Source organism: Carex rostrata, chromosome 27 (genome assembly GCF_964058835.1).
Source record: "Carex rostrata chromosome 27, lpCarRost1.2, whole genome shotgun sequence".
Classification (NCBI taxonomy): Eukaryota; Viridiplantae; Streptophyta; class Magnoliopsida; order Poales; family Cyperaceae; genus Carex; species Carex rostrata.
Genome location: NC_135944.1, coordinates 6,576,440 through 6,645,465, shown reverse-complemented (window position 1 = coordinate 6,645,465; position 69,026 = coordinate 6,576,440). Strand labels below are relative to the sequence as shown.

Sequence of the window (69,026 nt, the reverse complement as noted above, 5' to 3'; positions counted from 1 at the left end):
AAACCAATAGGGTGAAATTCAAATCACAATGTAGTACCACGCACAAATTCTGAAATTGCTGAAACAGCAGGGGTATTGGTACAAAACCAGATAGAATCAAGTAAAATAAAAACAAAAAAAAATACGGGATAAATCTCGGAGATACCTAACTTGATTTAGAATGTCTCTGTGAATTTAGATCATCACCTCACATTTAAAAATTAATGAAATATGGAAAATCACAAAAGGATGTTGAAATTGATAGCACTGTACTATGAGTTAGAACAAATAGCTAGTCATGGTATCTAAGCATGAAATTTGACATGGATACTCATGAAACCATGCACTAAACTGATCTGAATTTAGAACATCAGCTTGTGTGAAGAAATCTTGAAGATAAAGTAAAGATGTTAGTTCTCAGTCTACGTTAGAGGAACTAAGCAACTATCCCTGGTTCACTGTCATAAGCTCCAAAGCCCAATTCATTTGCAAATCTCACCCCAGAACCTGATGTGAAGCTTCTTAGAATTAAGCATGACTTGCGCCTTCCTTAACTCAGTTATAAAAGAAATCAATCAAATTAGTGATAATCTCATTCATCGGAACCAAACTAGATATGACAAATCTAAATTTGTTCGAAACCAAGTTTGGTTTCAAAATTGACGCCTCAAGTAGCCTCTTTTCCAAGTTCAGGTGTTTATGCGGAGAAAGCATGTAAACTAATGAAGAAAACAACCTAAAACGCATCGGTACCGTATACGACCGGTACCAAGAACTACCCATTCCGATGGTCGCTGGAAGTCGAGAGGCGGCGCGGTAGTATCCTAGCATCAAGGCGATCCTAGCCATATCCTCCTTTGGCTCAATCATGGCCGGAATCTCATCGGAGAGGATGGACCCACCTGTGGGAAGGCAAACCTAGCCCGCATCGAGCTAGCATGAACCTCAAACCATGAGGATGGTTCAGATCCGTGCGCAAATGAAATTTTAAACGAAAATCCGAATATTAGCGCAACTTTTAAGCAGAAGCGTTGAATCAAAACCCAACAGCTCATTTCAACTGGGGCCCGCTTGTCAACAGACACAATAATCTCAAGAGTGAGTCTATGGTACTATGCATATCACGGGTTGTTACCGTGTTACGGCTCTATATTTGAGTTTTCAAATCCTAACGATCGATCCGAACCGTTCATCTTGTTCTCCATATTAATATGTGTTTGGAGACCAAATTTTACATTTTTTGAAATTTTTTTAGATATTTAGAAAATCACTTGATCTGAAAATTCTGGACCATCCAAAAACAGTGATTTTTAATAAATCTAAAAAAATAGTAAAAAAATTTCCAAAAATGTAAAATTTGGTATCCAAATACATATTAATATGGAGAACAAGATGAACGGTTCGGATCGACCATTAGGATTTGAAAACTCAAATATAGAGCCGTAGCACGGTGCCAAATCGTAATATGCATAGTACCATAGACTCACTCTAATCTCAAAGTCTAATGTCCAAATTTCGAAACCCAAAATCTCAATCTCAAAGCTCTGTGATAAATATCAAAGTCCAGTGCGAATCCTGATGGCCCAATAACAATCTCAAAGCCCAATGTAAATAAATAGAACCCCGTTTTACAATCAAGCCCCTCTGACAAACCCCTTTTGAAGGGCAATTCCTGAAAACTTGCAGATACACCCCTGGCGACTTAAAATCTTTTCGAATGAGCATTTAAAGCCCAAATTCTCACTTTAAACTCTGACAAACCCAAATTCTAGACTCTTTAAAAATTACAAATAAGCTTCTAAAAGTATAAAAACTTCATAGGAAAGCCCTTTCAAGTCTTTTCGGTCAAAACTTTTTCATTTCAAATCCAAATTGACTCAAACCTGTTTCAAATAAACCCAAATTAAATTCTCTATACTTATAAATCAAAACTAAATGTGTCAAAGCATCAGCCAAGTCATGAAATGACCAAAATATCATTCTCTTGATTTCTGTTGAAGAATACAATAGATTAGAAGGATAGTTTTGTAAAATAAGAAAATAGGGGTAGAATTGTAATTGAGAATAAATAGAATGTTACCGTTTGAACCAACAGTAAAATAATCTCAAAGCAATACAAAATACTGCCTCTAGGTAGCAACTTGTAATACAACAAGAAAAATAGAAAATTTCAAATCTCATATCTCTTTGTCTCTACAAAACTAACAATTTCTTTATATAAATGAAGAATAGAAATGACATTTAAACATATTTTGAAGATGTAAATCATAAATCAACACATTTAATGTACATGCACACATGCACACACTTCAAAAGTCAATTGCATCTTACCAAAGTGAACCAAATTTGACCAAAGTATACATAAGCCCAAATTTAGTTCAGATCAAATTTGAAATTTTCATATTCAAATTTAAAATTCATTCAGATCAAATGCATATGAATCTTGATGCATATCTAATGGTTTTTATCGAGCATTGAACCAAATTTAGTTCGAAGCCTATCAAACCACCACCACTCCAAGAACTAATTGATTAATTATGATAACAAGTTGTGGTTCCAACACTATTGGTATCGAAAATAGGCCCATTGTTGGCCTAATTGGAACAAAAATAATTTTTCAATTTGTTTTAAAACTGTTGAATTTAGAGTTTGATATTCAAAATTGGTACCCACTTTGTAGTTTTTATTGGGCTAATGGACTGTGGACATAATAAACAGCTTAGACATAATTAATGCCACTTAATCGTGAACATAATTATTGAGACATGTCTCAGTTTTTACGAACACTTTATATTAACGAGGGGATCGAGTCTTCCTTTTAATTTGTTTTAGCTTTTTCTCTCAGGTGAGGTTTATTCTGTCAAAAGGATATTTTTCTCTCTTTTATTTTTGATATTATTTTTAAAATGCGCCTTGATACTGCATTCATCGGTCTGTCAAATTGTGTACGTGAAAGCTGAGATAAAAGAGTCCCAAAAGAGATAAATATATATAACTACGAATATAAATTCCAATTTTTTTTCTTGCATCAAATTAACCAACTAGGTGGTCTGAACATTTGCTCTCTTGTTGAAACTAATATGTAGACAGATATATACTCAAGAGTGAAATTAGAAAAATTTAAATGAGATCAAATATCATGTAGAATATTGATATTAATATAACGATGGTATCAAAAACATGAATTGATCAACAATGAAATTAGAATATTGGGATCGAAGTAAGACTGCAGGAATTCATCAAAAATGATTTTTTTTTTTTCATGGAGAACAATTATAATTTTTTTTAAAATGATAAATATATTATAAAAAGATACTTCACGTAAGTATTATTAAATAAAAATAAAAATATTTGACTAACTCCATGCTACTACCCATATATAGCTAATGACCGCCATAACACCAAGGATCAATACAATGCAGATTACATTTTTTAACAACTGACAACAATATGATCGACTAATGTTTCTTATATTACTAAATTGTTCCCACTTCAAGTAGCATCCTCTTTTTAGCGAAGCAAAATGCAGTAGAACCGGCTCCCATAACCAGCTTTTCTTCAGCACAAAAATAAGAATCAAAACTAGCACCCAGCAGATAGCGAGCCTCGACAGAAACTCCCATCCAGTAAATAAGGCTGGAGCCCAGTTCTTAGGATTATTATTATTAATTGTTTTACCAAGTCTTTTATAAATATTATCAACATGGTAGATTGCAGCTATGCCCATAGTGAATGCCGCACCCATGTATAAGGCAGCCAACCAGATCACCCACACCAAGAACTTCATCACAATGTTTCTCTTCCGAGGGACGACACATAACAAAAGCATCATAACACTAACAGATAAATACAGTGCAACCATGTTATATATTTGGAAGTAATTTAAAGAATCACCGAGGACAGGTTGACCTTTAGTCGTCTCATGATCCTTATCATCAGGTTGAAACCCTCCTGGAGGATTTAATGCTGCTTGGAAGGTGACTGTTGCTACCAACGTCGTCACCAACAATAGAATTTGCGGATCGTACCTCTTTTCCTTTTTCTTCTTTCTCAACTCTAAAGTTCCATTTTCTATGTCATTTTTCGAGTCGATAAAACCGGGTCGCTGCAGCAACGTTCTTGGAGTTGTTATTGGGATTAAACTGCCACATGAAAAAGAATCCCTGATGACAGGTTCTGCTTCAGGCAACAGTTCAGATGCAGTCTTTCCCCCAGCCGCTCTTATCATCTCACCAAGGATAAGATCTCCATTTTGTGGCCATGATCCCAACAGAACATCGAGTGGAGTTAAGGATGCCAAGTTCATGATGTTCACATCAATGGCTGATTCATTCAACAACAATTTGATTACCTGAGATACAGAGGTGTAATTTGTTTAGTACATGGTTAGAAAAGCATCAAGGATGAACATATTTATCAGAAAGAAAGCTATGGCATACTGATAATTGTTTGCTTGCCACGGCATGATGCAAAATAGTATTTCCTCTGTCATCCTTTGCATTAAGGTCATTTACCCGGTCGATCAAGAACTCAACTGTGTCAAAAGAATTATACTTGAGAGCCAAATGAAGTATAGTTTCTCCACAATTTGAAAGCTTATTTACTGCCTCCTCACAGGCTTCCACTAACACTTTAACGACTACTGCCCTTCTTTTTTTAACAGCAATATGAAGTGGAAATAGCCCTTCCTGTGTCTCACTTAATAAACAAAGGTCCAAGCCAGCCTGATTAGACAAAATGAACATTGAATTACAAGCTTATTTTGGAAACCATAAGATCTTGAAGGTTTGCAGACAACAAAATCTTTACAGTTAATGGTGTTCTCATTTGGATCGTTGTAAATTACGTTTTTTCTTACATTTATTTTCGTACAGAAAAGTGTATGGCCATCGGAAATAATTTTGATTCTAATGCACTTTAAGATTCGTACGAACCCCGCTCTGAGATTTGTGCACATGACTTTCAAAGCACATTGGACAGCTCGGATGCCCATCAGATCCAAATTTACTTCTGATGGCCATCGGACCTGTACTGCACTCTTTTTGTAAGCAAAGTACTTAATCAGCAACATCAAAATAAACTGATCATATTAATTACCTTCAACAACTCCTCCACTAAAGTGACATGACCATGGGTAGCAGCCAAATGCAGAGGTGACAACCCCTGGCTGTTGAGCTCCTTCGCAAACTCCGGTTTGTAATAGATAACCTCGCGAACAAAATCAGCATGTCCAAGCATTGCTGCAACATGTAAGGGGTTATCTCTCACTGATGTTCTCGCAATCAATTTCTCGAGCAAGAGCTTATCTTTCTCAAGAAGCTCTTTTAATGAATTCACATCGCCAGCATAAGAGGCCTCTTCTAGTCTTGTAAAGAGCATATCCATTGTCAGTCTATTTTCCATGGTAAAGTTTTTACATTCACGACACTAGTCTCTTTATTGAGAATATTCCGTGTGTTGACCTAACACCAACTATTGTGGAGTCAATGAATGTAATATTCATTCCTTTTACAATGGCGAAAAGAGAAAATTGAACTTCGTGTGTTCATTGGTCCCTTACACTTACTTAACTGTCAGTTGAAATTTTATTTTTTTGAGTTAAATTCATTCAATTATTTATTGAAAATAATTATATATATGTATGTTATGTATAACTACATAATTATTTATTCAAACAACTTCCAATGGCCTCAACAGTTTTCCTTAATTACTTGAATATATCTCGGTCAAGACCGAGAAGAAGTTGTTTCGTGGAAGTCACAACTCTATCTCTCTCTATCTGTTTCATTTGAAATACTCTAGAGTGGCAGATCTCTCTCTCTATATATCTCTATCAACAGGAGACATGCGTTCAGGTCTAGGGGATTTTTTAAAGAATCATAAAAAAGATACTGTTCTTTCTTCTTCACTCTTGAAGCATTAAAAAAATCATACAATTATATCTGCTATCTGATGATGAGTTCTTCAATTTTACTAAAATATTAAAAAAAGATTATGTGCTTGGAATTCCTTTCTCATGTAAATTTTTTTTTTTTATAAAAGTGGATAAACCACCGATTTCTTATAAAAGAAAACTACAATGTCGTAAGTAGTCGGTACCAAACCTCTGGTACCAGATCCTTTAAGAACAAACTACAAATGTAAAACATACATCGAAAGCAATACAAACTGCAACATAGCATCTAACCAAAAGAAGCAAAGATCACTAACTAATAGAACAGTAATTAATTTTTTATTAAAGAAAAATCGTGTAATTATGATTGAATTCTAAAGCAATGCTACCATTATATGTGGTACTGAAAAATAAGTTCTTCAATTTTACTAAAATTCCGTTGATACCGACAATGACTGAGAAGAAAAGTATACAGCCGTATTATTTACTTCAGAAAAGTACTCATGGGACATAGCTTTCTAAAGCATTGATTTAGTTAAACTGACAATAATAGCAGACAGTGATTAATGTAAGATTTTCTTGCAGATAGTGACATGCTTTTGTAGTGTGGTACAAAATTTGAAGAATTAATGTTTGAAATCATACTTTCATAGATGCTTCATTGAAATTGCAACATTATGCGGCTGAGAACCATTATTTGAAGTGGCCAGAATTGAGCAGTCCTGATCAGAAGACTCGGTCTTATATACTTGAAAAATTGTTTGAAATTCTTTCAAGACACATGACATACGCTAGGTGTGTTTTCCATTTTGTGAAAGATATTTTTTTGGGCCGATCTTTAATTGAAGTTTTTGGGTTGTGATGCTACCACTGCCACAAAGGTCAATACATGCAGCTCGCTTTCATTAATAGGCTGTGGACATTTCAAATGAGGATCTTTGTCCATGGAATTCCTTATGTCTATTTTAATTTGGTTATATAATATAATAATAATAGATTTTTGGTTCGAGATGGTGTGGTAGCACAGTTGGCTAGGAGGAAAAGGTCCTATAAATGTGGTTATCCAAAGCTCGAGTGTTCGATCCCCGCTCACAAGTATGCAGCTTCTACGAACATTTAAAAAAATATATTTTTGGTTCAAGAAAGTTATTGTAAATTATGTTTGTATTCTAAAGTAATGCAGTCATTATATATTTTATTTAAAAAACGATTTCTTCAATTTTACTAAATATTAAATAAAAAAACTTATGTACGCAGGGCAGTGATAGTGTGATGTCTGAGTAGACTCCCCAACTATGAGATTAAAGTACATTTCATTGGTACAGACAACGATTGAGAAGAAAAATATACTGCCGTACTATTTAATTTAGAAAAGTAGTCATGGGACGTATCTTTCTAAAGCATTGATTTAGATAAACTGACAATAACAGCAAACAGTGATTGATGTAAGGTACTGTTTGTTGGTGCTTAATGCGAAATTTCTAGCTCGATGTTTTGTATGGCTTATATTTTTTTTCTTTTGTTTTCTTATATTCCACTCAAATGTATCATCCTGCAGGTTATATGTTGAACATCCTGGTTATTATAACATATTTTATTTTCTTTTATATCAATTCATTAAACCGTACATATAATTAGTTTACCTTCATATATGTTTATAACACAATATTTTAATCACAACTTTCAGGTCCAATGAAAGTAATTATAGTTGAAACAACTTCATTTCAGTATATGGCATGTGGGGCTCTATATAATGGCAATTTCAGCCAAATTTGCCCTACCCAACTTGGCCAATTTCAGGTCACACGATGACGTACATTCGAACTAACCAAATTGAGCATGTCGAGTTGGGAACTATCCAGGGTCCACGTCATTGGAGAAGCTGTATTAATTGCTATTTCCGATGGAATCGCTATTACTTACCGGACTATTCACGACGATACCAACAGTGTAAAGCACTTTTACCCCCACGGATTGGGACAGATTCTTGTTCAAGATCTTTGTTGAAATAATATATACTTTAATGGATGTTTCTTTGGACAGGAGGCATTCACTAATTGCGATGCATGGTGTATACAATTTTTTTCTAGTGGCCAGAGTTTGAGGAGTTCACACAAGACTCGGTCTTATATAATTTGTGGCTTATATTTTGTTCATATTAAAAATAATTTGAATGTTTTCAATATAAATTATATTCACTAAATGATTTATTTGTTTCGGTGTTATAAAGTCCAAGTTTTTCTTCTTTTATCAAATTGAGCAACTAGATAGTCTGAAAATTTGCTCTTTATGAAAATGATACATAGACAGATATATACTCAAAAGTAAAATTAGAAAATTTTAAATGAGATCAAATTTCATATATAGAAGTCAGACAATATGAATTAAAAAACAATGGAATATATTTTTTTTTCATTTTTATGGAGATCAAATATATATTTTTTAAAAGATAAATAAATTATAAAAAGATACTTCATATAATCATTATTAAATTAAAAATAAAAATATTTGACCTATTCCATCTTACGAAAACGACAATATCCATATATAACTAAGGCCCACCAGAACACCAAGGATCAATACAATGCAAATCACATTTTTGAACAACTGACAACAATTTGACACATTAAGGTTTCTTATATTACTAAATTGTTGCCACTTCAAGAAGCATCCTCTTTTTAGCGAAGCAAAATGCAGTTGAACCGTCTCCCATAACCCGCTTTTCTTCAGCACAAAAATAAGAATCGTAACTAGCACCCAGGACATAGCGAACCTCGACAGAAAGTCCCAACCATTCAGGAGAAGGCAAGCCCAGTTCTTAGGATTATAACTAATTTTTTTATTAATTCTTTTATAATTATATTCAACATCGTAGATTGCAGATATGCCCATAGTAAATGCCACACCCATGAATAAGGCAGCATACCAGATCACCCACACCAAGAACTTCATTGCAATGTTTCTCTTCCGAGGGACCACACATAACAAAAGCATCATAACACTAACAGATAAAAAAAGCGCAATCATGTCATATACTTGGAAGTAATTTAAAGAATCACCGAGGACAGGTTGACCATCAGGTTTAAATCCTCCTGGAGGATTCAATGCTGCTTGGAAGGTGACAGTCGCCACCAACGTCGCCACCAACAATAGAATTTGAGGATCGTACCTCTTTTCCTTTTTCTTCTTTTGCAACTCTAAAGTTCCATCTTCTATGTCATTTTTCGACCCGATAAAAACAGGTCGCCGCAGCGACATTCTTGGAATTGGTATTGGGTTTGAAAAAGTATCCCTCATGACAGGTTCTGCTTCAGACAACAGTTCCGCTGCAGTCTTTCCCCCAGCAGCTCGTATCATCTCTCCAAGGACAAGATCTTCATTCTGCGGCCATGATCCCAACAGAACATCGAGCGGAGTTAAGGATGCACAGTTCATGACGTTCACATTCATAGTTGTTTTATTCAACAAAATTTTGATTACCTAAGATACAAAGGTGCAAGTTTTTAAGTAATGCTTTGAAAGGCATCGAGATTATGAATATATTCACCCATTTATTTTTATCAGAGAGAAGGATTTGGCTTACTGATAATTGTTTTCTTGCCACGGCATGATGCAAAATAGTATTTCCTCTGTCGTCCTTTGCATTAAGGTCATTCACCCGGTCGATCAAGAACTCAACTGTGTCAAAAGAATTATTCTTGAGAGCCAAATGAAGTATAGTTTCTCCACAATTTGTAAGCTTATTTACTGCCTCCTCACAGGCTTCCACTAACATTTTGACGACTACTGCCCTTCTTTTTTTAACAGCAATATGAAGTGGAAATAGCCCTTCATGTGTCTCACTTAATAAACAAAGATCCCTGCTAGCCTGCAGAGAAAAATAAACTTTGATTACAAGAATATTTTGTAAACCGTAACAACGTGAAGGATTGCTGACAACCAGATATATGTTTACAAGTTAACGGTACATTCTATATAGTAGTGGTGTAAGTTCTCATTTGGATCTTGTTTACTATTTTTTTTTTTATAAATATATTTGTAAACATAGTAATTAGCATCATAGCAATATATTTTAATCTTCCTGTCTTTCCTAAAACATTAATTTTCTATTAGAAGGTGCGGTTCGGTAAGTTCAGCATGTATTACAGTAAGATTACATCAAAATTTAAACAAAAAAAAATAAAGAGGCGGTTAAATTTGTAAATATGTAAATTTCTAAATAAAATTTTGTGGTTAAAAGGACTCGATTAAGTCAGAAAAACAACAAAAATCAACTGATCATATTAATTACCTTCAACAACTCCTTCACTACAGTGACATGACCACAGCCGGCAGCCAAATGCAGAGGTGACAAGCCCTGGCTGTTGAGCTCCTTTGCAATCTCGGGTTTGTGATAGATAATCTCGCGGACAAAATCAGCATGCCCAAGCATTGATGCAATATGTAGGGGGTTATCTATCACTGATGTTCTCACAATCACCTTATCTAGCAAGAGCTTATCTTGATTGAGAAGCTCTTTTAATACATTCACATCTCCAACATGAGAGGCCTCTTCTAGTCTTGTAAAGAGCGTATCCATTGTCAGTCTATTTTCCTTGGTAGAATTTTTACAGTCACGACACTAGTCTCTTTATTGAGAATATGCCGCGTGTTGACCTAACACCAACTATTGTGGAGTCAATGAATGTAATATTCATTCCATTTACAAAGGCGAAAAGAGAAAATTGAACTTTGTGTGTTCGTTGATACCTTACACTTACTTAACAGTCGATTGAATTTTTTTTTTTTTTTGAGTTAAATGCATTCAATTATTTGTTAACAATTATTATATATATGTATGTTAAGTATAAATACATAATTATTTATTCAAACATCTTCCAAGGGCCTCAACAATTTTCCTTAATTACTTAAAATATATCTGGGTCAAGACCGAGAAGAAGTTGTTTCGTGGAAGTTACAACTCTTATCTCTCTCTCTCTCTCTGTTTCTTTTGAAAAACTCTACAGTGGCAGTCAAGATCTCTCTCTCTCTATATCTCTATCAACAGGAAACATGCGTTCAGGTCTAGGGGATTTTTTAAATAATCATAAAATAGATACTGTTCTTTCTTCTTCACTCTTGAAGCATTAAAAAAATCATACAATTATATCTTCTATCTAATAATGAGTTCTTCAATTTTACTAAAATATTAAAAACAATTTATGTGCTTGGAATTCCTTTCTTATGTCAATTTTCTTTTTCTTTTTGTTTTGATAAAAGTGGATAAATCACCGATTTCTTTTAAAAAAAACCTACAATGTCATAAGGAGTCGGTACTAAACCTCGGGTACCAGATCCTTTAAGAACAAACTACAAATGTAAAACATACATCGAAAGCAGTACAAACTGCAACATAACATCTAACCAAAAGAAGCAAAGATCTCCCACTAAACACAATTTTTAGTTTGGTAATGTAATAGAATAGTAATTAATTTTTTATTAAAGAAAAATCGTGTAATTGTGATTGAATTCTAAAGCAATGCTACCATTATTATATGTGGTACTCAAAAATAAGTTCTTCAATTTTACTAAAATTCCGTTGGTATCGACAATGACTGACAAGAAAAGTATACAGCCGTATTATTTAATTCAGAAAAGTACTCATGGGACACAGCTTTCTAAAGCATTGATTTAGTTAAACTGACAATAACAGCAGACAGTTATTGATGTAAGATTTTCTTGCAGATAGTGACATGCTTTTGTAGTGTGGTACAAAATTTGAAGAATTAATGTTTGAAATCATACTTTCATAGATGCTTCATTGAAATTGCAACATTATGCTGCTGAGAACCATTATTTGAAGTGGCCAGAATTGAGCAATCCTGATCAGAAGATTCGGTCTTATATACTTGAAAAATTGTTTGAAATTCTTTCAAGACACATGACATACGCTAGGAGTGTTTTCCATTTTGTGTAAGATATTTTTTTGGGCCGATCTTTAATTGAAGTTTTTGGGTTCTGATGCTACCACTGCCACAAAGTTCAATACATGCAGCTCGCTTTCATTAATAGGCTGTGGACATTTCAAATGAGGATCTTTGTCCATGGAATTCCTTAGTTCTATTTTAATTTGGTTATGTAATAGAATAATAATAGATTTTTGGTTCGAGATGGTGTGGTACCACCGTTGGCTCGGAGAAAAAGTCCCAGGAATGCGGTAATAACTGGGGCAGAGCTGTCTAACCGTTGATTTAAAGAAAAAGTGGCAATAACTGCAAACAGTGATTGATGTAAGACTCTGTTTGTTGGCGCCTCATGCGAAATTTGTCAAAGTTGAACAAAGTTTATTTCTTCTGTCCGTATTATCACTCGATTGAATTATACATATAACCCTTTTGCAGCCTAGAGGCCAACAAATATGACACTATTTTTGACCTTTTTCTTTCGGCTAATATATTTCTTTGAATTAGTATAATGATTTTGTTCTGCTCACACATTTATATATGAGTAAAGATGTTGTCCCCCTTGAATCTGTCCCCTATCTGTCCCCCTAACAACTTTTCTTTTTTGTTCCCTCACGTGGTCAAAATCTACCCTCTTCAATCTTCAATCTTCTCACGTGGTGAGGAGAGCGTGGTGCACCGTCGAGATCCGGTGAGGAGAGCGTGGTGCACCGTCGAGATCCGGCGAGGAGAGCGTGGTGCACCGTCGAGATCCGGCGAGGAGAGCGTGGTGCACCGTCGAGATTTGACGAGGAGAGCATGGTGCACCGTCAAGATTCGGCGGGGAGAGCGTGGTGCACCATTGGAGAGGGTCCATGCTAGCCCAGCGAAGGTTGTCACAATGCAACATATGAATACTTCATTAGTTAGATATGAATACTTCAGTTGTTAGATATGCGTACTTCATGTTACATATGAATACTTCTTGGAAGAGGTGGGATGAGAGAGATGAATCTGACTTTGAATTTTGAATTGTATAAATTATTTCGAACATGTATGAATACTTCGTAATCGTCAGTATGAATAATTCTTTAGTTAGATATGAATATTTCATTGTTTTAGATATGCATACTAGTCTGTTGAGAATATTTCTTGGTCCCAATCTGGGCAAGTGTGAATATTATTAGTGTCAGATGTGAATATTGTTAGTGTCATGTGTGAATACTTTATTAGTTAGATATGAATAGTTATATATATGAATATTTCATTTGTTATATATTGAGTACTTCATTAGTTAGATATGAATACTTCATTTGTTATATATGCATACTTCATGTTAGATATAAATACTTCTTGGAAGATGTGGGTGAGGGATGAATTTGACAATGAATTTTGAATTGTATAAATTATTTTGAACATGTATGAATACTTCGTAATCGTCAGTATGAATACTTCTTGGAAGAGGTGAGGTGAGAGATGAATCTGACTTTGAATTTTGAATTGTATAAATTATTTCAAACATGTATGAATACTTCATAATCGTCAGTATGAATACTTCATTTGTTTAGATATGAATACTTATATATTTAGATATGAATGATATATAGTTTCGCTGTAGTGGTCCCCAATCTTGGCAAATGTCGCTTTCAGACGATTGCGGTCCCCAATCCAGGCTGTCACAAGACGTCAGCAGTCCCCCTGGTTGTTACTGGTCCCCTCCAGCTTGTGTTTACATATGACAAATAGTTATGATAATAAGTATGAATACTATAAATTCGTAGGTATGAATACTATACGTTTTGACTATTAATAAGATAGCATTAATCTTGCTCTTTAGTGGTAGTTAACACGTTTTAACTTTTTTTTTTGTCTTTTAGTGCGGGGGACAGATAGGGGACTGAAGTAGGGGGACTGTTAGTCGATCCCTTTATATATATCAACAGTTGATTTAGTGTAATAATTTCGGAAAATATATTCTCATCATGCCTCACCAGTAATTCATATTCTTAAAAATATAGATGACTAGTCAAACTTGGAGAATTGAATTAATTGGGAGATTATATTGACGTTTGCTATGTACTTTTGATTATGGACTACCTTAATCAGGGGTAGTCAATGGATATAAGATCAAATTCGGTGCCATTCAATTTCCGTTTAGATTCGCATATACAATTTTAAATTTCATTATGATCAAATGCACATGAATCTTGACGCATGTCAATGTTGAAAGTTGATCCAAAATTAGCTTTCCACATTTAGAATTCTGTTGAAAGTTGGTCTAAATTCATCTCTTTATATTTGGAGTGCTATAATTAGTCATGGACCGTGTAGGTGGTTAGTGGGTTCTATAATTAGTCAAGCAGGTTCAGTTTGCAATAGCAGGATAGGTGTAGTATAATTCTATTTATGGGGACTGTTTGTTATAGGAGAATAGGTAGTGGGGTACTAAATTTAGATGTTCCAGATTTAGTCTTTTTGTTGTGCTATAAATTCAGCATGTTGTAATCGAATTTAATCAAGCAATAGAAGTTAATTTCAGCAACAAATTTCTTTTCTTTATTTCATTGTATCCTTCCGAAATTTCCAACAGTCAAATGACTATGATCGGGCATTGAACCAAATTTGAGCCAATGCCCATGGAACCACCACCATTCCAAGAACTAAATGATTAATTAATTATGAGCCAATGCCCATGGAACCACCACCACTCCAACATTATTGGTATCAAAAGTTGGCCCATTGTCAGCCCAATTGGAATCTCAAAATATTTTTCCAATTTCATCTCTCTCGTTTGAAAACTGTTGGATTTGAGTTTTCATATTCAAAATTGGTACGCACTTTATGTAGGTCTTATTGGGCTATTGGACTGTGCACATAATACATAGCATAGACATAATTAATGCCACTAAATCATCGATCAACATCTCTTGCCTCTCTTCTAACTCGACTATATATTCCCTATTTTAGAATAGTGATATAAAGTTGTTGAGACAAATCTCAGTTTTCATGAACACTTTATATTAACAAGGGGAGTCTCTTCTTTTTTTTTCTTTTTTCTTTTATCTTTTCTCACAAGTGAGGTTTATTCTGTCAAAAGGATAATTTTCTCCTTTATTTTGTTATTCTTTTTCAAATGTGCCTTGATACTGCATGCATTTGTCGCCAAAGAAACAAATTGTGTGCTATATATTTAATGGACCATGTACGTGAAAGGTGAGATAAAAGGAGTCCCAAAAGAGACATATATATAAAAAAAACAACTATTATCTGTGTAGTCTTTTTGGATAAATCATGCTTATATCTTGCAACAATATATAAGTAATTTGCATGTCACATAAACCTGATGGCACTAATTTAATTACTAGTATGTGAAAAAACGTTTCTATTTCTTCATATAATGCTTGCAAGATGCTAGTACATCAATATATATATCTGCGAATATATAATCCAAGTTTTTTTCTTATATCAAATAAAGAAAGTAGGTCGCCTGAAAATTTGCTCTCTTGTTGAAACTGATATGTAGACAGATATAAACTCAAGAGTGAAATATTGATATTGATGTAACGATGGTATCAAAAACATGAAGTCTGACTACAGGAATTAATCAACAATGAATTTTTTTTTCCAGTTTCATGGCGATCAATTATAATTTTTTAAAAAGATAAATATACGTAAGCATTATTAAATAAAAATAAAAATATTTGACTAACTCCATCCTACTACCCATACATAGCTAATGACCGCCATAACACCTAGGATCAATACAATGCAGATTATATTTTTTAACAATAACTGACAACAATTTGACCGACTAATGTTTGTTATTTTACTAAATTGTTGCCACTTCAAGTAGCATCCTCTTTTTAGCGAAGCAAAACGCAGTAGAACTGGTTCCCATAACCCGCTTTTCTTCAGCACAAAAATAAGAATCGAAAGTAGCACCCACGTGATAGCGAGCCTCTCCAGAAAGGACCAACCATTAAATAAGGCTGGAGCCCAGTTCTTAGGATTATTATTAATTTTTTTACCAAGTCTTTTATAAATATTATCAACATCGTAGAGTGCAGCTATGCCCATAGTGAATGCCGCACCCATGTATAAGGCAGCCAACCAGATCACCCACACCAAGAACTTCATCGCAATGTTTCTCTTCCGAGGGACCACACATAACAAAAGCATCATAACACTAACAGATAAATACAGTGCAACCATGTTATATATTTGGAAGTAATTTAAAGAATCACCGAGGACAGGTTGACCTTTAGTCGTCTCATGATCCTTATCATCAGGTTGAAACCCTCCTGGAGGATTTAATGCTGCTTGGAAGGTGACTGTTGCTACCAACGTCGTCACCAACAATAGAATTTGCGGATCGTACCTCTTTTCCTTTTTCTTCTTTCTCAACTCTAAAGTTCCATTTTCTATGTCATTTTTCGAGTCGATAAAACCGGGTCGCTGCAGCAACGTTCTTGGAGTTGTTATTGGGATTAAACTGCCACATGAAAAAGAATCCCTGATGACAGGTTCTGCTTGAGACAACAGTTCAGCTGCAGTCTTTCCCCCAGCTGCTCTTATCATCTCACCAAGGACGAGATCTCCACTCTGCGGCCATGATCCCAACAGAACATCGAGTGTAGTTAAGGATGCGAAGTTCATGATGTTCACATCGATGGCTGATTTATTCAACAACAATTTGATTACCTGAGATACAGAGGTGTAATTTGTTTAGTACATGGTTAGAACTTAGAAAAGCATCAAGGATGAACATATTTATCAGAAAGAAAGCTATGGCATACTGATAATTGTTTGCTTGCCACGGCATGATGCAAAATAGTATTTCCTCTGTCGTCCTTTGCATTAAGGTCATTCACCCGGTCGATCAAGAACTCAACTGTGTCAAAAGAATTATTCTTGAGAGCCAAATGAAGTATAGTTTCTCCACAATTTGTAAGCTTATTTACTGCCTCCTCACAGGCTTCCACTAACATTTTGACGACTACTGCCCTTCTTTTTTTAACAGCAATATGAAGTGGAAATAGCCCTTCATGTGTCTCACTTAATAAACAAAGATCCCTGCTAGCCTGCAGAGAAAAATAAACTTTGATTACAAGCATATTTTGTAAACCGTAACAACGTGAAGGATTGCTGACAACCAGATACATGTTTACAAGTTAACGGTACATTCTATATAGTAGTGGTGTAAGTTCTCATTTGGATCTTGTTTACTATTTTTTTTTTTATAAATATATTTGTAAACATAGTAATTAGCATCATAGCAATATATTTTAATCTTCCTGTCTTTCCTAAAACATTAATTTTCTATTAGAAGGTGCGGTTCGGTAAGTTCAGCATGTATTACAGTAAGATTACATCAAAATTTAAACAAAAAAAAATAAAGAGGCGGTTAAATTTGTAAATATGTAAATTTCTAAATAAAATTTTGTGGTTAAAAGGACTCGATTAAGTCAGAAAAACAACAAAAATCAACTGATCATATTAATTACCTTCAACAACTCCTTCACTACAGTGACATGACCACAGCCGGCAGCCAAATGCAGAGGTGACAAGCCCTGGCTGTTGAGCTCCTTTGCAATCTCGGGTTTGTGATAGATAATCTCGCGGACAAAATCAGCATGCCCAAGCATTGATGCAATATGTAGGGGGTTATCTATCACTGATGTTCTCACAATCACCTTATCTAGCAAGAGCTTATCTTGATTGAGAAGCTCTTTTAATACATTCACATCTCCAACATGAGAGGCCTCTTCTAGTCTTGTAAAGAGCATATCCATAGTTTATTTTCCTTGGTTGAGTTTACACACACAACACTAGGCCTTTATTAAGAGTTTATGCCGCATGTTGACCAAACACCAATTATTGTCAAGTCAATGGAAATGTAATTTATTTCCATTTACATAGGAGAGGACAGAATTCAGTCAGTTAACTGTCCATTCAAATATTTATTAACAATAATTATATACATGTATGTTAAATAGGAGTAGAACTAGGGTGTTCTTAAGTTCACCAACTCTCTTGGTGAACTTAAGTCTAAAACCTATTGAATTGGCCTCAAACGATGAATCTGAACTGTTGAAACCCGCCTACCTTACGAGTGATGCATCTACATGTAAATTTTTTAATTTTGAAATTAATTTTGCAAAGAGTCAAGTGGTCAAAAATGGTTCAAAAAATGAATGCATTAAAATTAATTTATTAACACTCTAATTTTGACCGCTTGACTTTATACTAAAATAATTTGAATGTTTAAAATATTAATACGTAGATGCATCACTCGTAAGGTAGGCGGATTTCGAATTTGTCATTTGAAGCCGATTCGATGGATTTTAGACTTGAGTTCACCAAAGAGCTTGATGAACTTAAGAACACCCTAGTTCTTCTAGTTAAATAGAGTACAAAACTATTTATTAAAACATCTTCCAAGGCCGTCAATAATTTGCCTTAATTCCTTGAATATTCACCGGACAAGACAGAAGAAGTTTTTGAAAACCCTAAGCGGCTAGATCTCTCTCTATCTCTATCTCTAGTACAGAATAATTGTCAACAGGAGACATGCGTTCAGGTCTAGGGGATTTTTTAAAGAATCATAAAAATATACTGTTCTTTCTACTTTAATCTATAAGAATTTAAAAAAAAAATCATACAATTATATATTCTATCTAAAATAGAGTTATTCAATTTTACTAAAATATTAAAACAAAAATCATGTCCTTGGAATTCCTTTCTTATGTGTATTTTAATTTGCTTATGTAATACAATAATAATTAATTTTTGGTTAAAGAAAGTTCTTGAAATTTATGTTTGAATTCTAAAGCAATGCTGCTATTATTTGTATTATTTAAAAAAAAAAATGAGTCCTTCAATTGTACGAAATATTAAAAAAAATAAAAAATTATTGTGTACACCGTACTTGGACTAGGATGTCTGAGTAGGCTCCACAGCCTTGTGAATTGAGCACCTTTCATTAGTACCGACAAAATTTGAGAAGAAAAGTATACTGCCGTATTATTTCATTAAGAAATGTAGTCATGGGAGGTAGCTTTCTAATTAAAGGGTTGATTTAGATGAACGGACAATAACAGCAAACAGTGATTGATGTAAGGTATTATGTTTGTTGGTGCTTCATGCGAAATTTCTAGCTCCATGTTTTGTATAGCTTATATTTTTCTTTTGTTTTTTTTATATTCCACTCATGTGTATCATCCCGGTTATAACATATCTCAACTAAGTTGATGCAAAGTCTATTTGAAGAATTGTATATTTTGTTTGCTAACATGCAGTTCTTGTATATATATCAATTCATTCAACCGTACATATAATTAGTTTAGATTCATATAACACAATATTTTAAATCTAACTTTCAGTGCTATTGAAAGTAATTATGGTTTCAACTACTCCCTTTCAGCAAGCTCTTATGGTAATTTCAGCCTAAACTACCCAACCCAACTTGACCGAGCCTGAGCTGATAGCACCTGTAGTAATTGGTTCAAAGTGGACAAGATCTTGGAAAAATCATATATAAATTTCATAGATGCTTCTTTGGACAGGTGGCATTCATTAATTGTGACGTTATGCGGCTGTATTCCTTTTTTTGAAGTGGTCAGAGTTTAAGGATTCCACAGAAGACTCGGTCTTATATAATATGTGGCTTATATTCTGTCCACATTAATAATGATATGAATGTTTTCATGATAAATTACATTCACTAAATTATTGGTACCACCATACAGCTCACTTCTGTTGGCGTTGCCATTTCCAAAGTGGAGAAAAATCAACCGAAATCTGATTCAAAAACCTACAAAATGCAGTCGCTTTCACTAAATATTTTTTGGTTGCGATGGATTGGTACCAGTGCAACAAAGGTTGCTGGATACACATACAGTTGCTTTCATTATTACCCTTGACCATTTCTAAAGAGGATTATTGACTTAGCGGTGTGGACCGAATTGGTTGGAGGTCTCTGAGGCGATTTTTTGAGCGACAAAAAGCGATCCAAAAAAGGAAAAAAAGAGAAAAAAAAAAAAAAAAAAGAGAAAACAATCAGAAAATCAAACTAAAAAATTCCTGTAAGTATGTCGGTCCAACAGATTCAGTTGGATCGTCTCTCTCGAAAATTTGCTAATCTCGCCAATTCAAGAAGCCCAGAGATCGACCCAGGCCCATCCATGGCGATTAACAACAAAAAATCGTATACAGATGTTGTGAAACGGCCCGCTCGACCTCAGGTATGGCGATCCAAAACAACATCGTATCCTGTTGAATCCAAATCCAGACTTATTCGTCGCAAATTGGATGAACTTCTCGCTCAATCCACGAGCTCCAATCCGATGTGTTTGCGCTGCGGTAGTGCGGGTCACTGTGCCAGAGAGTGTCGCAACGCCCAATTGTGCTTTGTTTGCAACAAATTTGGCCACAAATCGTTCATCTGCAAGAAATCCACTTCCATTTTTCCTTTCACGCCAAATAAGCGTGCTGAGAGGAAATCTCCAGATCCACTGGTGGCTTCTTCATCTCCTCCAGCACACGCGTTTCCTTCGTCTCTTCCAGTGGCCACAACCCTAGATCCGCCTGCGCTTGATCAACCTCCATCTCCTGCACAACCTTCGTCTCCTGACCAGATCGCAATGTCTCAGCTCCGTGCATCCACTCGAGCTCAAGCGATCAACACCGCCCGCTCGGCCCACCCCGCTTTTAGGGCTCCGGTTCAGATTTTCACACCGTCTCCTGCGGTTGAAGCTGCTGAGCGGGAATTCAAACAAAGCTTCATCTTAGATGATGTGGCTGCGTGGGGACCGACCGAGGTTGAGCGAGTTCTTCACCGCCTGTTCGATCAATACATATGGAGAGTGGCAGTTTTTGACGAATTTAGATACCTGATTAAAGCACCTTCTATGGCATGGAAACAGGCAACGGCGAAGCGAGGTTATCTCACCCTCGATGGAGTCCAGTTCCCGGTAGTTGGCTGGGATCCCAGTCTGAACGAAAGTAAACGCCTCACCTCTATGTGGCTTCGCATCCGCGGTTTTGATCGATACCGCTGGGACTGGGTGGATTTTGATCGCATCCTGAACCCCTTTGGTGCCGTGGTTCTCGAACTGGATCCTGCTACTCGAAACAAGGGAGTAGTTGTCAAGGTAGACTTTGAAAAGGCCTACGACAAAATTAATTGGCAATATTTGATAAATATACTCCATAGTAGAGGTTTTGGAGCCAAATGGATAAAATGGATCCAAGAGTGGCTGATTAGTTCTCATTCCTGTATCAACATAAATGGGGCCTTAACTCCTTATTTCTCATGTAAAAGGGGAGTTCGACAAGGCGACCCCCTCTCCCCATATCTTTATATTCTCGCGGCCGATACCCTTAGTAAATTATTTCAAAAAGGAAGGTCTAATAACCTCATTCAAGGGTTGGGCTCTCCTTTATTAGATAATCATCCCGCTACCAATTGTCATTATGCGGATGATACAATCATCTTTCTTAAAGCTGAACCAACTAACATAGAACATGCTTGGTGGACCCTTGTGGCTTTTGAAGCACTTTCAGGAATCAAAGTAAATTACGATAAAACAGCCATGTATCCTATTAATGTTGATGACATAGACACCTTTGCTCAACACTTCCGATGCTCTACTGCCCAATTCCCATTTCACTAGTTAGGATTGCCCTTACACACTCATAAAATGACCAAAACTGATTGGCTGTTTCTAATAGATAAAGTAGAAAAGAAATTACAAAACTGGAAGGGTAGCTTATTATCATTAGGGGGTCGCTTAACCCTTTTGAATGCAGTCCTATCGGCTGTTCCACTATACACTTTATCTGTCTTTAAAATCCCTATTCATGTCATAGAATCTCTGGATAAGATTAGACGTAGATTTCTTTGGCAAGGCTCTAGCCCCAATAAAAGGAAATATACACTCGTTTCATGGCAAATTTCATGTTTTGCAAAAGAGTATGGTGGATTAGGCATCTTAGACTTGAAACAAATGAATCTAGCTTTACTCATGAGATGGTGGTTGAAATTTACCGATACTAATTATCAAAGCAATTGGAAATGCCTAATACATGCTAAGTATTATGCCTCTCCTCGTTTACCATATTCAGAATTCTGGGCAGCCATTGTAGCTCTAGATAATCTAGGTCACATTAGTATTTCATATACTCCAGGCATACAATCTTCGGTACTGTTCTGGCGCGATATTTGGTATCAATCATGTTCACTTGCATCTAGATTTCCTCATTTATTTGAAATATGCACTAACCCCGACATTCGCATTCAGGAAGTCATAAGCTCTCAAGGTCAAAGTATCTGTTTTAGAAGGAATCTCACTGATATTCAATATAGAGAATGGTTAGACGTATTAAGTATAGTTAGTCAAGTATCCTTCACTCATGCAACTGACCAACTGAGTTGGCGATGGAACTCCTCTGGTAAATTTACTGTTAGGTCTCTATATAAATTGCTCAATTACAGAGGAAAGCTTCCCTCTCAACCCTTATTATGGTGGTCCATTCCCACACCCTTGAAGATCCGAATTTTTATGTGGCTCACACACAAGAAGAAAATCCTCACCAAAGATAAACTGCTGCAAAGAGGATGGACAGGAGTCAACATGTGCCGCTTCTGTAACCAGCCAGAAACTGTTGACCATTTATTTGTCAAATGTCAATTTGCAAAAAAAATATGGTTTTGGATGGGAGCCTGCCAAGATATCAGTCCCTCTTGGCATAAATTTTCTGATATTATTCACTTTGCTCTACAATTACCATATCAATCTAGAATTGCCTTTTTATTAGTAGTCAGTGCAGTTTGTTGGTCCATTTGGAAACATCGAAATGATTTGTGTTTTAATGCCGTACCTGTTAAATCTACTAGACAAATCATATTTTTAATTCTCTCCTTAATTCATTATTGGACAGGTAATGTGAAGCCAGAACTCCAAGTACTGACAGCCCTTTGGCTCCCTCTCGACACGGATGAAATTCCTATCAGCAGCTGGAACCCAGCTGATGATTACCTGCTGGTAGAGTATGGAGGGGAAGCAACTGAAGCAAATGAGTCGCGCTAAAATCTGCTTTGCTGTTTTAAATTCTGTTTTGCTAACTAGTTTTTTCGCACTTGTGAATGGCTTAGAATCAGCCCTGTTGTGGCTTAGACATAGATTTTATCATTTCTGTTAGAGTTATGCTGTGCATGTTAGGTCATTACGGTTTCAGTTTCTATCTAGGAGTATCATTTTGATTATGAGATATTCCTAAATCCAGACATTTTGTAACTTAAAATTTCTGCAATGAAATGGGCTTAGGCCTTTTATCCAAAAAAAGAGGTCATTTTGTGCCAGGTACTTCTTGACAGACAAATGCAAAGGAACCAAAGGATTATAGGCCAATCAGCATGATACATGGCATACAAAAAATTATTTCAAAGATATTAGCAAATAGATTGCAAACAAGGATTGATGAAATTATTAGTATGTCTCAGACAGGGTTCATTCATGGCAGACAAATAAAGGAAGAATTCATTTATGTGAATGAACTGCTACACTTCGCAAAGAAAAAAAAAATTACCCGATACTATTTTTATAGCCGATATTTGCAAGGCCTTTGATACTGTCAATTGGAAATTCTTGATTATAGTCTTGCAAAGCATCGGTTTTAATGACACTTGGCTGAGATGGATGGAGAATCTGATTTTGCGGGATACATCTCAAATTCTGATAAATGGGCTACTAGGCAAGAAGATTGAACTTAAGCGGGGTGTACGAAAAGGTGATCTCTTATCTCCTTTTCTATTTTTGATGGTCATTGATTTCATACCAAGGTGGTTAAGGAAATTGTGGTGCTTTGAGATTGCTATTGTGGAAAGTACACTTGGCCATCTCCAATATCATCATTCCATAGCTGTATACATCTGATTTCATTGAAACAACCCCAATGCTCCTAGAGAAGACTTCGGAAGCAATGTACCCAATGGCTCCCTCATCTCAGCCATTGAAAAAATGCTCTCTTTTTTTGCGGACACAATTTTTCCAAACCAAAATCAGCAATTTCCAGGTTGAAATCTTTATCTAAGCGAATGTTCTGTGGCTTTATATCAAAATGCCCAATACGTGCATTGCAAGTTTACAACCTCGGTGTAAATACTATAAACTTCTTGCAATAGCAATTGCTATTTCAAAAAGCTTTTCCCAACCAAGAACTGCTTTTAGATTTTCAGAATATATATAATTGTCCAGTGATCCATTTGAATTATTTTTGGATATCCTAGCATTTTTTGGAGTAATTGCGCCTGCTTACCAGTACTATTTTGGGACAGAGAGCAGAAACAAATTGTTTATTTATCAAGACGCACAGATGCATGCAAGTCATGGAAAAGATGCATAGAGATTTTCAATTATTGACCCTTTCTCCTGCAATGTGTCAATGGTTTTGACAAATTGTTGTTTGTTTTATTATGATAAATTAGGACACTCATGTCAAGAATACATTGCCATATAAATAACACATTACAGAGAAAATATTTTATACACATCTATCATGAGTCTAGAAACTAAACTTAATTTGGAAAGTCAATGACATGTAAATTTAAGTAGATTAATATTGAGAAAGGAAGCCACAACATGACAAACTAATATTCCATGCTTAATAAAAGTACAAGAATAATTCATTAGTTCACACTTCTACTAATTATAATTTTCTTTCAGAAGTTAAGTTCAAACATAAACATAAAGAACTTGTGCAATGCAACCAGTAATTAAACAGTCCCAAACAAAATTCAACTTCTGAGTATAACCCGGCATACCAAGTATAACCCATCATTCCATGTTCCATAAACATTGCTGTTGCTCGAGGAACCCATTTCCTCCTCTGGTTCATTCTTCATGCCACCATCACTTATCTGTCCAGTTCCATTTTCATTAATGAAAAGGACACTCTCTGCTGATCCAATCAAATCTGGATCATCGTTAAAATATCCGTTCACTTCATCCTCGAAAAATCCATCAATCATTACTGAATCGTCTTCAAACCCTAGCAACGGGTCTCCAATTGATGGCATAACAGTGTTGTTGTTACTGCCTTCACCAGCGTCTGCATAAAGAATATTCTCTAGATTAAGATGCTGTGTAATGAAAAGGAAGGAGATGAAAAGGTTGGACAAACCATCATGGTTCAATTTCTCTATATTCAGATACATGTGAAAAAAAATCACTGAATTTATCCACAAGATTCATTCCTCTTTATCTTTTCATCTCAAATTTACTAATTCTAGAGACCGTGACCTTTGTAAAAATATAGAACTAAATATTTCCAAAAGAGAAATGATAAAAAGTTTCTAAAATGATGAATATTTAGTTGAAATTCATTACCGTGCAATTCATTATTGTGGATTATTGGAATCTTAATTAACGAGTAAGCCAAAACCTCCATTTTTTTTTCTTGGCCTCTCCACAGCAATAGTCAACATATATGTTTCGTCCTCTCCCTCTATTTCACGTTCTTCCCACTCATTTTCACTCTTCATATATCTCATAAAAGATCCATCGAATTCGTGTGTGGTTTAGGAATACTTAAGCGCCGCCGACACTTAGTTTTTGTTATTTCTTTTATAGAAAATAGATAGTAGTGGTCTATTTATAACCAAAAACCCTAAAAGCAATGAATGTCCTTTGTGGATGGGAATGGGTTGAGACCGACGCCTATCGAACTCCAATTTTAGTCTGATGGGTTTCTCGATCATCCGATTCTCTTTAAGATCCATGCGTATCACTTCAGTATCCATTCGTGTTCGCCCTAAGTTCCATGTCAATCTAGCGCACACAGATCTGGAAGCGGATCGGATGGTAAAGGAACATATGGAACTCAAATTTGAGTTGGATGGACGTCGGACGCAAATATCTGCCCTCGTGGATAGTTGGAACTTGGTAAGAATTGGGCCATGTACATCCAACTGTTGAGCTTATTTCAATTAATTAGTAGGAAGTTGACTGGCCTTTATTTTCTTTGCACACTAGCTTTGATGTTATTTTTGTTTAGACCATATCTCCGAACTATAATGGTGATAAAAAAAATGTCTCTCAAGAGTAAGATTTAGGTCAAATATTAGGCTCCCATACAACTAAGCAAAAAACAAATGTGAGCCCCGAGGTCTAATATAATTTTTGTTTAGTTATGAAAACTTGGCTTGAGCTACAAAATAACGGTTTTTTGGGACCAAAGTCTGGCATGTAAGTATTCTCAGGAGATAGCTGGCCTCTCGACGAGCTAAATATATATATCCTTATCCGATTTTTATAAGAAATTAAATCTTCTTTAATATTTAAAAAAAAAATCATCTAAATAGTGTCTTCTTTTAGATAGTCGTCAATCCACTTTTCCTACTGAGAACCATCGTTCTATCCGTGAGTCGTTAATATTTCGTAACAGCTATATAAACTGGTCATAATTTACTGAATGTGATATCAAGACCTCACAGTCTTAGTCACAGCTTGCACAATTTTGTTCAATCCCTTTGTAAAATAATAATAACGTTCAATGCCCTTACATCATATAATAGTAAATTCTGACCAAGAATTTACAATTTTGCAAAAGCCATTCATCCTGACCTTTGTCGATCATTGTATTCGTCGATTCTATAAATGTTATTTTTACCTCATTCGTTCTGTTTTCTTGGAAGGATATCAGTTTGTGCCAGTTCAAGTTCGCTGTCAAAGGCCCAAACCCCAATTCAGTAACTTAAACAAAGATTAGTCCATGGACCTGTAACATCCCAAATTCTGAAAATATGAAAATTTTTATTGACTTGTTTTTGCCAATATGAATTTTGAAGTACAATTACAAACTTCTTTTATTTTGAAAAGAATAATTAATGTATTTATACATACATATAAATAATTAAGTAATATTCTATTAATTAAGAAAGTTATTTAATTATAAGATCACATAAGTAATTATACATGTTTTCTTTCCATTTTTAGTTTGTTTTAAATTTTATTGAAAATAATATCTAGATGCCATATTTTATATCTAAAGTGAAGGAATATAGTGCAAACAAGTTAATTATTAATTAGGTAAGAAGAAAAATAAGTGACTATCTTTTATATAAAATAATTTACATGAAAGGTACACGTGTCCAACCATTTGTCTTCCACACCTAACTCTACTAAATGATATACTCATTGGCACTTAATTATTTCTCTAAGCTTTAGTTAAAAAATATATTATATTCTTTCCTGTTCGGTGCATTCTTTATTTTCAAGAGGAAATACAAAAGGGGAACCGCCTTCTGTCTTTGGAGAGATCGAAAAACAAAAACAGAAAGGGAGACCGGTAAATAATAGGGCAGAAATTAAGGGAAGAAAGGAAAACTGAAAATAAGGAAATAGCACTACTACAAAAAAATTCTTTCCCATCGGTTGAAATCACACTTTACCATCTGTTTTTGATCCGATGCATATCGCCCCGATAGGAAATGTATGTACATATACCATCGGTTGAAGGTTTTTCAACTGATGGTGTTAGTATTTTTCCCATGGTTTCTCATGGTTTTCAGTACCTTTTTACCATTTGTCTTAGACAATGAACCGATGGTGTTTGATTTTTTTTTCTTTTTTTTATTTATTTTTAAAATACTGATTTTTTTAATGTTTTCCTCAGAGATATTTATAGTCTTCAATTTTGCTTGCAAATAATATTCAATAATCACAAATAACATTCAACAATCACAATTCTAACAACTAATCAAATTATATCAACCATGTCACTAAACAACAATATATAATAACAATGAATTATTAAAATATCACAATTACACAGAATCATCTAACTAGCATTTGTACACTAATTTATAGCTATATCAAGAATGTTGAAACTCATTTCTAGCAAAATTTCTAACTAGAATTCCTAAATCATAAACATGTCTTGCTCAGCTCCTATATGTCATTACAAGGCATTTCAAGAAACATAATAAATAACCCAAACTGGAGCTTCTTTACTTTAAAAAAAAAAAATTAAATCATTAAACCTTTTTAAGGCTTGGTCCAAATTTCCTCGTTAGATTATCAACACTCTTCATTGGCCGCACTGCAAAGAACCAAAATAAAAGAGAACCAATAAGCAATTATACACCACTATTGTTATATAATTCCAATATAGAATGAACGAACAAATGCAGCATTTTTAATACAGCTCAGTTTAGAAATGAAATTTTTTGTTTTTCTTTCAAGTCAAGTAGACATCAAAATAGAATCATAAAAAAATCGTATTATTAAGTTTGCTACTTGATCAGAGTCAACAAGTACATCATGCCGTCCTAAAACATCATCCTTGCCAGAACTTAAAACATACATGAGAAGACATTTAGATTAGATTAGTAAGCTCTCATACAAGTTTTAGAAGAGGAGGGATCAAGTTACAACAATTTTTGAGTTACAACAAGTTACAACAACTATTTTTTATATTTTTAAAGTCTAAATCGTCGATCCAAACCGTTAGATGTGATCTCTACAATAAAATGTGCTTGGAGACCAAATTTTATATTTTTTGGAATTTTTTTACTATTTATTAAGATGGGTACAAAAACTAGTCAAATTCAGACCATTGAATTTTGTACCCATCTTAATAAATAGTAAAAAAATTCCAAAAAATGTAAAATTTGATCTAGAAGCACATTTTATTGTGGAGATCACATCTAATGGTTTGGATCGATAATTTGGACTTTGAAAATGTAGAAAATGGTTATTATAACTTGTTGTAACTCAAAAATTATTGTAACTTGATCCCTCCTCATATATATATATATATATATATTACCAAACGAACTTGGCTTCTAACCATGAACACAAACGATGACCAGGAGCAGCAATATCAGAAGATATGAGCACCACAGATGCATTCTTTCCAAGCAGTTACACAAGTCTGTCTTCTGCCTCTTCATTACCGTATTTATTTTAGCCAAGAAACCTAGTTCGCCCTGTCATATAAATGACTTTGCTAATATTTAATTTAAGTGATAGCCTGTTTTATATAGGTTGTTCAATCATGCATGTTCGCTAATTAACACGTCACCATTTATTTAATTTAAGTCATAAATTTTGATAAATTTAAAGGTACATACATCTTTGGTACAGATTTATTCAATCACCCCTTTAACAATTCTACAAACTAACAACAATTAGTAAAAATGAGAGCTCGAAGGCTCAACTCATGTAATCACTGCAAACATCACAAGTAGAAACAAGAAAATTTATTCAATTACTCAAAATTGCTTCCAATCACGAATGAGGCGAGGGTTGGTACCAAGGTAGTCGGTCAAATTTGTTTGGTGCCACTTTCTGTGCGTGTGGGCCAGGTAGTTCCCCTCATTGTAATTTTTCTTCTCCTTTTGTTAATTATTAGGTATGGACGAGAAGCTAGATTTCATTTGCCTTTCTTACCACTTAACTAGCTCAGCTTTGAGTTGCTTATCACTCAGAGTTTGGTGGTATGGGCATATGTCTATTCAAATTCTCAAATAGACAATTTGATTTATTTTTATTTTTTTGTAGTCTTTCTAAATTATTATTGCTTGAGAGTATTAATGGGTTCGTGTTTTTCTACATTTATGGAGACGATTCAAAAACAGAAATGGGAAGGCATCGTTTGGAAGTCAAGCGGATGATGGAAACGTACAACACAGCATGCAAGGAGGTACTTAATGCCAACGAACAGGTAAATTTTGCCACTAATTAACATACCAATAGCTTGATCAGATATACAAAATTGAGCAAAAAATAGAACTTCTTCGACATCAAGAAATAACAATAACAAATCAGCATGTTTAGAAACAAACAATGCATGCATTCCATATATTCCTGCCAACCATAACTAAAATGCATAAATTGTATATAGTTGAATTCTGCCGAAGCACAGCAAAAGAAATATATGATTAAAGGTGAGGATAAAGAAATGATCATTGTTGAGAGCAAGACCATGGAAGTAGCTATTCCCAAAGATATGAATATTAGTGACAGTGAGTATTAGTGAGGATACCAATGCTACTAAGTAATTTTATCATCACGTTTTATGATCGTAATTGAAACGAATTAATACATTAGCTAGCTAGGATGATCATGCAAAAACAATTAATATGGATTTCCAATTTGGAAGTCCAGAATTAAGACCCATCATATACAATCTTAAAATTAAGTATTCATCTTATGTAATAATTATCAAAAGATTCAACGATGTAGTTATTTGTTGTCATCAATAACTACATAATCTCAACCTTGAAATACAAGTAAATTACTATTGCGGTCTGGATTGACTACGTGGTAAAAAATAGTACTGTAATTTAGCGTGATTTCTTTTAAATTTATTAGCTAAATTCCTTCATAAAAATATATATAAATTTGTGTTCTAACCAAAAAATATTCTTGAAACTATTCAATCATTGTTTTCATAAAAATCGAAAATAATTGGTAAGAGCTGATTAATGACGGATTTTCTTAATGTCATTAGAACAGAAATTCAAACAGAAATTTATAATCATAATTAAAAAAATAAAAAATAAAAAAGTCCAACAAAATAATAAAAAAACAGCATAAAATTTAGTCTCCCAACAATATATAATATGGTGATCAGGGTGATCAGGTAAACAGTTTAGATCAACTGTTTTAACTTTGAAATTACAAAATATGAGTTTAAAGTAAAATATGTCCTAATTTTGATATAGGCCCTCTCTTTTTTTATTTTACAATAATATTAATATTTTGATATAGTATTTATATTATAAAATAATAAATTACTTATGTCCTAATTTTATTCGTATATATAATAACAGAACTTGTCACTGTATGATATATATCCATGGGGTACATGTTTATTATATTAAAGGGCACATGTACCCAAAGAGCTTGCTAATTAGAATTGAGGTGCATATACCCAAGAACCCTGAGTCTTTAGATAATCAACGATCATGATATTTTTGGACAAAATCAAAACGGAAATGATGGTATGAATCAAGTCTTTTTTTCTTCATGTTTTTTATAAACTCAAAATCGGCAACATAGATGCATTTTGTTGATTATATTAGTAGCCAGTACAACGGTATCAAATTACAAATAAATCCTACTACTTTTTTTCAAAAAAATAGATGTATAATTATTTGATGAGAAATATTATGGTCCTTCGAACTATCATACCCGAGCTCGTCCCTCAACTAGTTTAACAAAAAAAAAACCTTCCAATTTTGTTTAACTTTCATTTACAACGCTCATATTCAAGTTTTAAAGTTTTGTTTATAATATTTTACAATTCTACTCAAAACCATTTCAACCTCTATCTGCAAGCATTAAAATTCTAAATCTGCATAGTTTTAACTCCTAACTACTTTTGTCTTTAAGCCAAAAAAAAAATGGAAGATTCTTTTTACCCACTATATTTTTTTTTATTTTTCTCTGATCATTATTGTCCATTTTTTCAATGATATGTAATGAATATTACGAATCTAAAAATACAAACATTTTATATTCAATTTTATCTTTCAAATAAGATTAATGAAGAAATACTTTTGAGTTATTTTCAAGTCATTTGTTTTTTGTTTTGAATGTAAATCTCATGAGCACTTTAAATTTTCAAATTTTTAAAACTCAGTCTACAACCATTTAAATTGTTAAGGCTTTGTACATGGGTTTATATGCTCTGTACATGAGGTTTGTACATGAAGTGTTATTCTTGAGGTTTATATGCTTTGAAGTGTTATTGTCGAGATTTAAATTCTTTGTACATGAGGTTTATGCGCTTTATTCTAGAGATTTGAAGTGTTATTAATGAGATTTATATACTTTGTACATGAGGTTTATACGAAAGAACTAAATGCTTGTAAACAGAGGTTTAAATGGTTTTGAAGCAAAATAATAATAAAAAAAATGAAAGTCACAATGAATTTAAGTGGTATAAAAAATGACAACACAAATATAACTCAAAAGTTATTATTCATTGATCTCATTTTAAAGAGAAAATCGAGTAAAAAATGTTTGTAGTTTTAGATTCATAAAATTCATGATGGGTCGTTGGAAAAATTGACGAGAATGATCAAAGAAAAAAAAATCTGGGTTAAAATAACCTTTACTTTTTTGGTTTGAACATAAAAGTAGTTACGAGTTAAAACTACCTAGATTTATAATTTTAAATGCTTGTAGATAGAGATTTAAAATTTTTCAGTACCATTATAAATGTTATAAACAGAGATTTAAATGTTTGAATATGAGCGTTGAAAATAAAAGTTAGATATCAAGTACTTGGGGGACGCGCTCGGAGATTTGTTTGGGGGTCAATTATCAGGCTTCTTGTTTGCTTTGTTTTGAAAAATACAAATTATAGTAAATATATATTGAAGTTCTTATTATTACAAAAAAATCAATAAATAATAATTAAAAAATTTTAAATACTACAAAATTAAATAATATTTTTTTTAAAACAACAGCGGAAACAGTATCGACTTTACCTTTGGCATTCATAAAATTTTTGAAACAGTTACAGATAATAATTTAGAAGTAGATCTCGTCAGCAATATTAAGTGAATAAAATTATAATATTATATTCATGTCTTTTAATAAAAGACGCGTAGTAACTCATGTTATAAATAAAATACAAATTGAAACATTCCCTTCGCTTACTATATCTTTGCAATTGATTCCAATTATTTAAGCAATTTAGCATTAACCAGACCAATTAATATTTAAAAAATAAGGTTATTATATAAGCTCCAACTTTTGATACTATATTCTGAATTATTTAGAAACTAGAACAAATAAAATTTATTTATTTGATTTCTTCTAATGTCTTTCTTAAAAAAATATAGAAATTTTCTCCACAACAAGTAATATATTTTTCTATCATTCTCTAGTTCTCTTTCCTCGTGATAATAATAAATCTCAATTATATTAAAGATAAGCATATAAAATAGTTTCGAAGTAATTATTGTTTCAAAAAAACAACAAATGGATGAATGTCTCATGAAAAATGTAATTTGTTTCACACCAACTGTATTCTCTGTACACACAACATCATGAAAAAAAATATCAATATTTATCATAAAATTTTATAGTCAAATATTATAATTCGAAGTCCAATTTATAACACATTCACACTCACACTACTCGTTGTTTCACGAATAGACTCATTACATGTATGGATTAAAAAGAGTTTGAAATAGGCGAATTGATGTTCACTGTACTAAATTTGTAATTAAAATTTTGGGGTTATTTCATGTGTCCCCCTCAATAACTTCATTGTTAGTTTGTTACATATTGTCCTCTCAAATATTTGTAATATCAGAATTGTTCTTCAAAATTGTAAAAACTCACATATTTACATATTAATTATAACACTACAATATGTTTAATATATTTTAAACTACTTAATTAATAAGGGAAATTTCATGTTAACACCGACCTCAAAGCTTTGAAATTACGTATTGCGCGCCCCTCTATAATTCATAATATCATATTTAAGTTTGACTAATTTTTAAACTTTTATATTCTGCAGTGCACCTATCAGATCTAGTTCTTCAATTATATGAATTATAACACTGTTGCTACATTCTTGTGGTGGTTCTGAAATAATTCGGGCTTGGACTTTAACCCCGCAAACTCCAATATAGAGTAGTTAGGCTTGATTTCATTGTACCATCAACATATAATACGGGTGTTGAGACTAACTACTAATGCCAGGTCCAATGCAAAACTTTTGTTTTGGAACACAAGTCCAAAATTTCAAGCCTTGTAAGGATTGTTATTGAAGGCAGAAGTTGTATATACCCAATAAAATTATATAACTGCAGCGTTCCAATTTTAAATTTTAGATGCTTGCTTAATTATCTCAACTGCTTCAAGATATCAAATAGACAATTGTAGATTAATACGATTTACAGATCCAAATCTATATAGTAAGATATTAAATTTTATTATTTTTAAAATTTTGTGAATTTTTTTTTTTTTGTTAACTTTGTTTTTGATAAATATTTGTGAATAAATTAAGGTTGGAGGTCAAGGCACCCAACAATTTAATATTAATAAGTGATTGTCTTATTCATATTTCGAACATGTAGTCTCCCACAAGGAGGGGAGGGTTGCCTTTATCTCACTAGACCAAAGACTTTTTTTTATTTTTATTTTATTTTATTTTTTTTTAATGGTATTATCAAAATCTTCTGTTGAATCTTTTAAGTGATTGTTCTTTTGTCATTTTCTTCTGAGGCTTTTGAACTACATTAATTAGAGTTGCGTTCAAGTCAAGCATGACCATATGGGTATTTCTAATTTATTCTATTGAAGGGGACATGTAATTTTGAGGTTGTTAATTTTGTTGCTATGCTTGACCTAGAGGAAGATGCATGCTCTTCACTCAGTAATTAAATTAACTTTCAATGTGATAAGCACAAATATTATTAAAGAAAAATATATATAGGGTACCCCAACATTCAGCGTACCACATGCATGGGTCCCAAACAACCAAACAAGTTTTAGTTACTGTGGGAAATTCATGCGGCAATGTCAGAGGCACTGTATGCTTTCTACTTTTAGTTATATGCACACGCGTTGCAGTCGGATTAATAGTATTACAATTTTATAATTTTTCAATGTATGAAAATCAAAATGATATGTTGTCGGTTATGAGCTGATCACGCATTCTTTATAAAAACTAATATCATTTCTTCTTTTCAGCTTCTTTAAGCCTAAAGCCTAAAGCCTAAACCCTTCTTAGCTCTAAAACTTTTTAATCTAAATTACAAAATTCAACCAAAAACAGGAAATTATTTGAAAATAAAATAAAGAGAAACAACTAATAGTAATGAGTAATGACTTGTATATACACGAGCAATAAAGGAAATATTTCTTCTTCAAATTTTATTCCAAATTGTACCTCAAATTCTAATAGACTGAAGTAAGACAATACCGTTTCTTGTACAAAACTATGCAATGTAATGACATGCTACGTTCTTAGCAAATCATCATAATATGTCATTTTTGGAGAACCCAACTCATGGGTCTTGCGAATTCTATGAAATTTTATATAATTTCTTGAGGAACATGATCATTACTTGATAAAAATAAAAAATAAAGGACAGCTATCCTATATGACAAAGGTTAAAGGTTGTTTACTTGTTATTTTTGACAAATTACTAAAATAACAAGCTAATTCTGATTTTTACTGTTGAAATTGCCAGTATTGTTTTCTTTGTTTCTTGAAGGCTTTCGTTAGAAGAAATGCTAACAGAGAGTAAGAGATACATTTTGAAAGAGCTTAAAATTCAGTTTACTAAAAAAGGAATAATAGCAGATTTATTTTCTTTTTTTTTTCAGATTAAGCTTGGAAAATCACGGTTTGCATTAAAAGGGTTCCGTCTTTTGCAAGAAAACCAGCACATTGTGTAAAAATGCGATTGAAAACCAGCACTCATTTCTCATATTTCATGAAATTCCTGTTCAAGTGAATCGTTCAGTAGCATTAACAATGTAGAAAAAACTGCAAACACTGTCATTTTTATTACATTCCATACATTTTTAATATTGAACTGCCAAAATAATCCAAATTATACTTCAAATATTTAAGTACAAATGCATTAGCAAACAAAATGTATGTTTTACTTCACACTCATATCTTCATTTTTGAAATTTCAAAAGGTCAATCCGAACCGTTCAATTATGGGCATACATGCATGATTTTGCTAGACAGAAGAAGGAATACTAAAATAAAATTAAAAGGTATTTCAGCAGGAGTTATGCATGGGTTATATTTGGAGGCTGATATTACTACAATAACTTTTATATTAACATAACATTATTCAAATTTTCTAATCTGCAGATAATTTTAATCCTTGTTAATTATTCCTTTAATATTTGCCTCTTCCTCATACCCATTATGTCCTTAGATTTTGTTTAGAAATAAACAAACAACTTGTACGATTCCTTTTATAGATCATCATCAGATTTTTTTTTTTTTTAAATTTCATGTGAGCTACATATTTTTATAAATTTCACAAGTATAAATTCATAAAAAAATTGTTGGTCCATGAAACCGACTAATCAAGAACAAAATTTTATTAAATTAAAATCATTGGTACCATCAAATAAGTGTACCTCTTTAGTACCATAAATAATCATTAATATAAAATGTAAATAACCAAAAGGATGTGGTTGGAGAGACATAAATTCGGGCAAATTCATTCAGATTATTAGAATATTTAAAGTTGTGGTGTTTCACAACAAAATCCTGATAGCTGGTAACTTGATGAAGAAAGAATGGAACCTACCAAGCATGTGTTTCTTGTGTAGAGCAACAGGGGAGAATGTAAAACACCTGTTCTTAGAGTGCTCCTTTTCAATTCAATTATATCAAACAGTGGTTGACATATTCCATTTGCCTAATAGAGATTGGTTGTCAAAAAGAAGCTCAAAGTTGGCTGCTGGGAAAGGAGGCAGACAATAAAACAAAACAAATTCTGGCAATGACGATGTTTACAGATTGGAGAGAAAGATGCTCAAGAATTTTTAGAGAAGAATACAAGTCAATTAACAAATTGTCTCAGGAGGTGCAAGATATGTGGAATTTTATACATTCAAACAACATTTAGCTGACATAAGGAGGTGTCAGCAGAGGAGTTTTATCAATTCATATTATTTTTTAATTTCTTTTAATTTAGATAACTTTTAAAAAAATAAAATGTAAAAAAGTTCAACCATATTGAACTTCTTTTTTCTCTTTCTTTAATTAGATTTCTGTTCGAAACCTAAAACCTGCTTTACTTACAAGTCATCAATAAAAAAAATATATAAAAATTCATTTTGCTTACAAGATGAGGTTTTAGTTGGATAGTACAATTGTGTACGGATTTATTAATAAAAAAATTCCCATCTTAGAACTTCCAAAAATACCTTTCTCAACTAAGAACCTTTAAAATATCCTTTCTCAACTAAGATTAGTAATTGTTAAATAGGAAATGAGAAAAATATGTGTTTTTTATGTTTATTGGAGGGAAAAGAGCTAAATATTGAGTCAGGAGTAAAGAAAGACAGAAAGTGAGTAGGCAAAAATAGAAATAGAGCAAAAAGGTAAAACCACTGAATCATCCGAAATTTACTTTCATTTTTTCAACTGTTTAATGCAAAAGTTTGGTCTACTCCTTATATATGAAAGGGATCGACTAACCATCCTCCAGTCAATTTTCCTCAGTCATCCCCCAGTCAATAACTATTTATGGAGACTATCAACTAACTCTACTTCATTAATTACTTGGGGGACCACCTAATATTTAATAGATTTTATAACTGACACGTGCAAATATGGATACCTATACGCGCAAGTGTTAATATATAATATATCAAGTATTCATATCTAAGATTGTAAGTATTTAGAAAAGAAAAAAAAACTAGGCACATCTTCTACATGTTTTTAGAGTTGGGTTTTTTTCTCCGTTCAATCTTGTCAATATTTCTAACAATCTATGAGTGTAACACCACGTAATGGAAGTACTATATTAAGGTACGATGAAAATAATTTAGATATCTTCTTATTTCTTTAATTAAATAGCTTAGTTTAATAAGAATGCAAAATAGGCACCTTGAATAGAATTATGTTAATTACAGACCATCAGAAAATTATATAAAAAAACAAAACAAAATATACGAAATACTGACGTTCAACAAAACAACTTTCAATATATTTAATAACAATATTATCAACATACAAGATGTATGTAGATTTATCTAATGAAATAAATTATAAATGTCATCTTAATTAACAAGATATCAACAGTAACGGCAAATAATTATAATATAGTATTAACTAAAACATATAAATTAAGAAACATTATATATAGCAGTGTCGGTAAGACAAACACAGAGTGACTAAACATTAAGAAATCACAAAAGGGAATTTGAAACCTGAGTTTGAGATTTTAGTATAATATCTCTCCATAATTAACTTTCCAAGATAACCGCGTTACACATAGCGTATTTTCCTTTGTAAATAGCGACTGTTCCTATTATCAAATTAATTCGTCTGTTACGCAGAAATTACCATCTCCTTTATTTTATATTTATTTCCCTGCTGCATCATTCCCCTGGATTGATTGCAAAATGACAATCTTGGGCTTTTATTTTATTCACTGCCGCACATTCTTTTGTGCCAAATCCTATAAACTAAATTCCTCTCTTAAACTCCAAAAATTACAATCTTGCTAAATCGAGTTGAATCTTCTATGTTCTGAAGAATTTCTTCTATAAGGTACTCCATCTAAACCATGATATTTTATTTATATAATTGTTGTATAAATTTCATCGATTAAAATATGTTAGATTATGTTAGATTGATATATTTAACTAGAGTAATTTTCTGCACGAAAGGTATAAAAGATTTCTACATTCCATGCATAAATTAATTTATTAGAATATGTTAGATTGTAATATTAGTTAAAATAGGTTCTGCTATTAATTATATGAATTCATGAATAATTAGACAATTATTATACTCATCGATTTGATTCCTCTATTTTGTCATGTTTATATAATCTTTATATTATACTTATTTATTTGATAAGAATTTTGAGAATTATATAAGTTTTAATAATTATTTATTTATTAGAAAGTATTATTATTACTCGATAAAATTGTCTTGGTTCTTTGTAACCGGTAGCAATTATTAATAATTTCTTTAATCAATAGTTGTTAAAATTTCTGATGTGCCCAGTTTTGATTTGCCTTTGAAGGATAATAACTTATATATATACTAAAGTCAAAGATGGTCAAGGATTTTGACCGAATTTCATCAAACTTTAGAAATTATATATATAATTTTATTGGATTGTAATTTTTCGCCGATAACCCTAGAAGATGTATTTTCATTCTTTTGGATTCGGCAAGCGAATAAAAAGAAGATGTATTTCACACTAGCTACCTATATACATACACACATATATGTCTTCGTTCATATAGTTCAGATATGGAATTATTTTAATTAAATGGATTTATACTATGAAGTTTGATAACAGAGATTATTAACGGATTTATACCTATATTTTTTTTAGTACCATCAATTATTTTATTAAAAGGATAAATTTTCACCGATAACCCTAGGAATTTATTCACCGATAACCCTAAAGTAATTTTTATTTCAAAATGGTCCCTTCTAAAAACTTATAAATAAATTGATCTTATTCCTGATGAAAAATAGATATAAGTATTTCTGTTTGGAATCTAATGAATGATATTTAGACAAAAGTATACAATTCCATTATTTGTCAGATCGTATAGTAGAACAAAATATATTTATGTTTAAAATATTATGAATAATTTACGGATCTTATGCTTAACAAAAATTAGTTTAGCAATAGACTTGTCTGCATAGAAAACATGTATAAATATTAATTTAGAAACCATGTTATATGATCTAGGTCCGAATTCTGAAGTAAGAAGTAACGTAGAGGCAGGAGTGAACTATTCCACGACAACAGGTACGGGTTTCCTGGACATTGTCAAATTGTTACTTATCGTTTTGTTTGCATTTATTTATTTATAGAATTATGCATGTTGAATCGAACGATCCTTTTTGCTTTGTTTAGAATACTAGGATATGATTATTCGTTCGATCAACGGATTTATAGGACGTGATGTGTTGAGTATGACTCGTGTGTGATTAATGAAACGAATATGAAATGTAATGGATAAATTAAAGGAAAGGAGCCAATATGCGTTGAACGCATGTTGGAATGTATACATTGGGTCTGGTGTTCGACTGGACCCCTCGTTAACGTGGCGTTAGTTAGACTTTCCGTCACGGGTCAATATCTTGCGGTGGTTCGAGTCCCCGTTGAGTGAGACAGTTGAACTAGTGGTGGTTCGAGTCCCCCTAGTGAGACGCCAATAGCTGGGGTGGTTCGAGTCCCCTTGGTGAGGCAAAGAAGATCTAGCGGTGGTTCGAGTCCCCCGCTAGTGGCACGGCTAAGATCTAGTGGGGTTTGAGTCCCCCTGGTGAGGCAGTTAAAAACATGAAAGATAACTAAAGAAGTGTATGTGTGTGTGTGTGTTTTTTTTTTAAATATGCATTAGTAAGATTAAATGTGAGGATACAATTTTAATTTCTAGTTTGTATTAATAAGTTAATTTGATAAATTCCGGGACTGGAACTAAATCCCGTACTGAGAGACTGTTCGATCTCTCACCCATTTCCACTTTTACGTGGGTTCCAGGAAATGATGAGGACGATATGGAGCACAAATAAGAGAAACGTGGATCTGGAGATCAACGAGCAGATGGCTCAAGCATCTTTTCATTTTCTTTTTAGTTAAACTTTAATTTTCTCTTTAAAAGTGGATACATTGACTGACATGACAATTATCGGTTTGTTTGTCATGTTTGTCTTGATCTCATGTTGAATGTGTGTAATCTACTCAAAATATTTGGGATGTTAGAAGACTCGTTTGATTTTTAAATATTGCATGAGTATTTATTATTGATAATGTATGTGATGTGCACACGCCTTATATGTAAATACGTGGCGAGTTGTCTCGGGGTGTGACAATGAGAAAGTTTGCAAATCTAAAACCAAGGACGTCTTCTATGTAATTTTCTCTATCAAATGAGATCCGTGATGACATACTTTCAGGTTGTCCGTCGTGCAAGTATTTCATACCTCGTCGTGCAAGTATTCATACATCGTCGTGAATACCTTGTTGTGTAAGTATTTATATCTTGTCGAGCAAGTATTCATACCTTCTCGTTCAAGTATTCATATCTCGTAATACATGTGTATATAATTCATGTCTGAAGTGTTTGTACCTGACATATTTTATCATTTTTTTCCATATGACACAGGATGATGTCTGAAAATATTAATATTAAATAGTGCAATTATTTATACATCGTCATACAAGTGTAAATAGTTCATATGTCAAGTGTGAGTAACTAACAGAATCTATGAAATTTTTATTTTTATTTCCATATGGCACGAGATGATGTATGAAAGTATAAATTTCAAATATTGCAAGTATTCATAATTCGTCATGCAATGTTAATAGTTTATGTATCAAGAGTTTTACCTAAAAGATTTTATCAATAATTTTTTTTTCTTATGATATCAGATGACGTTTGAAAGAACTAATACCAAGTATTCATACCTCCTATTGTAAATGTAAATAGTTTATACATCAAGTATATGTAATCTAACAAATTCTATTAATTTTTTTTTCATATAGCACTAGATGATATATGAAAGTATTAATATAAAGTATTGCAAGTATTTATACATCGTCCTGAAAGTATTAATATCAAGTATTGTAAGTACTCATACTTATAACTGAAGTATGAATTGTTACGTTGAAAAGTATCTCAATTTAATAATTTTCACAAATTACTCTGTTTGATGCTTAATTCTATCAATACGTAATATGAAAAGTATTCAGACTTATGCATTTATGTACTAATATTTACATTGTAGACTATGTTGTATCAATACAGGTACGGTTATCATATCAGATAAGATACGGATACGACGATACAACAATTTTCAAAAATATAGAATACAATATAACTATTATATATATTGTTTTTATTATTTTAATTATATTATAAATTCAACACAGCAATGCAAACAAAAATTGTTAAAGTTTGATGATTTTGCTATGCTACCTGTCATATTTTTTTAAAGAAAGGTCAAAAACCCACCTATATTAAAATCACCGGCAAGTAATCATATTAAAATCACCGCCAAGTGATTAATCATAAATAATAAAGAATAGTCGGCTATACAGAAATAACCGGCCGATTAGTATGAAAAATTCATAACGGTTTGGTGACTGCCAACGATTAGTCGCCAGATTAATTGGCCTAAATGGACGTTTTTTACAACACTAATCACAATATGTGAGAAATGTTACATACGAAAAAATTATTTCAAAAGAAAATTATTGAAAGCAAATCCGGGTCAACTCAGAACTTTAGATCTAACAGTCGGGCCATGAGAAAGTAAGTAATCAAGGTAGTTGAATATGGATCAATTTCAACACTTGAATACGAACCAAATCTCTTCTCGGTAATCTCTCTCCATTGATTTTTTTGGTCATTTTTTGCTTTCATAATCAAATTAGATTGGGACAATGCGCAGAGTGTTATTGGGTATAAAAAAGCAGAAAGATTCGAAAGTAATTAATCAAGACATATTAGATCATTGGATAAAGACGACATGGGGATGCGATAATCGATGAAGTTTGGAGCGGACAACTTGATTTCTCTTTCTTTTTCAAGCTTGATCATTTGGACAGATAGAGACAAGTTTGGAAGTTAGAAAATTTTAAAAAATTGGAAAGATTGGAGATGGAAAATAGACCGTTAGTACTGGGGGATATTTGGGGGATTGAAGGTGGGGGAAATAAATCTTTATCCTATATGAAAATTGTGTGATTTATTTTAAATATAAATAATAAACTTTGCTATTATACTCATTTTCTTTCCATATGATGATCAATTCCAACTGTATAACAGATCAGTTTAGATAATAGTTTAGAACAAAAGGTTTAAAAAAAAACAATAAATACATGAATATCTCTTGAAAAATTTGATTTTGTTCACAACAATTGAGTTTTCGATACACACAATGGGATGAAAAATTTCCAACATGTATTGTGAAATGTCATATAAATTTAGATATCATAATAATTCTCTGATACCAATTTAAATACGATATAGATATCATAATAAATTTCGATATACACAATGGGATGAAAAATTGCTATTTTGCTGATTTTTCTGTTATGTTTTTTGTTTGTGTTGTGCGTACCAATTTACTAGTACAGTGTTTATGGTTGCTTTTGGCGTCACAGAACTTAATTCTCTGATACCATGTTGTTTTGTAAATAGAGATGAAAGACTGAGGAGAAATATAATATGTATTTGATATGATTTTTCTTGCAATTCTAAGATCCTATTTATATTACAAAGCACATAGCCGGTGGCGCGCTCATTTATTGTTTTCTACTTTTGGTACAGTGGACCGTCGGATATTATTTTCTAAGAGGCCTATTGCACTTTTATATAGATGTCCTTGATCTATATGATGAAATCTAATCTAAGACCATTCTTCATCAGAGAGGTTCTTTCATTCCAAAACCGAATGAAAAAATCATTGTGATATTAAATGGTTGTGTGACTTGACCTCTAAACTTTATTCAATAAAAATATATATTTCTTAATATAATGGATCACCCGCAACAATGCACATGAACACCACTATTACATATACATATAGTACGAATACAAAAGTTCTTTTTCCTTCTATCAAAGCATTTAAGGAGACCGAAAAATTATGACCCATCGATAGCTAATGGCCGCCAAAACAGCAAGGATCAATACAATGCAAATTACCTTTTTGAACAACTGACAACAATTTGACCCATTAATTTTAATTTTTGTTATATTACTAAATTGTTGCCACATCAAGAAGCATCCTCTCTTTAGCGAAGCAAAATGCCGTAGAACTGGCTCCCATATCCCGCATTTCTTCAGCAAGAAAATAATAATCCGAACACATACCCAGGAGATACCAATCGTGAAGAGCAAGTTCCATAGACTGAGTAATTCTGGAGCCGACATGTACCACTTATCATGATTAGGATTATTATTATCATTAGAGTATTCATCATTACTGTAGAGCACAGATATGCCACAAGTGAATGCCAGAGCCATTGAGGAGGCAGCAAACCAGATCACCCATACTAAGAACTTCATCACAATGTTTTTCTTCCGAGGGACCACACATAACAAAAGCATCATAACACTAACAGATAAAAAAAGGGCAGACACGTCATAAAACATGAAGTAATTTAGAAAATGGCCAAAGACAGGTTGACCTTTAGTCATTTCATGATCCTTATCATCAGGTTTAAATCCTCCTGGAGGATTTAATGCCGCTTGGAAGGTGACAGTAGTCACCAACGTCGCTACCAACAACAGAATTTGTGGATCATACTTCTTTTCCTTTTTCTCCTTTCTCTCATTTGTGGTGACAATACAATGGGGTTGCCACGGTAACATTCTTGAAACAGAATCCCTGATGACAGGTCCTAATTCAACTGCAGTCTTCCCCCCAGCTGCCCGTATCATCTCGCCAATGATGAGATCTCCATTCTGTGGTCGTGATTCCAGAAGAACATCGAGTGGAGTTAAGGACATCAAGTTCCTAGCGTTCACATCGATGGCTACTTTATTCAACAGAAATTTGATTACCTGAGATGTAAAGGTGTAATTTGTTAAGTATATACACTTAGAAAACTTAGGGTATCAAGGATGAATATATTCAACCACTTATTTTATTAGGAAGAAAGGTAATACCGATAATTGCTTGGTTGCTACGGCATGATGCAAAATTGTATTTCCTCTGTCATCCTTTGCATTAATGTCCTGCACCTGATCGATCAAGAACTCAACTGTGTCAAAAGAATTATATTTGACAGCCAAATGAAGAATACTTTCTCCACAATTGGTAAGCTTATGGACCGCCTCCTCACAGGCTTCAACTAACTCTTTCACTATTACTGTCCTTCTTTTTTTAACAGCAATATGAAGCGGCAGTAACCCTTCCTGTTCCTCACTTATTAAACAAAGGTCGGAGCCATCCTGCAGAAAAATATGAAAATTTTTACATGCATATTTTGTCAACAGTAAGATCTTGAAGGTTTGTTGACAACCAAATTTTTACAAGTTAATGGTACATAATATATATGTAATAGTGGCGTTCTCATCTGTTTCTTGTTTACTTATTATTTTGAATACTTATATTTTGTAAGCAAAGTACTGTCCATCAATGGCCATATATTTTAATCTGCCGGTCGTCCCAAAAACATTAATTTCCCATGAAAAGTTGTCGTCGTTAAGTTCAGCAAGGATTATTGTCAGGGTACATATGTACAAAATTTGAACAAAGACATGAGAAAGATATGCTTAATTTGCAAATTTGTATGATATATGTGGTTGCAGAATCGAACTTATAAATTTTAGTGTTATTATTCTTCATGATTGTATAGGTTAATTTAAGGATTAGTTGGGTTAGTAGGAGGGAGGAGCTTTGGTTTAATTTAATATTTGTTTGTTTTAGTTATTATCAGAAAAAAACATACAACTGATCTATATTACCTTCAATAACTCCTTCACTACAGTGACATGACCGTGGGCGGCAGCCAAATGCAGAGGTGACAAGCCCTGGCCATTGAGCTCCTTCGCAAGCTCAGGTTTGCAATAGATAACTTCGGAAACAAAATCAGCATGTCCAAGCATTGCAGCAATATGCAAGGGATTATCTCCCACTGATGTTCTACCATTCACTTTCTCGAGCAAGTTCTTATCTTCCTGGAGAAGCTCTTTTAATACATTGACATCTCCAGCATGAGAGGCCTCTTCTAGTCTGGTAAAGAGTGTATCCATTGTTAGTCCCTTTTCCTTGGTTGGGTTTACAAACACAACACTAGCCCAGCCCCTTAAATAAAAAAAGAAATGTAATGTAATGTTCTTTCCATTTACAAACGCAAAGAAAGAGAAACTTCCATTTGGTGAGTTGTCCTAGACCCTTTCGAAGACCTATATGGAACCGAGGAAAGATCGTCCAAAATAAACTACATGATATTACTGGTAAAATAACCTTTGATTTTGACTAGATATTTCTGCTGGTTATTCAGTTTGTATATATGTTTTAAAATAGAACACTTTGTTGATTGGACATGTACGTCATTGCAACAGTAAGCAATAATAATCCTTTTAGTTATGTAGAGAAAAATAAGAATTCAAGATAGCAAGTTACAAGATGTTTCCTATGTTTCCAACATGTTTAATTTTCTTATCTTCGTGCGGAAGCTTTTACAGTTTGCAAGAAGAATACTTCGAGTCATGTCGAGAAAAATCAATATAGCAAAATTCTAAAAATAATTTATTTAATGAAAAACACTGATTTTCAAAAATTCTAAAAAAATAATAAAATTTTCCAAAAAATATAAAATTTGGTCTCCAAGCACATTTCAATATGAATAATATCACTACAGCAAAACGGAGCTTCAGCGACCGGTATCAGCGACCAGTAGTGACGCCGGTCGCTGATGTTCAATTTTTCATCAAATATAAAAATTTCCACTCAAATTTCGGCGACAACTGTATCAGCGACCGGTATCAGCGACCGGCGCCAGTACCGGTCTCTGAAAGTTTTTTTTTTTTTTTTTTTTTTTTTTTTCGCTGAAATTTTGGGAGTAAATCGCGTGGGCGCCAGAACCTTCTCCTCCGCGCGCCAGAACCCAATCGAAACCCTTCAAATTTTGATCGAAACCCCAAACCCTTTTTCAAAATTGATCGCCTCTCTCTCGCCTCAGACCAATGGCCCTCAGCATCTCTCTCTCGCTCTCTCGCCTCTCTCGACGCACCATCTTTCTCTTGCTCTCTCGCCGGACCAGCCAAGACCGAGCCGTTTTCGCATGCGGGTTCACTTCCGACTTGACCAGGTAACTCTTCTCTTCTTCTCTTCCCTCTGATCTAGAACTTGGCAAATCTCATCAATTGTAGTCATGGAAGAAGGAGACAGTCAAGATTCTCAATGCATTGATACAGGTAACTCTCCCTTATTCTCTCTCTAGATGGAAATGATGGAGGAGCTTGGATTGGATGCACACCAAAATCAGCCTCAGTTGAACCAGAAGCGAACAATAGAAGTCGATGTGTGAGTTCTAGCTCCTCTCTCTGATTCTACCAATTTATTATTATCAGTACTAACATTATTAATATTGCAATGCTTATTAGTTCAAGGAAAAAATAAAAGAAACAAAACAAAAGGTCATGAGTTTTCTTTTTAATGTATCACAGTGTGGTATCAGCCGTGCTCAAGGAGATGACAAATGGCACCTTCTCATCTGAGGTAGCAATCATGCTTAACAAGGTGAGCTTCCTTTATTATTAAATTGTAAAATAAATAGGACAGATAGATAGAGAACATAAACTCTGATTCTGGTAAAATAAATAGGACAGATAGATAGAGGATTTAATTTCATGCAGTTTAGGCTTTAATTTTGATCAATTTGGATTTTTTTGCTATTTTTAATGAATTTTTGAAGTTCAGCCTTTGAAATGGGAAAAAACAGCAAAAATGACAGCACTGTTCCCAGTTTACCCCTGTGTTTAGGCTACTGTTTGGTATAGTTAGGGAGCCCCAAAATTTATGAAAAATTACCAGCATATATAACACCATGTCTTGAGAATTTTCATATAAAGAACATTAAATTTGGCTTAGTAAAACTCTTGGAATGAATTTCTAAAGTTGGCTACGATCTTTTCTTGACCTCCTGTGACAGATCAGCCAGTGCAGGCTGATCAAAAGTCTAAATCCAAAATCCACTTACACAGTTAGATAGAGGACAGAAAAACAAGTGGTTTAGAGCCAAAGTTTTCTCCATTTGGATTTTTCTGCTATTTTCTAACCATTTTCAAAGTTAAGACTTTTCAAAAATATGAAAACAACATATTATACAAAATTTAGCATGATGTAACAGATATAATTGCATCTTTTTTCAGACAGACCACCTACAGCTTGTCAACAAGAACCTTCATGACCAGGTTATCAATTAATTCTAGGTCACAAGAAGATTTTAGTGTTTGTGGATTAGCTCATGTAATTAGTATTGTCAAAATGTGATATTATGTTTGATTTAGCATGATGTAATATACTCTTGCTTTGATCGATTTTGTTTGATTTGAATGTTGTTTATATTTTGTATGTTTAGATGTTGTTATTTATGTTTGATCGATGTGAATGTTTGGTATGTGTGGTACCAATTAAATGGGGGAAAGTGAATAACAAAAAAAAACCCAAAAAAATTGACAGAAGGTTATCAGCAACCGGTTTTTGACTATCAGCGACCGTTTATTTCGTCGTAGATATGTTTTTCTGACGTCAGCAAAAATTAACAGCGACATAAAACAATTGGTCGCAGAAAAAGTATCAGCGACCGGCCGACGTCATTCAGCGACCGGCCGACGTCATTCAGCGACCGGTGACGTCAGCAGAAGAGTATCTGCGACAAGGCTTTCAGCGACCGGGGTATCAGCGACCGGAATTGACTTTCTGAGACCGGAATGACTATCAGCGACCGGCGACGTGACTATCAGAGACCGGAAAACCGGTCTCTGAAAGTCTTTGTTGCTGTAGTGTATGTTGAGAAGTTTGGATGGACTATTTGAACTTTGAAACTACAGATACGAGCACAAATTAAAATACTCACTTTAATTTACAAAGCACGGTAGCCATACTCATATATATATATAGAGAGAGAGAGAGAGAGATAGGCTAATGTGCTTCCGGTAGCATATGGGCCGAAATGCTTCCGGTGGAAATTTGAAATTTCAAAATTCAAAAAGTCGATCTGAACCGTTCATCTCCTTCTCCATATTAATATCTACTTGGAGACCAAATTTTACATTTTTCTGAAATTTTTTACTATTTATTAAGCCACTTTGAAAATTGCTGATCCAACGGTGGCTTACCAAACAGTAAAAATCAGAAGCTACCGTTGGATCAGCGATTTTCAAAGTGGCTTAATAAATAGTAAAAAATTTCAGAAAAATGTAAAATTTGGTCTCCAAGCAGATATTAATATGGAGAAGGAGATGAACGGTTCAGATCGACTTTTTGAATTTTAAAATTTCAAATTTCCACCGGAAGCATTTCGGCCCATATGCTACCGAAAGCACATTAGCCTATCTCTCTCTCTCTCTCTCTCTCTATATATATATATATATATATGAGTATGGCTAATATAATATTAGTGTCATATCAGTCTATATAACACCAACTACAAAACCTATTAAATCGAGTTCAAATTGTGAATCCAATCCGTTCAAATTAATTTACTTTATGAGTGATGGATTTACATGCAAACTTTTTATATTTTTGAGTTATTTTAGTATCAAATCAAGCGGCAAAAAAAATTGAAAAATGAATGTATTAAAATTAACTTAAAAACTCACACATTTGACCGCTTTACTTGATACCAAATAAATCCAAAAACTTATAAATTTTACATGTAAATGCACAACTAATGAAGTAGATCGGTTTGAATTCACCATTTGAACTCGATTTGATAGGTTTTAGAGTTGGTGTTATATAGACTGAAATGACACTGATGTTATATTATCCATACTCTTTATATATATATATATAGAGAGAGAGAGAGAGAGAGAGATATATATATATATGTGAGCTACGGTGAGTTGCGAACTAAAGCGACTATTTTACTTCACACTCATATTTTGCGATTTTAAAGTTCAAAACGTTGATCCGAACTGTTCATCTTATTCTCCATATTGAAATGTGCTTGGAGACCAAATTTTACATTTTTTTAATTTGTTTACTATTTATTAAGCCACTTCGAAAATTGCCGATCCGGTGGTCTAGAAATTTTTACTGTTTTACTGTTCACCATATTTTCAAAGTGGCTTAATAAATAGTAAAAAAATTTCAAAAAATATAAAATTTAGTTTTCAAGCATATTTCAATATGGAGATTACATCTAACGATTCGGATCAACGTTTTACACTTTGAAAATGAAGATATTGTGTGAAGTAAAAACATGTTTTACTTCACAACTCATCGTAGCCCATATATATATATAGAGATGGGCTATGGTGCATTGCAATGCATGGAGGGGTTTGTGCATTGGACCATAAATCTAAAATTCAAAATCCAAATGGCCGATCCAAACCATTCATCTTGTTCTCCATATTAATATGTGCTTGGAGACCAAATTTTACATTTTTCTGAATTATTTTACTATTTATTAAGTATTTTACAAAATTGTTGATCCAACGGTGGCTGCTGATTTTACTGTTTTGTTAAGCCACCGTTGGATCAACAATTTTGTAAAATACTTAATAAATAGTAAAAAAATTCAGAAAAATGTAAAATTTGGTCTCCAAACACATATTAATATAGAGAACAATGTGAACGGTTCGGATCGACCATTTGAATTTTGAAAAGTCAAATATTGGTCCAATGCACCAACCCCTCTATGCATTGCAATGCACCATAGCCCATCTATATATATATATATATATATGAGGAGGGTTCAAATGCACCCAAATTTGTGTGCACCAAAATGCACCCTATCTTTCAAATCATTTTTCTCTGTTTTCAAAGTCCGAATAGTCAATCCGAACCGTTAGATGCGATCTATATATTAAGATATGCTTGGAGACCAAATTTTACATTTTTTGGAATTTTTTTACTATTTACTAAGCCACTTTGAAAATCGCTGATTTTACATTTTTTGGACCATTGGATCAGCGATTTTCAAAGTGGCTTAATAAATAGTAAAAAAATTGCAAAAAATATAAAATTTGGTCTCCAAGCACATCTTAATATATAGATCGCATCTAACGGTTCCGATTTACTATTTGGACTTTGAAAACGGAGAAAAATGATAGGGTGCATTTGGGTGCACAAAAATTTGGGTGCATTTGAAATTGAACCCTCCTATATATATATGAGGGGGGGATCCAATTACACCATTTTATGGTGGCACATCTTGACACTATATTTTTATAAGTCATTTTTGCGATTTTAAAATCCAAATAGACGATCCAAACTGTTCATATATATAGAGAGAGAGAGTGACTAATGTGCTTGGAGACCAAATTTTATATTTTATGGAATTTTTTTACTATTTATTAAGATGGGTACAAAAACTAGTCAAATTCAGACTATTGAATTTTGTACCCATCTTAATAAATAGTAAAAAAATTCCAAAAAATGTAAAATTTGATCTGGAAGCACATTTTATTGTGGAGATCACATCTAACGATTTGGATTGACATATACATATACATATAAATATATATACACACATACATATATATATACACATTTATTAAACTATGTATCAGATACACACATTCATATACATATACATATACATACATACATATATATATATATATGCTTGGAATATGCTTGGAAATGTGTTTCGAAGACCATTTATTAAAATATGCTTGGAAATGTGTATCTAATATGTATCAGAGACATGTTGGTATCGGATATGGGTACAGAGCCCTCCCAGGAGTATCAAGGTAACATAGCTTTCACATAACTGTCCATTCAATATTTTAGTTTATATGTTTTTTCTTTGGAAGAAGAAAGAAACAATTATTCGTTCTTTTATAAAATTGTTCTTCGCATGGAAGTTGTTAAGCTGTTGATGATCACAGCTACTTCGTTGTTCAATAATATTCTAATCAATTTATTATGGTAAATTTGAACGGGGCCAAACACAGAGATATATATTATTTACCTCTATATTAATTTATTAATTAAAAGTATGTAATCAAATATGAATAAATAGAAGAGTTACAAATTAAATTTAAGTGCTAATTAATTAACATTATACCGATAAAAAAAAATATAGAAATGTAGGATTGCTTATGTGCTTCTGCTAAATATATCAAATAATAGAGGAGAGTTTGAAATTATAGGTATATTTATTCAATTTAACTGTTAAATACTTAAAATAAATTAAATATTAGATAAAATGTTTTAGTGGGGATATTTCATATTATGGTGTTTTCATTGGTAAATTGAATATTATAAAGTTTGCATGAGTACACTGGAAATTCTCCCTTAATTTAAAACCTAGAGGTTCCTTCTTTATGAAAAAGGATGGGACTTAATAGAACAATTTATATGAATATCTTAATATAACATGCAATTCATTTGCCTCACTAATTGTCTCCTCAGTTGAAGGTAAGATTGGTATCAATCGATCTTGCCGAGAGAATTAGACTGGATCGAGGAACCCTAAATGTTAGTACAATTTAGCTCATTGCTAAACACTACTACAAATCGCTCATTTGCCATCGGATGTGCTTCTGCACAGATGGTGTATGTTATGAGTGGCAATGTTGTAATTACTTTGAACTTTTTAACAGATGGTGATGTTCTAAATTTCAAAAAATTTTGAATTTTAATCTAAGTCCCGACTTTTTATTTGCCTCGCTCCCTCTCTCCACTGCCCTCTCCCTCTGCCGCCCCAAATTTTTCAGATCTCCTCTCTCTCACTCTACTTGCCGCTTTTCCCTCTCTCACTCAATCTATCGCTCTAAATTTCTAGGTCAACACTGCTGAATCCTCTATTTTTCCAAGTGGTCACTCGACCTCAAATCTCTCCTCTACCGCCATTGCTAGGGTTTTGGTGTTGAGGTTTTTGCCTCGATTGGCCACAAAGGGTTCGTTTTATGACCTATTCTTGGTCGAATTTTATTCAGGATTCACGATTTGCCTTATTGTCTTCTACTTTGCAGGGAGGTACATACTCTAAACTTGTTTTTTCTTCACCATTTACCCTTATCTTTCTCTTTCTTCCTCGCAAGGAGGTACAAAATCTGAGTTTTTTTTTTACATATTTTGTTGCAAACTGGTGATTTTTTAATTGCTGAAAATTTGAGAGCAAAATTTTTATCTATTCTGTCCTCGTAAAATTATTGAACCAGTGTAATATGGACTGATTTTTGTACTGGTTAAAATTATTTTCTATACTGGTTAAATTATTTACCTATTATGTACTGGCAAAATTATTTTCTTCCCCTAATTTGTTTAAAATGTTACTGATCTAACAAAGACTACTTCTTGTTTAAATGACACAATATGATTTTTTTTATCAACTATGGGTTAAAAAATTGATTTCAATTTTGATTATCAAACATTAACTAAAAAAAGATAAGGTTGATGTTTTTAATTTTATTTACATTCTTTATCACTAGGTTTTTGCTCAGGTGGGTGTCCAACTATAGCTGATTCAGTAATAGTAATGCAAGGTGGCTCCAGGCAATGCTTATTGGTTAGTGATATGTGCATAATCTTCCCCTTTTCAGCTAAATTATAGGAATTGTTTGTTATTACTTCATCTCAATAACCCATAGCTTTAATTGTATGTATATTCCAGGTGTATATCAGATGTTGGAAAGATTGTCACATCTACTAATGACTTCACAGTTTCAACGTAAGTTCGCAACTTAATATAGCAGTGTCTCCTATTTTTGAAAAATATATGGAAGTAATAATTGATATAAATTCCTTTCTAATATGAGGAGGGATCCGAATATAATTTATTAAATAATCTATTTTTATTTATTTATGAAACTTAATCTAAAACCTTAACCTCAATTGGGTAACCGGATATAATTTTCGGTTACGATCCTTATAATATTTTAGGAAAAAAATGGTTAAATTTTGATAAATTTGAGTAGCTAGAATCAATTAGTTGCATACAAAAACAGATGAGTATATGTCATTAATCTTGACAAGAAATTAATATGTTTAAATCTCCAATTGTAACCATATATAATTTTCGGTTGCCAAAAAGTAAAAAAAAAATTTTAAATCTCCAATTGTAATTGTATATAATTTTTGGTTGCCAAAAGTAAAAAAAAAAAAAAAAAAGGTCTAGCCTTGTAACCATATATAATTTTCGGTTGCCAAAAATAAAAAAATAAAAATAGTCGGTGAAGCCTTATATGTGATACGAATTTGACTAGTTTTTGTACCTATCTTAATAAATAGTAAAAAAATTCAAAAAAATGTAAAATTTGATCTGGAAGCACATTTTATTATGGAGATCATGTTGAATGGTTTGGATCGACGATTTACAATTTGAAAATGTAAAAAATAATTGTGGTAACTTTGAGGTAACTAAAAATTGTGGTAATTGGATCCCTCCTCTTATATATATAACAATAGTAGTGTATAATTACTTATTAGTTCTCTTTTATTTTGGTTCTTTGTAGTGTGATCTATCAAGAGCTGATAATCTCATGAGGAAATTTGGACCAAGCCTTAAAAAGGTTTAATGATTCAAAAATTTTCATTTAAGTAAAGAAGCTTTAGTTCAGGCACTTTTGGCTTTTTGAGATTTGTTCTAAACTATTTCTTTATGAAATGTTTGATACAGTTGTAAATTAGTGTACAAATGCTAGTTCGATGATTCCATGTAATTGTGATATTTTAATAATTCATTGTTATTATATTGTTGTTTAGTGACATGGTTGATATAATTTGATTAATTGTTGGAATCATGATTGTTGAATGTTATTTGTGATTATTGAATATTATTTTCTAGCAAAATTGGAGGCTAGAAACATCTTTGAGGGAAATATTAAAAAATAAGCATTCTAAAAATATATAAAAAATAGAAAAAAAAATCAAACACCATCGATTCATTGTCAAAAACAGATGGTAAAATGGTACTGAAAACCATGGGAAACCATGGGAAAAATTCGATGATTCCATGTAATTGTGATATTTTAATAATTCATTGTTATTATATTGTTGTTTAGTGACATGGTTGATATAATTTGATTAATTGTTGGAATCATGATTGTTGAATGTTATTTGTGATTATTGAATATTATTTTCTAGCAAAATTGGAGGCTAGAAACATCTTTGAGGGAAATATTAAAAAATAAGCATTCTAAAAATATATAAAAAATAGAAAAAAAAAATCAAACACCATCGATTCATTGTCAAAAACAGATGGTAAAATGGTACTGAAAACCATGGGAAACCATGGGAAAAATTCGATGATTCCATGTAATTGTGATATTTTAATAATTCATTGTTATTATATTGTTGTTTAGTGACATGGTTGATATAATTTGATTAATTGTTGGAATCATGATTGTTGAATGTTATTTGTGATTATTGAATATTATTTTCTAGCAAAATTGGAGGCTAGAAACATCTTTGAGGGAAATATTAAAAAATAAGCATTCTAAAAATATATAAAAAATAGAAAAAAAAAATCAAACACCATCGGTTCATTGTCAAAAACAGATGGTAAAATGGTACTGAAAACCATGGGAAACCATGGGAAAAATACTAACACCATCGGTTGAAAAACCTTCAACCGATAGGAAAACTACCAATGCTATCAGTTTTCAACCGATGACATCAAAAACACATGGTAAAGTGCGATTTCAACTGATGGGAAAGGTTTTTTTTAGTAGTGGAAAGAGTTTTGGAGTTCCACTTCTCAAAGCTATACAGAAGTTACGATATGAAAATTATATATGTACCCATCATAACTTGTACATAACAATGAGATTAGCTTTGTGGATAACAATGAGATGTTTTCATGGAAGAATAAGATATTCATTTTTTTATAGAAATTGTCAAACTTCACAGGCAAGTTTCGTGTATATGCGTTGTCTGGTTGCTTGTGGGTTCTAGTGATGATTCATCTAATAATCTCATTTCTTATTGCTTTTATTTATGAGAGTCGATAACAGTATACGCATTACAGTACCATATCACAACTATCATAATTATATGGGATCACAAAACTCTAGTACTAAATTTATTCTAAGTATTAATACCTATGCAAAGAAGTATTATGTACAAAAATATTTATACCTATGAAATGAAGAATTTTACGTAAATAATTCTCTCCAACCAAATCTTCCAAACATACTTGTACCATAAATAGGTACACATTTGAAGAGGTGCTCCTTTCAATCTTGTCCATATTTTTGATGATATATGATATATTTTGCGAATCTAAAACCACGTACGTTTTGTATGCAATTTTCTCTTTCAAGTGGGGTCCATGGTGATGTACTTTCGAACTCATTGTTATAAAAAGTATTTATACCTATGTTGTCAACTATTTTTGTTAATGGAATATTGATGCAGAGACAATTGAAAGATTGAAAAATGAATGATCATAATAAGTTACGTATCAAAGTATTAATATATTATTTTTCAATTGGACAATTGGAGGACTTGTATCTATGAAGGTTGATACAAAACGAGAGCAGGGACTAGGAAAGGAGGGTCATATAATTAGTGAAGACCTTACAGGAAGAGTGTTACAGTAATTATTAGAATAATAATTAGTGGGGACTATAATATATAATTTCTCTAAATGGAATGCGGAAATTTTGAAGATATTGGAGTGAGGATACTCAAATAATTATTTTTATTTTTTGAGAATGAGTGTACTCCAATATATTTTCGTGTTCAAAACTAATAAAAGGTTCCATTGCTATCATATTTCAAATTGTCTCTCTAGCTATTCCCTGATCTTCTTTAACTTGTTGAAATTAAATAATCAGATCGATCCAAAAAAAGACAAATATTTTTTGCATATAGATAATTTAAAGATAGTACTCGAGCTCAAAATCTTTTTTATATTACAACTTTAGAATTTTGTCAAATTGCATAACGTTCACAAGAGCAAAGCATCACGTAATTTCAAGATCATATAATACTAGTGACCAAATGGTATAATGAAATCACTGGCCGCATTTATTGGGCTTAAATAGTTTCCAATTGAAGGAATAATCAAGAATTATAAATTTTGGAGCCAAGCATTTCATGTAGAAAATGGCATGTTAATCCGGTTAGAGGGTCTCTTGTAAATATTTATAGTTGGAAGGCTTGATTTCTTTGTAAAATACATCTCAATTAGGATGGCACTTTCCATTTAGTTATTATTCATTATATGAAATATTCAAATTTTGACTAACAGAATCAATTAATTAGATTATATCATAGTAGTCTTCGAGTTTAAAATAATCACTTTATGTACCAAAGTTCAAATGTAGGACGTAAGAGAAAAAACATATTTTCCGCAAAATGTTTTTCTGATTATAACATGGAATGTTGATTACATCATCTAATTAAGGATATCTTAATTAGTCATGGAGAAATCCTCAGCAAGACTCTTAAAAATTATATATATAACCGGCTGCATCACTGATTATGTCATGCAAAAATTTGACTACGATTGGGTCAGTTTGCACTTGAATTATCCTCCAGTGCGCACAATAACTGGTCAGGACAGGAAATATATTACTCATGAGAAATGAATACGTTTGGGTCCTTGATCATTTCCTCGGACTGTGTTTGGATATAGATAACGTTTGTTATCAAATTTAGATCGGATATATATAGATGCATGCCAAGGTAGCTTCAGGGTAGCTTTGTGGTTTTTGTTGATTGCGTTTTTGATAAACTGGGATTGGGGAATGTTTTATATATTGATTTGGTTTGCGATTGTTTTTTAGAGAATTCTTCGTTTTAAGACTAGTTGATTGACGTTTAGCTATCTAAGGTCATCAAGATGCTTTATCTCGCGATACAGCTAATTTTTTATATACAACTCGCTTGCAATGCGTACGTGTATACACGTACGCGCATACGGGTATCTCTTCCAGAGATACCTACACGTATACGCATATGCGTGATTTCTTCCTGGAAGGAAGAAACACGCCCGTATGCGTGTGTTGATTCTTCCCAGAAAATCAATACACGCACGCATGAGGCACGTCATGTACAGGTGTGATTTGTATCTCTGGAGAGATACAAACACGCACCTATACGCATGGATCAAGGACTCAAACACAGTCTGAGGACTAAATGTTATGATATTAAAATTATCACGATTTTGTTGTTGGACCGGAGATTGTGACAAGAGAGGCACCCTCACATCTATCCTTTGTCCTGTCAATTTATATCACAAATATAAAATATAAAAAAATAATACGGAGTTAGCTACAAATTAAGATCATTAACCGGTTATTTAACAATGCACTTCTCTATAATTGGCTTAATTAAACAATCATTCAAATAAGCTGGATTCATCCACACAAATTTGCATCATATTTAACTAGCGATAGCACCTGAGTCTGAATTATCAGTAAAATAAGTCACACAATATCCATATCATTTTATTTCACAAATGAAATTCGAACCTCAGACCGCTATCCCATTAAATGTGCATCATAATTCAATACCTAATGCAATCATCAAATTCAATCAAACAAATTGAAAATACATATTATAGAGAAGTATCGTTATCTGATTTTTTTTTTTCCCTTCCTTTCTTCCAATTTACGTATTTTGGACTCAAGCTCAATTCTATTGAGCTTAATATGTTTTTTTATATTCTACCGTACTTCTCAGTTATGAGAACTTATGATCAATGGAAAAGGGACTAGATCCCTCTTTTCTCTCAAAAAAAGATTCCTGTTAGTCGTGGAGAACCTGCTTGGCATTGAGCACTGGAGCGGATCCTGCGCGGCTGCTGTATGTACATATATATTGCTCTATTTTATGTCAAAAAACACGTAAATCAAAAGAACATTAATTATTGTTTTTGGTATCTCTTAATCAGGGAAGGTTTAACTCGTTCAGGTCGACACACTAAAAAATATCAAATGATAGAGATTTATTTCATCGCTGTACTCTATCACAACCATCCTCCTGCTCTAATTGGATGATAATCCTGTTAGTAAACATATCACGCGCTTTGGGCACCGTCCTTAATAAGTTAACTAGTTGATCTTATTTTATTAATTGTCAATGCTCCTGAAAAGGTACTAATAGTTTTTATTATTATCTTAGGTTTTTTTTATTATCGTAGCTTTTATTTTATTCAAAAATACCACACACGCACATATTACTATCTCAGTTGTCTTGTCTCAGAAGTTACTTCCTAGGTTATAATTTCAATGAATTTTACATCTTTCATGTGATACTAGTATTGTGTCCGTGCGTTATAATGGGATATATTATAAGATTGAATAGAATACAATGACACTTTTTTGTTTGACCTTCACACAAAATATATATATATATAGAGAAAGAGAGAGAGATGGGCTATGGTGCATTGCAATGCATTGAGGGATTTGTGCATTGGACCATAAATCTAAAATTTAAAATCCAAATGACTGATCCAAACCGTTCACATTGTTCTCTATATTAATATGTGTTTGGAGACCAAATTTTACATTTTTCTGAATTTTTTTACTATTTATTAAGTATTTTACAAAATTGTTGATCCAACGGTGGCTTAACAAAACAGTAAAATCAGCAGCCACCGTTGGATCAACAATTTTGTAAACTACTTAATAAATAGTAAAATAATTCAGAAAAATGTAAAATTTGGTCTCCAAGCACATATTAATATGGAGAACAAGATGAATGGTTTGGATCGGCCATTTGGATTTTGAATTTTAGATTTATGGTCCAATGCACAAACCCCTCCATGCATTGCAATGCACCATAGCCCATCTCTATATATATATATGTATATGTATATACGTATATACGTATATACATATACATATGTATATGTATACGTATATACGTATATACGTATCTACATATACATATATGTATATACATATGTATAGGTACATGTATATGTATATACATATGTATAGGTACATGTATATGTATATGTACATGTATATGTACATGTATATGTACATGTATATGTACATGTATATGTACATGTATATAGTCATAAAATTTTATAGTCAAATATTATAATTCGAAGTCCAATTTATAACACATTCACACTCACACTACTCGTTGTTTCACGAATAGACTCATTACATGTATGGATTAAAAAGAGTTTGAAATAGGCGAATTGATGTTCACTGTACTAAATTTGTAATTAAAATTTTGGGGTTATTTCATGTGTCCCCCTCAATAACTTCATTGTTAGTTTGTTACATATTGTCCTCTCAAATATTTGTAATATCAGAATTGTTCTTCAAAATTGTAAAAACTCACATATTTACATATTAATTATAACACTACAATATGTTTAATATATTTTAAACTACTTAATTAATAAGGGAAATTTCATGTTAACACCGACCTCAAAGCTTTGAAATTACGTATTGCGCGCCCCTCTATAATTCATAATATCATATTTAAGTTTGACTAATTTTTAAACTTTTATATTCTGCAGTGCACCTATCAGATCTAGTTCTTCAATTATATGAATTATAACACTGTTGCTACATTCTTGTGGTGGTTCTGAAATAATTCGGGCTTGGACTTTAACCCCGCAAACTCCAATATAGAGTAGTTAGGCTTGATTTCATTGTACCATCAACATATAATACGGGTGTTGAGACTAACTACTAATGCCAGGTCCAATGCAAAACTTTTGTTTTGGAACACAAGTCCAAAATTTCAAGCCTTGTAAGGATTGTTATTGAAGGCAGAAGTTGTATATACCCAATAAAATTATATAACTGCAGCGTTCCAATTTTAAATTTTAGATGCTTGCTTAATTATCTCAACTGCTTCAAGATATCAAATAGACAATTGTAGATTAATACGATTTACAGATCCAAATCTATATAGTAAGATATTAAATTTTATTATTTTTAAAATTTTGTGAATTTTTTTTTTTTTGTTAACTTTGTTTTTGATAAATATTTGTGAATAAATTAAGGTTGGAGGTCAAGGCACCCAACAATTTAATATTAATAAGTGATTGTCTTATTCATATTTCGAACATGTAGTCTCCCACAAGGAGGGGAGGGTTGCCTTTATCTCACTAGACCAAAGACTTTTTTTTATTTTTATTTTATTTTATTTTTTTTTAATGGTATTATCAAAATCTTCTGTTGAATCTTTTAAGTGATTGTTCTTTTGTCATTTTCTTCTGAGGCTTTTGAACTACATTAATTAGAGTTGCGTTCAAGTCAAGCATGACCATATGGGTATTTCTAATTTATTCTATTGAAGGGGACATGTAATTTTGAGGTTGTTAATTTTGTTGCTATGCTTGACCTAGAGGAAGATGCATGCTCTTCACTCAGTAATTAAATTAACTTTCAATGTGATAAGCACAAATATTATTAAAGAAAAATATATATAGGGTACCCCAACATTCAGCGTACCACATGCATGGGTCCCAAACAACCAAACAAGTTTTAGTTACTGTGGGAAATTCATGCGGCAATGTCAGAGGCACTGTATGCTTTCTACTTTTAGTTATATGCACACGCGTTGCAGTCGGATTAATAGTATTACAATTTTATAATTTTTCAATGTATGAAAATCAAAATGATATGTTGTCGGTTATGAGCTGATCACGCATTCTTTATAAAAACTAATATCATTTCTTCTTTTCAGCTTCTTTAAGCCTAAAGCCTAAAGCCTAAACCCTTCTTAGCTCTAAAACTTTTTAATCTAAATTACAAAATTCAACCAAAAACAGGAAATTATTTGAAAATAAAATAAAGAGAAACAACTAATAGTAATGAGTAATGACTTGTATATACACGAGCAATAAAGGAAATATTTCTTCTTCAAATTTTATTCCAAATTGTACCTCAAATTCTAATAGACTGAAGTAAGACAATACCGTTTCTTGTACAAAACTATGCAATGTAATGACATGCTACGTTCTTAGCAAATCATCATAATATGTCATTTTTGGAGAACCCAACTCATGGGTCTTGCGAATTCTATGAAATTTTATATAATTTCTTGAGGAACATGATCATTACTTGATAAAAATAAAAAATAAAGGACAGCTATCCTATATGACAAAGGTTAAAGGTTGTTTACTTGTTATTTTTGACAAATTACTAAAATAACAAGCTAATTCTGATTTTTACTGTTGAAATTGCCAGTATTGTTTTCTTTGTTTCTTGAAGGCTTTCGTTAGAAGAAATGCTAACAGAGAGTAAGAGATACATTTTGAAAGAGCTTAAAATTCAGTTTACTAAAAAAGGAATAATAGCAGATTTATTTTCTTTTTTTTTTCAGATTAAGCTTGGAAAATCACGGTTTGCATTAAAAGGGTTCCGTCTTTTGCAAGAAAACCAGCACATTGTGTAAAAATGCGATTGAAAACCAGCACTCATTTCTCATATTTCATGAAATTCCTGTTCAAGTGAATCGTTCAGTAGCATTAACAATGTAGAAAAAACTGCAAACACTGTCATTTTTATTACATTCCATACATTTTTAATATTGAACTGCCAAAATAATCCAAATTATACTTCAAATATTTAAGTACAAATGCATTAGCAAACAAAATGTATGTTTTACTTCACACTCATATCTTCATTTTTGAAATTTCAAAAGGTCAATCCGAACCGTTCAATTATGGGCATACATGCATGATTTTGCTAGACAGAAGAAGGAATACTAAAATAAAATTAAAAGGTATTTCAGCAGGAGTTATGCATGGGTTATATTTGGAGGCTGATATTACTACAATAACTTTTATATTAACATAACATTATTCAAATTTTCTAATCTGCAGATAATTTTAATCCTTGTTAATTATTCCTTTAATATTTGCCTCTTCCTCATACCCATTATGTCCTTAGATTTTGTTTAGAAATAAACAAACAACTTGTACGATTCCTTTTATAGATCATCATCAGATTTTTTTTTTTTTTAAATTTCATGTGAGCTACATATTTTTATAAATTTCACAAGTATAAATTCATAAAAAAATTGTTGGTCCATGAAACCGACTAATCAAGAACAAAATTTTATTAAATTAAAATCATTGGTACCATCAAATAAGTGTACCTCTTTAGTACCATAAATAATCATTAATATAAAATGTAAATAACCAAAAGGATGTGGTTGGAGAGACATAAATTCGGGCAAATTCATTCAGATTATTAGAATATTTAAAGTTGTGGTGTTTCACAACAAAATCCTGATAGCTGGTAACTTGATGAAGAAAGAATGGAACCTACCAAGCATGTGTTTCTTGTGTAGAGCAACAGGGGAGAATGTAAAACACCTGTTCTTAGAGTGCTCCTTTTCAATTCAATTATATCAAACAGTGGTTGACATATTCCATTTGCCTAATAGAGATTGGTTGTCAAAAAGAAGCTCAAAGTTGGCTGCTGGGAAAGGAGGCAGACAATAAAACAAAACAAATTCTGGCAATGACGATGTTTACAGATTGGAGAGAAAGATGCTCAAGAATTTTTAGAGAAGAATACAAGTCAATTAACAAATTGTCTCAGGAGGTGCAAGATATGTGGAATTTTATACATTCAAACAACATTTAGCTGACATAAGGAGGTGTCAGCAGAGGAGTTTTATCAATTCATATTATTTTTTAATTTCTTTTAATTTAGATAACTTTTAAAAAAATAAAATGTAAAAAAGTTCAACCATATTGAACTTCTTTTTTCTCTTTCTTTAATTAGATTTCTGTTCGAAACCTAAAACCTGCTTTACTTACAAGTCATCAATAAAAAAAATATATAAAAATTCATTTTGCTTACAAGATGAGGTTTTAGTTGGATAGTACAATTGTGTACGGATTTATTAATAAAAAAATTCCCATCTTAGAACTTCCAAAAATACCTTTCTCAACTAAGAACCTTTAAAATATCCTTTCTCAACTAAGATTAGTAATTGTTAAATAGGAAATGAGAAAAATATGTGTTTTTTATGTTTATTGGAGGGAAAAGAGCTAAATATTGAGTCAGGAGTAAAGAAAGACAGAAAGTGAGTAGGCAAAAATAGAAATAGAGCAAAAAGGTAAAACCACTGAATCATCCGAAATTTACTTTCATTTTTTCAACTGTTTAATGCAAAAGTTTGGTCTACTCCTTATATATGAAAGGGATCGACTAACCATCCTCCAGTCAATTTTCCTCAGTCATCCCCCAGTCAATAACTATTTATGGAGACTATCAACTAACTCTACTTCATTAATTACTTGGGGGACCACCTAATATTTAATAGATTTTATAACTGACACGTGCAAATATGGATACCTATACGCGCAAGTGTTAATATATAATATATCAAGTATTCATATCTAAGATTGTAAGTATTTAGAAAAGAAAAAAAAACTAGGCACATCTTCTACATGTTTTTAGAGTTGGGTTTTTTTCTCCGTTCAATCTTGTCAATATTTCTAACAATCTATGAGTGTAACACCACGTAATGGAAGTACTATATTAAGGTACGATGAAAATAATTTAGATATCTTCTTATTTCTTTAATTAAATAGCTTAGTTTAATAAGAATGCAAAATAGGCACCTTGAATAGAATTATGTTAATTACAGACCATCAGAAAATTATATAAAAAAACAAAACAAAATATACGAAATACTGACGTTCAACAAAACAACTTTCAATATATTTAATAACAATATTATCAACATACAAGATGTATGTAGATTTATCTAATGAAATAAATTATAAATGTCATCTTAATTAACAAGATATCAACAGTAACGGCAAATAATTATAATATAGTATTAACTAAAACATATAAATTAAGAAACATTATATATAGCAGTGTCGGTAAGACAAACACAGAGTGACTAAACATTAAGAAATCACAAAAGGGAATTTGAAACCTGAGTTTGAGATTTTAGTATAATATCTCTCCATAATTAACTTTCCAAGATAACCGCGTTACACATAGCGTATTTTCCTTTGTAAATAGCGACTGTTCCTATTATCAAATTAATTCGTCTGTTACGCAGAAATTACCATCTCCTTTATTTTATATTTATTTCCCTGCTGCATCATTCCCCTGGATTGATTGCAAAATGACAATCTTGGGCTTTTATTTTATTCACTGCCGCACATTCTTTTGTGCCAAATCCTATAAACTAAATTCCTCTCTTAAACTCCAAAAATTACAATCTTGCTAAATCGAGTTGAATCTTCTATGTTCTGAAGAATTTCTTCTATAAGGTACTCCATCTAAACCATGATATTTTATTTATATAATTGTTGTATAAATTTCATCGATTAAAATATGTTAGATTATGTTAGATTGATATATTTAACTAGAGTAATTTTCTGCACGAAAGGTATAAAAGATTTCTACATTCCATGCATAAATTAATTTATTAGAATATGTTAGATTGTAATATTAGTTAAAATAGGTTCTGCTATTAATTATATGAATTCATGAATAATTAGACAATTATTATACTCATCGATTTGATTCCTCTATTTTGTCATGTTTATATAATCTTTATATTATACTTATTTATTTGATAAGAATTTTGAGAATTATATAAGTTTTAATAATTATTTATTTATTAGAAAGTATTATTATTACTCGATAAAATTGTCTTGGTTCTTTGTAACCGGTAGCAATTATTAATAATTTCTTTAATCAATAGTTGTTAAAATTTCTGATGTGCCCAGTTTTGATTTGCCTTTGAAGGATAATAACTTATATATATACTAAAGTCAAAGATGGTCAAGGATTTTGACCGAATTTCATCAAACTTTAGAAATTATATATATAATTTTATTGGATTGTAATTTTTCGCCGATAACCCTAGAAGATGTATTTTCATTCTTTTGGATTCGGCAAGCGAATAAAAAGAAGATGTATTTCACACTAGCTACCTATATACATACACACATATATGTCTTCGTTCATATAGTTCAGATATGGAATTATTTTAATTAAATGGATTTATACTATGAAGTTTGATAACAGAGATTATTAACGGATTTATACCTATATTTTTTTTAGTACCATCAATTATTTTATTAAAAGGATAAATTTTCACCGATAACCCTAGGAATTTATTCACCGATAACCCTAAAGTAATTTTTATTTCAAAATGGTCCCTTCTAAAAACTTATAAATAAATTGATCTTATTCCTGATGAAAAATAGATATAAGTATTTCTGTTTGGAATCTAATGAATGATATTTAGACAAAAGTATACAATTCCATTATTTGTCAGATCGTATAGTAGAACAAAATATATTTATGTTTAAAATATTATGAATAATTTACGGATCTTATGCTTAACAAAAATTAGTTTAGCAATAGACTTGTCTGCATAGAAAACATGTATAAATATTAATTTAGAAACCATGTTATATGATCTAGGTCCGAATTCTGAAGTAAGAAGTAACGTAGAGGCAGGAGTGAACTATTCCACGACAACAGGTACGGGTTTCCTGGACATTGTCAAATTGTTACTTATCGTTTTGTTTGCATTTATTTATTTATAGAATTATGCATGTTGAATCGAACGATCCTTTTTGCTTTGTTTAGAATACTAGGATATGATTATTCGTTCGATCAACGGATTTATAGGACGTGATGTGTTGAGTATGACTCGTGTGTGATTAATGAAACGAATATGAAATGTAATGGATAAATTAAAGGAAAGGAGCCAATATGCGTTGAACGCATGTTGGAATGTATACATTGGGTCTGGTGTTCGACTGGACCCCTCGTTAACGTGGCGTTAGTTAGACTTTCCGTCACGGGTCAATATCTTGCGGTGGTTCGAGTCCCCGTTGAGTGAGACAGTTGAACTAGTGGTGGTTCGAGTCCCCCTAGTGAGACGCCAATAGCTGGGGTGGTTCGAGTCCCCTTGGTGAGGCAAAGAAGATCTAGCGGTGGTTCGAGTCCCCCGCTAGTGGCACGGCTAAGATCTAGTGGGGTTTGAGTCCCCCTGGTGAGGCAGTTAAAAACATGAAAGATAACTAAAGAAGTGTATGTGTGTGTGTGTGTGTGTGTGTTTTTTTTTTAAATATGCATTAGTAAGATTAAATGTGAGGATACAATTTTAATTTCTAGTTTGTATTAATAAGTTAATTTGATAAATTCCGGGACTGGAACTAAATCCTGTACTGAGAGACTGTTCGATCTCTCACCCATTTCCACTTTTACGTGGGTTCCAGGAAATGATGAGGACGATATGGAGCACAAATAAGAGAAACGTGGATCTGGAGATCAACGAGCAGATGGCTCAAGCATCTTTTCATTTTCTTTTTAGTTAAACTTTAATTTTCTCTTTAAAAGTGGATACATTGACTGACATGACAATTATCGGTTTGTTTGTCATGTTTGTCTTGATCTCATGTTGAATGTGTGTAATCTACTCAAAATATTTGGGATGTTAGAAGACTCGTTTGATTTTTAAATATTGCATGAGTATTTATTATTGATAATGTATGTGATGTGCACACGCCTTATATGTAAATACGTGGCGAGTTGTCTCGGGGTGTGACAATGAGAAAGTTTGCAAATCTAAAACCAAGGACGTCTTCTATGTAATTTTCTCTATCAAATGAGATCCGTGATGACATACTTTCAGGTTGTCCGTCGTGCAAGTATTTCATACCTCGTCGTGCAAGTATTCATACATCGTCGTGAATACCTTGTTGTGTAAGTATTTATATCTTGTCGAGCAAGTATTCATACCTTCTCGTTCAAGTATTCATATCTCGTAATACATGTGTATATAATTCATGTCTGAAGTGTTTGTACCTGACATATTTTATCATTTTTTTCCATATGACACAGGATGATGTCTGAAAATATTAATATTAAATAGTGCAATTATTTATACATCGTCATACAAGTGTAAATAGTTCATATGTCAAGTGTGAGTAACTAACAGAATCTATGAAATTTTTATTTTTATTTCCATATGGCACGAGATGATGTATGAAAGTATAAATTTCAAATATTGCAAGTATTCATAATTCGTCATGCAATGTTAATAGTTTATGTATCAAGAGTTTTACCTAAAAGATTTTATCAATAATTTTTTTTTCTTATGATATCAGATGACGTTTGAAAGAACTAATACCAAGTATTCATACCTCCTATTGTAAATGTAAATAGTTTATACATCAAGTATATGTAATCTAACAAATTCTATTAATTTTTTTTTCATATAGCACTAGATGATATATGAAAGTATTAATATAAAGTATTGCAAGTATTTATACATCGTCCTGAAAGTATTAATATCAAGTATTGTAAGTACTCATACTTATAACTGAAGTATGAATTGTTACGTTGAAAAGTATCTCAATTTAATAATTTTCACAAATTACTCTGTTTGATGCTTAATTCTATCAATACGTAATATGAAAAGTATTCAGACTTATGCATTTATGTACTAATATTTACATTGTAGACTATGTTGTATCAATACAGGTACGGTTATCATATCAGATAAGATACGGATACGACGATACAACAATTTTCAAAAATATAGAATACAATATAACTATTATATATATTGTTTTTATTATTTTAATTATATTATAAATTCAACACAGCAATGCAAACAAAAATTGTTAAAGTTTGATGATTTTGCTATGCTACCTGTCATATTTTTTTAAAGAAAGGTCAAAAACCCACCTATATTAAAATCACCGGCAAGTAATCATATTAAAATCACCGCCAAGTGATTAATCATAAATAATAAAGAATAGTCGGCTATACAGAAATAACCGGCCGATTAGTATGAAAAATTCATAACGGTTTGGTGACTGCCAACGATTAGTCGCCAGATTAATTGGCCTAAATGGACGTTTTTTACAACACTAATCACAATATGTGAGAAATGTTACATACGAAAAAATTATTTCAAAAGAAAATTATTGAAAGCAAATCCGGGTCAACTCAGAACTTTAGATCTAACAGTCGGGCCATGAGAAAGTAAGTAATCAAGGTAGTTGAATATGGATCAATTTCAACACTTGAATACGAACCAAATCTCTTCTCGGTAATCTCTCTCCATTGATTTTTTTGGTCATTTTTTGCTTTCATAATCAAATTAGATTGGGACAATGCGCAGAGTGTTATTGGGTATAAAAAAGCAGAAAGATTCGAAAGTAATTAATCAAGACATATTAGATCATTGGATAAAGACGACATGGGGATGCGATAATCGATGAAGTTTGGAGCGGACAACTTGATTTCTCTTTCTTTTTCAAGCTTGATCATTTGGACAGATAGAGACAAGTTTGGAAGTTAGAAAATTTTAAAAAATTGGAAAGATTGGAGATGGAAAATAGACCGTTAGTACTGGGGGATATTTGGGGGATTGAAGGTGGGGGAAATAAATCTTTATCCTATATGAAAATTGTGTGATTTATTTTAAATATAAATAATAAACTTTGCTATTATACTCATTTTCTTTCCATATGATGATCAATTCCAACTGTATAACAGATCAGTTTAGATAATAGTTTAGAACAAAAGGTTTAAAAAAAAACAATAAATACATGAATATCTCTTGAAAAATTTGATTTTGTTCACAACAATTGAGTTTTCGATACACACAATGGGATGAAAAATTTCCAACATGTATTGTGAAATGTCATATAAATTTAGATATCATAATAATTCTCTGATACCAATTTAAATACGATATAGATATCATAATAAATTTCGATATACACAATGGGATGAAAAATTGCTATTTTGCTGATTTTTCTGTTATGTTTTTTGTTTGTGTTGTGCGTACCAATTTACTAGTACAGTGTTTATGGTTGCTTTTGGCGTCACAGAACTTAATTCTCTGATACCATGTTGTTTTGTAAATAGAGATGAAAGACTGAGGAGAAATATAATATGTAT

At 32.3% G+C, this 69,026-nt stretch overlaps 4 protein-coding genes across 7 annotated transcripts in view; all 4 read right to left on the bottom strand.

Annotated features, from left to right (window-relative positions):
* LOC144545025 (alpha-humulene synthase-like) overlaps window positions 1–849 on the bottom strand; it is a 16,004-nt gene extending 15,155 nt beyond the window's left edge. Inside the window, exon 1 of the mRNA XM_078293579.1 lies at window positions 749–849. Within this exon, the coding sequence (XP_078149705.1) occupies window positions 749–849 (101 nt within the window). The remainder of the gene's footprint in view (window positions 1–748) is intronic.
* Window positions 850–3,329: 2,480 nt separating this feature from the next.
* LOC144545056 (ankyrin repeat-containing protein BDA1-like) lies at window positions 3,330–10,480 on the bottom strand. Of its 3 annotated transcripts, none has more exons than XM_078293610.1 (3): window positions 10,164–10,467; window positions 4,419–4,703; window positions 3,330–4,330 (listed from the first exon to the last, which is right to left on the bottom strand). In XM_078293610.1, exons 1-3 carry the CDS (start codon window positions 10,449–10,451, stop codon window positions 3,335–3,337), a joined length of 1,569 nt encoding a protein of 522 aa, XP_078149736.1. In that variant the 5' UTR covers window positions 10,452–10,467; the 3' UTR covers window positions 3,330–3,334. The 3 variants fall into 3 exon arrangements, with proteins under 3 accessions (XP_078149736.1, XP_078149735.1, XP_078149737.1); XM_078293609.1 differs by lacking the exon at window positions 10,164–10,467 and adding an exon at window positions 5,077–5,402; XM_078293611.1 differs by lacking the exons at window positions 3,330–4,330; window positions 4,419–4,703 and adding exons at window positions 8,365–9,352; window positions 9,456–9,740 and having other exon boundaries at window positions 10,164–10,480.
* Window positions 10,481–15,393: 4,913 nt separating this feature from the next.
* LOC144545057 (uncharacterized) lies at window positions 15,394–45,278 on the bottom strand. Of its 2 annotated transcripts, none has more exons than XM_078293613.1 (3): window positions 44,976–45,278; window positions 16,590–16,874; window positions 15,394–16,494 (listed from the first exon to the last, which is right to left on the bottom strand). In XM_078293613.1, the coding sequence occupies exons 1-3, from the start codon at window positions 45,261–45,263 to the stop codon at window positions 15,499–15,501; spliced, it is 1,569 nt and encodes a 522-aa protein (XP_078149739.1). In that variant the 5' UTR covers window positions 45,264–45,278; the 3' UTR covers window positions 15,394–15,498. The 2 variants fall into 2 exon arrangements, with proteins under 2 accessions (XP_078149739.1, XP_078149738.1); XM_078293612.1 differs by lacking the exon at window positions 44,976–45,278 and adding an exon at window positions 17,298–17,600.
* LOC144545058 (uncharacterized) lies at window positions 24,499–25,603 on the bottom strand. Its single transcript, XM_078293614.1, has 2 exons — window positions 25,182–25,603; window positions 24,499–24,903 (listed from the first exon to the last, which is right to left on the bottom strand). The coding sequence occupies exons 1-2, from the start codon at window positions 25,240–25,242 to the stop codon at window positions 24,590–24,592; spliced, it is 375 nt and encodes a 124-aa protein (XP_078149740.1). The 5' UTR covers window positions 25,243–25,603; the 3' UTR covers window positions 24,499–24,589.
* Window positions 45,279–69,026: the final 23,748 nt, after the last annotated feature.

Coding starts and splice junctions, on each gene's coding strand:
- LOC144545056 (XM_078293609.1), bottom strand. CDS start 5,382: ATGGAAAATAGACTGACAATGGATATGCTCTTTACAAGACTAGAAGAG. Junction 4,704..5,076: donor TAGTGGAGGAGTTGTTGAAG/GTAATTAATATG, acceptor TTGTCTAATCAG/GCTGGCTTGGACCTTTGTTT. Junction 4,331..4,418: donor TGGCAAGCAAACAATTATCA/GTATGCCATAGC, acceptor TCTGTATCTCAG/GTAATCAAATTGTTGTTGAA.
- LOC144545058 (XM_078293614.1), bottom strand. CDS start 25,242: ATGGAGGTTTTGGCTTACTCGTTAATTAAGATTCCAATAATCCACAAT. Junction 24,904..25,181: donor CCACAATAATGAATTGCACG/GTAATGAATTTC, acceptor TTCTTTATGCAG/ACGCTGGTGAAGGCAGTAAC.
- LOC144545057 (XM_078293613.1), bottom strand. CDS start 45,263: ATGGATACACTCTTTACCAGACTAGAAGAGGCCTCTCATGCTGGAGAT. Junction 16,875..44,975: donor TAGTGAAGGAGTTATTGAAG/GTAATATAGATC, acceptor TTTTCTCTGCAG/GCTAGCAGGGATCTTTGTTT. Junction 16,495..16,589: donor TGGCAAGCAAACAATTATCA/GTATGCCATAGC, acceptor TCTGTATCTCAG/GTAATCAAATTGTTGTTGAA.